General features: G+C 37.3%; 4 protein-coding genes and 1 pseudogene across 4 annotated transcripts; 4 read left to right on the top strand and 1 right to left on the bottom strand.

The window, feature by feature from the left end:
- The first annotated feature begins 23,256 nt into the window (after positions 1-23,256).
- On the top strand, positions 23,257-24,075 carry LOC132285629 (flavonoid 3',5'-hydroxylase CYP75B138-like; annotated as a pseudogene).
- A 4,217-nt stretch (positions 24,076-28,292) lies between these two features.
- On the top strand, positions 28,293-31,043 carry LOC132283419 (flavonoid 3'-monooxygenase CYP75B137-like). The gene is made up of 2 exons (XM_059785361.1): positions 28,293-29,404; positions 30,180-31,043. Exons 1-2 carry the CDS (start codon positions 28,439-28,441, stop codon positions 30,798-30,800), a joined length of 1,587 nt encoding a protein of 528 aa, XP_059641344.1. The 5' UTR covers positions 28,293-28,438; the 3' UTR covers positions 30,801-31,043.
- Positions 31,044-32,630: 1,587 nt separating this feature from the next.
- Positions 32,631-36,269, bottom strand: LOC132283418 (amine oxidase [copper-containing] gamma 2-like). The gene is made up of 4 exons (XM_059785360.1): positions 34,823-36,269; positions 34,576-34,689; positions 33,288-33,835; positions 32,631-33,156 (listed from the first exon to the last, which is right to left on the bottom strand). The coding sequence occupies exons 1-4, from the start codon at positions 36,143-36,145 to the stop codon at positions 32,946-32,948; spliced, it is 2,196 nt and encodes a 731-aa protein (XP_059641343.1). The 5' UTR covers positions 36,146-36,269; the 3' UTR covers positions 32,631-32,945.
- Positions 36,270-62,795: 26,526 nt separating this feature from the next.
- On the top strand, positions 62,796-64,869 carry LOC132283510 (UDP-glucuronate 4-epimerase 3). The gene has a single exon (XM_059785459.1). It carries the CDS (start codon positions 63,081-63,083, stop codon positions 64,401-64,403), a length of 1,323 nt encoding a protein of 440 aa, XP_059641442.1. The 5' UTR covers positions 62,796-63,080; the 3' UTR covers positions 64,404-64,869.
- Positions 64,870-70,650: 5,781 nt separating this feature from the next.
- LOC132286778 (uncharacterized) lies at positions 70,651-71,715 on the top strand. Its single transcript, XM_059789165.1, has 2 exons — positions 70,651-70,775; positions 70,872-71,715. The coding sequence occupies exons 1-2, from the start codon at positions 70,716-70,718 to the stop codon at positions 71,457-71,459; spliced, it is 648 nt and encodes a 215-aa protein (XP_059645148.1). The 5' UTR covers positions 70,651-70,715; the 3' UTR covers positions 71,460-71,715.
- The last annotated feature ends 374 nt before the right edge of the window (positions 71,716-72,089 follow it).

The raw sequence follows: 72,089 nt of genomic DNA, 5'->3' as shown, positions 1-72,089 counted from the left end.
CACTGTCAGGTTGATGCCTTTTTCGTCTGGCCTTTTCCCGTGCGGAAGCAGCAGTGGAGCCAGGAGGATTGTTGACAGAGGGGGCAACGTTCGGGCTGGCAGTCGCTATGTTAGTGACTGAATCAGCAGCCATTGCGGATGGATCGGTGGAAGGAGTGGTGTCAGAAAGAGTAGCGGAGGAAGATGCTGAAGCCGGAGAAGAATTTGACGCAGGAGTGATAACAGGCCTGGGGGCAGTTTTCTTCCTGCCGAAGGAAGGGATCTGGAGTTGGCTCATTGTCTTGCCGAGGATTGAGATGTCGAGGAGATTATCCGAGGTGAAAAGGTCCGAGCAAGAGGGAACGTTGATCAGAACGTACCGCTTTAAGTAGTTATCCCTATCCTTGCACACACTGTAGCTCAAATCATCACAAGGAATGCCTAAGGAATGGCACAAGAAAGAACAAAAACGAGGAATGCAGATCTCGCAAGGACAGTCACTCTTATGGTTTTTATATTTCTTGAAAAAAGAGACAGAGCACTCTCCGAAAGCGCTCGGGATAGGGAAATCCTCCGCAGCTGGAGAGAACCAGGCTCCTCTAACTCCAATAATGTTTTTCCTCCAGCCCTTCTCAGATTTGATCTTATCCATGCAGATAGACCTCTTCTCAATGGGGAAAAAGTGGTAAAACGGTTCGTCTGTTCTGATCTTGCTGACCTTGTAACAGAGGAGGAGATCTACGAGGTCCAGATCCAGACCTCTGTCACGAATCAGGAGTAGCATAACGGATAAAATCCTAAGGAAATTGGGGTTTACTTGTAAAAGGGAAAGATTAAGCTTGTTAAAAACATAGCAAAAGAAAGGGTGTAGAGGAAATCTAAGGAGATTGAGGTGGAGGAGTGAAAACAAGGCATCGCCGGGAAGAAGGCCAGCACCGGTTCTAATATTCACTTCCCGGGGGCAGTTCCTAATTTCTACATCATCAGGAAGGTGGAGTTTCATGCGAAGAACGTCTAGATCTACTGTCATGGTAAGAGTGGATAGAGATTCCGGGGAGAAAAAAGAAGTCTTCCAAAAGAAAAATGTAAATAAGACTAACCTTAGAGAGTGAAAACGGCCGAGAGTATTGTAAAGCCACTGGAAAGAAGATCTTTCGCAAGAGATCACCGGAGAAGAGTCAAGCAGCAAGAGGTGAGATAGAGACGGTAAAGTGGATCGAAGGAGAATCAATGGAGCTTATAAAGACGAGATGAGCCTAAGAGCCGAGGAGTCAGGAAAGCGATGGGTTGTCTTTTTAAATCTCGAAGCGCCGACCCCTAGATCTACCCGTCCATTCTCCCACACGATCTCCTCGAGCCGTCAGGTCATCATTAGCAGCCACTAATAATTACCCCCTAATCAATAAGGGGTAATTATGGGGGCAGTTGAGGATGCGGCAAGTGGCATGGGCCGGATAAGGATCGCGGAAACGAGATCGGGTCGAACCCTGGAGTGGGCCGAACCTGGGGGGTCCACCGAGGAAGGTCAAGCCCATTGCAAGACCCAGCCCAGAAGGAAGAGAGCTTCCGGGTATGAGCCCAATATAATTCATTAACCGCAAAAGAGGTCATGGCCTATAAATAGACCATGACGGGTGGAAAGCAAAGGGGGAAAGAAGGCTAGAAAGAGAGAGAGGGAGAGAGTGTGAGGAAACGAAATCTTGTATCTTCAAGGTAATTCGGTCATAGGTAAGGTATTGATATAAGTAATAGATTCTTTTTTCTTTCTAAGGAATACAAGGAGAGTTAGATGAAATAAATGTTCATTTTTTAAAGAATTGTAAACCTGTAGGGGTATACATGAATCCTTCGGTGAGTAAATTTATAAAATTTAATCCTAAAATAAAATCGTAAGTACTCGGACTATTATTAACTATATAGGTTTGTGGCAAAACAAATTTTTTATTATTAATTACAATAGGAATATTCTGGACACAATGAGTTATTGGCAGTATTTCATTATTATATTGACTAATGTTAACATTATAATTTAATTTTATTAGTGCTTCCTCTGGTACTAAATATCTTTTAATTATGCTTTTAGAAGCTCCAGTATCTAGCGTAGCTGAAGTTTGGACTAATTTTTCTTTAAATTCCAATGTTACAGGAAATTGGATTAAACTAGATGGTTTATATATTGAATTTATGGATTCAACTAATATATTATCTAGCTAATTTTTGTATTTATTATAACAGTCGTGACATAATAGGTTTTTACAATGGTCTTTACAATAATATCCTTCTGTAATAGAAGAGTTGCATTGTTTACAGTTGTAAGTTGAGAAATGAAATTTAACTAATTCATAATGACATGTAGAATTTTTTATAGTGCAAATATAATCTTTCATCGCATGAAATCCTTGTTCAAGATCTTCATCAACTTCACTATCAATGTTTTCTATACTATATATGCTGTCATTATCGTTGTCAGAATCATAAACGCTTTTTAATTCATATAACTCCTCTATTTGTTCCTCAATATCTTCAAGTATATTGATTTTTTCTTGTATTTGCTTAATAGGGTTTTGCTTATATCTATAAGGGCAATTTGGTCTTATATGTCCTGGATCTCCACAAATAAAACATTTGCAGTTTCGTTCCTTTATGGGTAATGTAGTCACTTTGCTATCTTTATTGTCCTTATTATCTTTTTTATCTTTAATTATTTTTCGTTTTTTATACCAAGGGCGCTTTCTAAATGGTTTGGGGTTGTTTTTAAAATTCTTAAAATATGGTTTTTTATTGTAATTTTTGTAATTTCTACTTTTTTGTAATTTATATATTCGTAGTTTATTTCTTTTGAAGGTTTTCTGTGGTATACAGCCATATTGTAGCGAAAAGTCTAATTGTTTCTTGATTTGTTTAGATTTTCTTCGTTGTCTGCACTCCTTTTTTAACATGTCATAGACATGGTTAACTCTATCTCCTATAGTTAATCTATCTGTTCAAGGATTTTCTAACCATTTTTTCCAAATCTTAGTTCCTACACATGCTGGTAATTTTTGAAGATATCTATCTAATAAGGTTAGATCTCCGGTTTTTCCTGTAGCGGCAAAATATTCAAAAAACTTATTAGTATAATCTCTTATATATCTAAAATCACAAATTTGTAATAAGTCTAGATTACGTAAGGTTTCATTTTACTTGATTTGGGTTTCTTCTGATAATCTATCTTTACCTAGTAATACCCTTTTAATTAAACTAATGAACTGTTGAATTGTAAAATTATCTTTTAAGATGTTATAATCATTGACATAAGTAACTTTGTAAGATTGCCACCAGTTTTGAATTGTGTGTGATACCCCTCGTTTCTAGAACCACGAGTGATCAAGTCCGAGCACAGATTCGAGGAATACTAAACAATTAATATATAAATAAGCACAGAATACAAATATGAAATGAGAATAAAATAATAAGTTGAAAAGAATTCTAAATTAAAAATCCTCAAAATTTATAAATTAATATAAATTCCAAACTTCCAAATATCTGTACAACTCGGGAATCCATCTAGTGGACCCCTATCCAAATCCCAAACTGAAAAGGAAACAACTGCAATAAAAATCAAAAGCTAAACATAAAATGCAGTCCTACGTAGTCGAAGGAGTGAGTGTCTGTATCTGCTCTACACGATCAAGCTCTAACCATGGAAGTGACGAACACCTAAAAAATAAGGGAGTAGGTCAGGCCCACGTGCAAGTCTTATCCTACTACGATCCATACAGAAACCCGATACGCAGATACATTCTAAATAGCTTAACAATAACTAAAGTAGTCTATATAGATATATTTATACACACTATAGGACGCTTACTAGACTATAGTGTAGTCTCAGCCTGAATAGAAGGTAACATGCAAATCGCACGTAACGTGGTCATATATACCTAGACCTACCAGGAAACAGCAACTATATCCATTTATCCATCCTAGGCGATATACGCACCCTAACTATGATCCTGAGACTCAAGCTCATAGAAGGCAACATGCGAATACGCACCCAAAGGTGGGCATGAGTACCTAGACCTAACAGGGTACACCTCAACCTATTATAACTAGCTACGCATCCACTGCATATACGCACCCTAACCAACGAGTCTGAGACTCAAGCTCAACTTGTGGTACCATAACCATATATATAAGTCCGTCCAAATCCAGGGTATGCAGTTCAACTATTTATTAAACTGTCATACAATAAACCAACTAGTTAGTCATTCAACTTATTCAGTTGATATGACTTAACTACCATTCATTAATCCAGGAAGTCATCCAACTTGTTTACAGCTGATCTGACTTAGTCACAATTAGGATTCGATATCTTTCAATCCATTCCATTAATCCATTAGGTTAGGTTTATGCGTTTTGAGCTAAACCATCCCTAGTATGTCACCGTCCCATACCGGTACATACCATCCTCCATATCCATGTAAATTACAACATATATAACAGTTCAATAATTTACAGACCAAAAACTACCATCCACATAATTGCAGAAAAATATTTAAAACTTCAGCAAGCATTTAACCATATAGTTGCAGGAAACGATTTAACAAATCAACAACTAACATCCAGAGCATGCATAGACCAAATTTAATATGTCAGGGACTCCATCATGCATGTGAATAGGTTAAATAATCCTATTATTAACCAATAAATTGCTAAAACAATTCAGAAGATTGTTTAAATATTTCAGCAGTTTAAATCCAAACATTAACCATATAGTTGCAGTAAACAATTTAATAATTCAGTAACTAGCCTCCTAAGCATGCATAGATCAAAATTAATAATTAGATGACCTTATCATGCACTTGAATGTATTCTAAAACAAGTTTTATAAACACATTATGTTCCATCAAATTGCTGAATTTTAATTCAACAATTAATTCAACTTCCATGTGTTAAGTGCCTTAATTTTTACACTGTTTGTCCCAACAACTTAGAATTAAACTTTACTCAATTTAGGGTCTTAATAACACTCAAAATTCATTCCTTGATCCCTCTGTAAAGTTCCAATTTCATTCAAACAGTCTCCATGCTCCAACAGTGAACATAGTATGTAGAAAATAAAAAAAAATCGTAAAAGAAATTAAAAACAACAAGGGAGCCTGCTCCAGAATTTGGAGCAGGCTCTTTTCCAACCTAGAGCCGGCTCTAGGACTTCCTAGAGCCGGCTCCACTTTGTTGTGGGAGCCGGCTCCCACTTCCATGGAGCCGGCTCTCACCTCCTGTATGAGCCTTCGTCCCCGGTGCGTGTTTCAGCTCTTGTGCTCCTTCTCCGGCTTATTCCTAACCCTCTGTTAGTTTTTAAAACCAAACTTAGGTATCCTATTAATACCCAGTAGCATCCCAATGGCTTGATAACAACAATTAAAACAATTACATAGACTAAATTTGCTACCGAACTAACCTGCGTTAGGAACAAAACTGAAATCATAATTCTATTCCAACCTCTCTGTTTCTCTTCACAAACTGATCTTAGGAGTCTTATAACATCCCACTAACATCCCTAGGGTTTGTTTACAGAAGATAGAGGCAAGAATCATAACCAAAACGCAACAGATTTTTAATATGCTTTAATGAACAGAACAGGAAGCAAACAATACACGAACTATAAACAGATTTGGATTCGATGCAAACAAATCATCAACCAGCATACATTGAACACATAAGTTTCATTTACTAATTAGTTAATCCCTAGAGACTATCTAGGTGCACAGAACACGAGCCAAAGGGAAGGAGAAAGAAAAGAACTTGCCTGTGATTTCAATCTTGAAATCCCTGCGTCGTCTCTAAGTTTTCTGGCAATTCTGAACGCCGCCAAGCTTCCTATAACTCTGTCTCTAATCCTTACTCAACCTCCTTGGTCCTCTCTGTACAAATCCTCTTAAGCCTCACTATGTTTTCCCACAACTGCTCTCTGTTTCTCTCCCTCTGTATCTCACGGTCTCTGTTGTTTTTACAGAAATTCCGGTTAATTATTCTCAAACCCTAAACCATCATGACACACATACTTATAGGCTTAGTGATTAAACCCTAATCCATGTAACCTTAAGCCAAAGCCCATCTCGGCCCATAAACCGACCTAAGATAAATACCTACGTCGGCCACCTATGTAATTACAACCCTAAATTTAATTGTAACTTAAAACAGAAATAAATGAAAAAACAATTACATAATTAAATCCACTTAACTAATTAATTTCAATTAAAAACCTAATTAAATAATTAAAAACACTTAATTCAATTTAAAACACATGCCACATAGGTAAACAACAATTAAACCAAAAAATCACGTAAACAATTTAAGTCAAAGTTCAAATAACCAATTAAATAAAAATGCGATAAAGATAATAAAATAAAGTTTTAAATATGTTAAAAAAAAAATGCCGAGACTATCCTTTTTTAAAATTAGGGGTATTACATTCTTCCCCCCTAACAAAAGAAATTCCGTCCTCGGAATTCGCTCTTACCTTTTTCCAATATTTCAGGAAACTGCGAACGAATGATATCCTCCCTTTCCCAAGTGGACTCGGCCTCATTGTGATGACTTCACTGCACCCGAACCAAAGGGATAACCTTATTGCGAAGGATTTGATCCCGACGGTCAACAATACGACATGGTGGCTCCAAATAAGTTGCATCCGGCTGCAACTCAATCTCCCCAACATCGATATGTTGATACCGATCCTCATCACGCAGAAATTTCCGCAACATGGAAACATGGAACACATTATGGACGCGATCCAAATTATCCGGAAGTGCCAACCGATAAGCGACAGCTCCTACTCGATCCGTAATCATGAATGGACCGACAAACCGCGGAGACAACTTCCCTTTCTTCCCAAAGCGCATAACACCCTTCATAGGAGATACTTTGAGAAGAACCTGATCCCCAACCCGAAACTCCAAAGCACGAGTGCGACGATCAGCATAGCTCTTCTGCCTACTTTGGGCAGTACGCATGCAATCTCGAATAAGAGCAATCTTTTCAGAAGTATCCTTGATGAACTCAGGACCTAAGAATCGATTCTCTCCAACCTCCATCCAACAAACAGGTGATCGACACGGGCGACCGTATAACGCCTCAAAAGATGCCATTCCAATAGTCTTCTGGAAACTATTGTTATAAGCAAACTCCACAAGTGGCAAATATTCCTCCCAGTGGCCCTTGAAATCCAGGACACACGACCGAAGCATATCTTCCATAATCTGATTCACCCTCTCAGTCTGTCCGTCAGCCTGAGGATGATAAGCAGTACTAAGGTGTAACTCCGTACCTAAAGCCTGCTGAAAACTCTTCCAAAATCCAGATACAAAGCTCGAATCCCTGTCCGATATAATAGACAATGGAATGCCATGTAGTTTCACAATCTCTGAAATGTAAAGCCTCGCCAACTGCTCCGAAGTGTAGTCAGTGCAAATAGGCAAGAAATGAGCTGACTTGGTCAACCTATCCACAATGACCCATATGGAATTATGCCCCTTGAAAGAATTTGGCAACCCTTCCACAAAATCCATAGATATACTCTCCTATTTCCACTCCGGAATTGGTAGTGACTGTAGAGCTCCTAGCGGCCTCTGATGATCAATCTTAACCATCTGACAAGTACTGCACTGAGAAACAAAAAGAGCAATGTCCCTCTTCATACCTGCTCACCAAAACTGCCGTTTCATATCCTGATACATCTTATCGCCTCCTGGATGAACAGAGAACTTAGAGTGGTGAGTCTCAGTCATCACATCCTTCCTCAAATTATTAGCAGAAGGTACCACTAACCGTCCCTTGTACCTTAAACCTCCATCAGCCCCAACATAGTAGAATGGAACCTCTCCGGAAGCTATCTCTACGACCTTGTCGACACACTGCTGATCGGTGAGTTGTGCTTGTAAAACCTTGCGAATGATGGAAGGTGTAACCACCATGCAAGCCATAAAAGCATCCGATAACTCATCCACACTCTTCAAAGCATTCCACTCAGTAGTGAATAGAGCAGAAAGACTACCAGCAGGTCGGCGACTGAGTGCATCAGCTACCACATTCGCTTTCCCTGGATGGCACTGTATAGAAAAATGATAGTCTTTTACAAACTCCAACCATCTGCGCTGTCTCATATTCAGCTCCCGCTGAGTGAACAAGTACTGCAGACTCTTGTGATCACTGAATAATCTGAAGGACTCACCCAATAGATAATGCCTCCAAATACGCAAGGCAAAGACCACTGCTGCCAACTCCAAATCATGTGTTGGATAATTAAGCTCATGAGGCTTAAGTTTCCGAGATCCATAAGAAATCGGTCGCTCCTCCTGCATCAACACACATCCAAGACCCTGCAATGAAGCATCCGTGTAAACAAGATACGCTATCCCGCTCTGCGGAGTAGCCAGAACCGGTGCAGAAGTCAGCTTCCTTTTCAGCTCATCAAAAGCTCGCTGACAGTGTTCATCCCACACGAACTGTACACCCTTCTTGGTCAGATGAGTGAGTGGTCCTGCTATCTTGGAGAACCCCTGGATGAATCTCCTGTAATATCCGGCCAGACCGAGAAAACTCCGAATCTCAGTAGGTGATGTAGGCTGTCCCCACTCAACCACCACTGAAACCTTGGCCGGATCCACTGCTATCCCCTTTTCTGACACCACGTGACCCAGAAATTTCACCTCCCGCTGCCAAAACTCACACTTCTCGAACTTGGCATATAACTGGTGTTCACGAAGCGTCTGCAAGACTATGCAAAGATGTCTAGCATGATCGTCCTCCGACCGAGAATATATCAAGATGTCATCAATAAAGACAATAACAAACTGATCCAAATAAGCCCGAAAGACTCTATTCATTTAGTCCATGAACACTGCAGGTGCATTAGTCGTCCCAAACGGCATAACACGAAACTCATAAGAACCATATCTTGTGAGAAACGCTGTCTTAGGAACATCCTGCTCCCTAACCCTCAGTTGATGATACGCAGAACGTAGATCAATCTTGGAGAAGTATGTGGCTCCCCTTAACTGATCAAACAAGTCATTAATCCTGGGCAAAGGATACTTGTTACGAATCGTAACCTTGTTCAACTCCCTGTAATCTATACACAGACGAAGCGAACCATCCTTCTTCTTCACAAACAGAACCGGTGCTCCCCAAGGTGATGTACTCCTACGAATAAAACCGTGGCTGAGTAACTGCTGAATCTGATCCCTCAGCTCTCTCATCTCTACCGGTGCCATCCTATAAGGTGCCCTAGCAATAGGCGCAGTGCCTGGAGCTAAGTCTATCACAAAATCAATCTCACGACTAGGTGGCAACCCTGGAATATCTTGAAATACATCCGGGAAATCCTGTATAATTGGTATGTTATCCAATGACACAGTAATCCCCTCATTCTTTTCCTCCTCCACATGGAACAAATAGGTGCTACCGCCTCCTTTAGAACGTGGCATAGCTACTACATACATATCCTGACCAGGTATGGTAAAAATAATAGATCTATCAAAACAATCAACTTGGGCATGGTAGTGAGACAACCAATCCATCCCAAGTATCACATCATAAGTGTGCATGTCCAGGACCAGTAGATTGGCTAGAAACCTGAGTCTGCCAATATCTAGTGTCACAGGCCCATCACTCTCATGTATAATAGCTGTATCACCCAATGGTGTAGAAATACCCTGAGGTCTAGTGCATACCCTCGTCCGCATCCCAGATAAAGCAACAAAAGTCCTAGCTACAAATGAGTGTGTAGCACCCGTATCAAATAAAACACATCAATGTAACCCATGAATAGGAAACTTACCCTCAATAGTCTGAGGTGCCTGAACATCCTGTGGCTTGGGGTTATACACCCTGCCATAATGCAACTGTTGTGGTGCCTGTCCCTGAGTCTGCGGCGGTGCCGGTAAAGCCAGATGTGTCTGTCCCTGAATCCGTAGAACCTGTGGAGCTGGTAGAAGCACTGGCGCCCTCTGTCCCTGCTGCACATACTGTCCCTGTCCCTGTCCTGCTTTAGGACACTGCCTGGTGGTATGACCATACTCTCCACAAGTGTAGCAACTACCCTGGAAAGTACCAAATGGCCTCCTCTGTCGGTTAGCCTGTGGCTGACCCTGTCCTGCCTGTGGTCCTCCATTCTGTTGCCTCTGAATAGGTGCCCCATTCCGATGAGCATCTGAACCACCCTTGTGCTTCTTCCAAGGCTGTTACCCTTGGAACATGCCTTTGTCATTCTGCCGGTGACCATTGCCATTCCCCTTTTCAGCTGACTGATTAGCAGAGTCTTTATCACCCCGCTTCTTACCACGAGCCTGTCTGATGTCCACAGTCAACTGATACTGTTGTAGCGCGGCGTCTACCACCTTAGCATAGGTAGTATAGGCTGGACTACCTGTAATAGCTCTCTTGATAGACCACATCAGTCCCTTGACGAAACTGTTACGCTTCTTCTCCTCCGTATCCACCTCCTCCGGTGCAAAGAGCGACAAGCGTGTGAACTGCTGCTCATACTCCGCCACTGTCATGTTTCCCTGCTGCAGACTTAGAAACTCGGTCTTCATAGCTGCCCTGACTACATAGGGAAAATATTTCTCGTCAAAGCGAACACTGAACTCATCATAAGACAATGTCATCCTCTCCTCTGGGGTGGTAACTGACTCCCACCACTGTAGTGCATCCCCAACTAGCTTGAAAGTAGCAAGCATTTGCTTTTGAACCTCCGTGCACTGAACCAAACGAAGATGACGCTCAATGTCTTGTTTCCACTGGTGAGCTGCTCTCGCATCGGTGGAGCCTGAGAACACAGGTGGACTCCCCTTTGTGAAAAAGCTCATTGCCTTTCCCCAAGAATCCGTCTGAACCACTGGTGCTGGTACAGGTGCCTGCTGAACCTATGGCTGATTCCGGAGTGCAGCTGTTACCCCAGCCTCTATAGCCCAAGCAACAAGGTCATTGAGGTGTGGAGGAATCTCTGAATCTCTGTCCCGACCCTGAGTCTGTTGAACTTCCTCCTGCTCCTCCTGAAACCCTGGCATCTGCTGCTCTTCTTCCATTTGTGGACGTTGTAGACGTTCCTGCTGTCTACGTGCCGCTCTCCTCTGTCGACTGTTCATGTTCTGTCCTCTTCCAGTGTTAACCATGCTGTTAACATAGAATGACAGACATTAGTACGAGTTTAAACGAACCGTAAAAGAATTCAACGAATCCTAAACATAAGCTCTATATAAAAAACGCTACGCGGAAGTCTTAATACGAAACGTCCTAGAGACACTTGAACCTGGAGTGCTCTAATACCAACTGTGATACCCCTCGGATCCGAGACACGGGTTGATCAGGCCCAGGCCCAAACCCGAGGGAATATCAAACAATTAAAGGATTTTAAAGCGAACACAGATGACAAAATGCAACAAAAGTGATGGAATAAAACTGAAAGTAACATTAATTATAAAATCCTCCATGTATAACTAAAAATTGAAAATCCAATCCTCCAAAACTTCAAGGTTACAACTTGGGAATCCACTGATGGACCCCTAACCAAAAGTTCAACTGAAACTGAAAACTGAAAATAGATAATGCTAGAAACATCGAGAGAAGTCCTACGTATTCAGATGAGAGTGAGACTGTCCTCGACAAGCACGATCAAGCTCTAAGGCTGGAACCGTCCTGTACCTGAAAAGAATAATAAAGGAGTGGGTCAGACCCACGAGCAAGTTCTAATCTAACTGCAATCCATACAGTGACCCGATACGCAGATACACCGTAGACACCTCACAATATCTATCCAGTCCATACGTATAAATATATCCACACTAAGGGACATTCATTAGTCTATAATAGGGGTCTCAACCTGAATAGAAGGCAACATGCGAATACGCACCCAAAGGTGGGCATGAGTACCTAGACCTAACAGGGTACACCTCAACCTATTATAACCAGCTACGCATCCACTGCATATACGCACCCTAACCAACGAGTCTGAGACTCAAGCTCAACTCGTGGTACCATAACCATATATATAAGTCCGTCCAAATCCAGGGTATGCAGTTCAACTATTTATTAAACTGTCATACAATAAACCAACTAGTTAGTCATTCAACTTATTCAGTTGATATGACTTAACTACCATTCATTAATCCAGGAAGTCATCCAACTTGTTTACAGCTGATCTGACTTAGTCACAATTAGGATTCGATATCTTTCAATCCATTCCATTAATCCATTAGGTTAGGTTTATGCGTTTTGAGCTAAACCGTCCCTAGTATGTCACCGTCCCATACCGGTACATACCATCCTCCATATCCATGTAAATTACAACATATATAACAGTTCAATAATTTACAGACCAAAAACTACCATCCACATAATTGCAGAAAAATATTTAAAGCTTCAGCAAGCATTTAACCATATAGTTGCAGGAAACGATTTAACAAATCAACAACTAACATCCAGAGCATGCATAGACCAAATTTAATATGTCAGGGACTCCATCATGCATGTGAATAGGTTAAATAATCCTATTATTAACCAATAAATTGCTAAAACAATTCAGAAGATTGTTTAAATATTTCAGCAGTTTAAATCCAAACATTAACCATATAGTTGCAGTAAACAATTTAATAATTCAGCAACTAGCCTCCTAAGCATGCATAGATCAAAATTAATAATTAGATGACCTTATCATGCACTTGAATGTATTCTAAAACAAGTTTTATAAACACATTATGTTCCATCAAATTGCTGAATTTTAATTCAACAATTAATTCAACTTCCATGTGTTAAGTGCCTTAATTTTTACACTGTTTGTCCCAACAACTTAGAATTAAACTTTACTCAATTTAGGGTCTTAATAACACTCAAAATTCATTCCTTGATCCCTCTGTAAAGTTCCAATTTCATTCAAACAGTCTCCATGCTCCAACAGTGAACATAGTATGTAGAAAATAAAAAAAAATCGTAAAAGAAATTAAAAACAACAAGGGAGCCTGCTCCAGAATTTGGAGCAGGCTCTTTTCCAACCTAGAGCCGGCTCCACTTTGTTGTGGGAGCCGGCTCCCACTTCCATGGAGCCGGCTCTCACCTCCTGTGTGAGCCTTCGTCCCCGGTGCGTGTTTCAGCTCTTGTGCTCCTTCTCCGGCTTATTCCTAACCCTCTGTTATTTTTTAAAACCAAACTTAGGTGTCCTATCAATACCCAGTAGCATCCCAATGGCTTGAACAACAATTAAAACAATTACAGAGACTAAATTTGCTACCGAACTAACCTGCGTTAGGAACAAAACTGAAATCATAATTCTATTCCAACCTCTCTGTTTCTCTTCACAAACTGATCTTAGGAGTCTTATAACATCCCACTAACATCCCTAGGGTTTGTTTACAGAAGATAGAGGCAAGAATCATAACCAAAACGCAACAGATTTTTAATATGCTTTAATGAACAGAACAGGAAGCAAACAATACACGAACTATAAACAGATTTGGATTCGATGCAAACAAATCATCAACAAGCATACATTGAACACATAAGTTTCATTTACTAATTAGTTAATCCCTAGAGACTATCTAGGTGCACAGAACACGAGCCAAAGGGAAGGAGAAAGAAAAGAACTTGCCTGTGATTTCAATCTTGAAATCCCTGCGTCGTCTCTAAGTTTTCTGGCAATTCTGAACGCCGCCAAGCTTCCTATAACTCTGTCTCTAATCCTTACTTAACCTCCTTGGTCCTCTCTGTACAAATCCTCTTAAGCCTCACTCTGTTTTCCCACAACTGCTCTCTGTTTCTCTCCCTCTGTATCTCACGGTCTCTGTTGTTTTTACAGAAATTCCGGTTAATTATTCTCAAACCCTAAACCACCGTGACACACATACTTATAGGCTTAGTGATTAAACCCTAATCCATGTAACCTTAAGCCAAAGCCCATCTCGGCCCATAAACCGACCTAAGATAAATACCTACGTCGGCCACCTATGTAATTGCAACCCTAAATTTAACTGTAACTTAAAACAGAAATAAATGAAAAAACAATTACATAATTAAATCCACTTAACTAATTAATTTCAATTAAAAACCTAATTAAATAATTAAAAACACTTAATTCAATTTAAAACACATGCCACATAGGTAAACAACAATTAAACCAAAAAATCACGTAAACAATTTAAGTCAAAGTTCAAATAACCAATTAAATAAAAATGCGATAAAGATAATAAAATAAAGTTTTAAATATGTTAAAAAAAAAAATGCCGAGACTATCATTTTTTAAAATTAAGGGTATTACATGACCAAAATCAGAATGAAATGCACAGTGTTTAGACTGATCCCTCTGTTCGAGAGGTTGCCTGATTGGTAAAGGAGGTCGAAACTTATCTTTATTTTCTTGGTACAGTCTTGCTAGGGTAACTTTCAATGGAGTAATCAGCTCTTCCTCTCTAGGCCTCTTCTCAGATTTCTACGAGGAGCGTTGCGGTTGGACCTGTTTTTGCCTGATCTTTGCTTTGGTCTTTTCTTCCGTGGATATAATGGATGTCTTCCGAGCGTTTGCCGCCTCTTCTTCTTCCAAGCGTACAAATCCATCGGCTCTTTCGTTAGGTTCATCCATAGTCCTCGGCGTGTTGACCACCAAACTTGCGTGAAACAGGGTGCCACGATTCATAGCCAGAATGAATGCTTGAACTGCCGTTGAAGGGTGGCATTCAATAACCATGCTCTTGGTTAGGTTAAACCTGGTTAGGAAAGCCTGGAGACGCTCTTCAGCATGTTGCTTCATTGTGAATAAGCTCGAAATATCTTTCGCTGGACGCTTGTTTCCATAGTATTGGCTTATGAACCGATCGCACAGGCTTCGGAAACTATCCACCGAACCCCTCGGCAGGTTCTTGAACCAATCAGAGCTGGTCCGGCTAGACTTGTAGGAAAGCACTTGTACATCAAAGAATCATTCTCAGTGTTTAGGGCCATTTTCAGCTGGATGTGATACACATGATCGATCGGATCAGTCGTTCCGTCGAATAGAATGAAAACGGGCATGGAAAATTTCCTCGGACTCGGAGCATTCAGAATCTCATCGGTGAACGGTGAATCCACCGTTCGAGCTGCTGAACGGAGTGCTTCATTCTCCCTCTGAAATCCCGCGGCTGCTCTCTGGTCTACTGATCTCCTCTCTGAGCTGTGGTAGTCGAACGTTGTCATGGAAGGCCGGTAAGTCGGATCGAATGATCTATCCTCAACAAAGTCCTTGCGCCATGGAGGCATAGCTTTTTGACGAATCAACTCTGTTGCTTCACCTCGGTTGAGCGTTTCTTGAGGTGGATCAAAAGTCATCGCTTCGTTTCGCCTGATCTGCTCACGCCGTGGATCCATGTGAATCGATCCTTCACGATCATCCATACGACGAAGATTTGGCGGCAAACCGTCTCATCGGATTTCCTCGCGGTGAGGATCAACTAGATTGTTTTCAACTTCCTCACCGTGATGAGCTGCATCGGTACGTGCACCTTCTTCGCCTACCGGAAGTGGTCGTGGAATTATTGGAGCTTCTTGACGCTATATTTCATTCCTTAGATCTGCATTTTCTCTTCAGAGAGCTTCGATCATGTTCATCAACTCATTAAGTTTCACTTGCTGGATGTTCTTAACCGTATTAGAGTTGTCACCCCCTATCATGATTCCAGATCGAAACAAAGGCATGAATTACGAACTTCGAAACAAATTTAAGCGTTACCGATGCAAATTCCGCTAGATCTGGGCTTAACTTTACCGAATCGTGATCGTTGTTTGCTAGATCTGAACTTTTCTAGCTTCAAACTCGTCGGATCTGACTGCAACTGAGCAAATCGCAATTGCGTCCTTCCAAAGCAAATGCCTCAAAATCCACAATAAGCAAGAATTCCCTCGGAGTAAACTACAATCTCACTGATCTGGATTCAACTTCCAGAAGTCACATTGCATATTCACAAACTCGATTGAACTAATATGGTACTGATCGGGCTCGAATTGATCTTCGTCCTCGGTTCCCACAGACGGCGCCAATTGAAGATACAAGATTTCGTTTCCTCACACTCTCTCCCTCTCTCTCTTTCTAGCTTTCTTCCCCCCTTTACTTTCCACCCGTCATGGTCTATTTATAGGCTATGACCTCTTTTGCGGTTAATTAATTATATTGGGCTCATACCCGGAAGTTCTCTTCCTTCTGGGTTGGGTCTTGCAATGGGCTTGACCTTCCTCGGTGGACCCCCCAGGTTCGGCCCACTCCAGGGTTCGACCCGATCTCGTTTCCGCGATCCTTATCTGGCCCATGCCACTTGCCGCATCCTCATACCTATAATAGAAGAAAAGACAGACAATTTATTTGATGTAACAGAATTTATAAAAGATGTTTCTGAAGCGTTAATGTTTCAAAGCTTTTACTTAATAGTAAAGATATATTAAAAAATTCCAAATTAAACATTGATAATCTTATAGTGCAACTCACTAAAGTAATGTTTTGTAGACTAAAAAATGATGAACAAAAGTATCAAATCAAGTGCCAAAACCCTTAAAATCTACCATGGTGTTTAGTAAATAATTGTGTATGGAATTGTTTATTGTGCTTGGTTCATTTATTTTATTGTTACTTTGAAACAGGTTGCGGTGGTAGTGATGAAATAAACAACATCATTTTACTTTATAAAAACAACATTTAAAAAAGAAAGAAGAAAAACGTGATATTAAGCTTTCTTCTTGAATTTGAAGTTTTGATAAATTTAATAATTTTTTTTCGAAGTATATAAAAATTAATCAAGTTTTGAGATATTAAATTTTAATATCCAATAACTCCCAACACACGAATGTGAGTCAACGAGTCACGCAACCAACCATTCATGTTAGAGGACTTGGAAGTTTTGGAGACATTGCAAAATGGAAGTCCTAAAAGAGTAGTAGGATTGTGACTTGTGGTGGAGCTTTGTTTAGAGATGGAAGTGCCAAACCTTGTTTTGGTTTGGTTATAAAATTAGCATTACCATGACCAGGCAAGTATTTTGATTCTACTCTTTACTTAGCAACATGACAAGCTAATCTCAAGTTCTTAACCAACAATATCAATAATTTTTTTATCAATTAACTACTAATTAACAGCTAGTCTCTATTATTTCACTAATTAAGTCAATCACAAACCCATGCACAAACCTTACTAGTTTTGCATTCAGGGACGACAAAGGCTAATAGTAGCTAATAAATGAATGGCCTAGCATTCTTTATTGAGTGAGAGTCACTACTTTGCTACATTTATCAGCAAGAAGTGCAGCTCAAAAAGAGTGTATTACACATATGTAATACTATTTTCTTGATTGTGATGAATTTGTGACCTATATTAATATAACTGGAAAAGGGGTTAATGTTAATATATTGAGCACTGTGTTATAGTTTTTTGAGCTCAAATATTTTATTATAGGGTTAATTACAACGACACCCCCTGAGGTTTGCCGTATTGACAGGCATATATAAGTTTGCCCTTTTTTGAACAATGAGACCCCTTAAAATTTAATAAAGTTGACAAAACACCCCCTGACACCATCTAGCACGCCTAACAGACGAAAAATGGACCAATTTGCCCTTTGACTTGTTTGTGGACCTTTATGACTTTCTATTTGAATTAATTGGACCAAACTACCCTTATTACCATTTGATGGGTAAAAAAAAGTGCATAACTGCCAAACCTGCTGATTTGGTGCCAAAAATTCTCACAGGCATAACTACCATATTGACAAGGTTAATTACAACAAATTTTGCTATATATAATGCAACTTGCTATATATAACCTACATTTAATATTAATGGTACTTGTAATGAATCTTGCCATATATATATACATGTCAAAATACAAATAGTGAAATAAAAGAAAAATAATACAGAAAATGGCAAGTGGAAGATTTGTTTCATTTTAAGTACAAAGTTTTGCACCAAAAAAAAAAAAAAAAAAAAAAAAATTACATGGAACTGAAGCTTTGCACCAAAATAAAATTGAAGCTTTGCAATTACAATGGAATTTAAGCTTTGCAACAAAAAATAAAATAAAATAAAATTGGTAAGTACTTCTGTTGTCCTTTGTAACATTGTAACAACAAAAGCTTTGCACCAGGAAAAAAAAAAAATGCAAGTAATTCAGTAGCCCATTACATAACTATCATTTAACATTAATAAATTCTTAACCTGAATAAAGTAGCATTACAGTCATTACATAGCCATCATTTGACGCCAAAAATTAACCAACTTTGAGGTGCAGTTAGCAACTATGTTATGCAATTAACAACAAATGCATGTGCAATAAAATAATTGTGCAAACAAAAACTAACTTTCCAGTGTTACCCAATTAACAAAAAAACAACACAACTCGTGTTCTTCTATGTTTCATATGTGGCATTTACAAAAACATAAACATTACCTAACTCCCAAAAAACATGTTGTTGATTGCCAAATCTTAGTAGCAGGGTGGACTAAATACTCCATCACTTGTTGAGGTTCTATTGGACTGAGTGGGTGGTGTAGTTGTTGCTGATATGCTTGATTGTATGGGTTGTGCATAATTTGTAACCTACAAAAATAGAACAAAAAAATCCATCCATTTAGAAATAACATCTGAACTGAAGTAAGATATTTACAGTGAGAAAAACAAATGCAAATCAAATAAGTGCTTACATTGGACTGGGTGGACTGGTTGGCTTGTGGTGGTGCTGATGTTCCTGCAACTCTACTAGACTGAGTGAGTTGTGCATAACCACTGATCTACAATTGCAAGTGTACATTAAAAAATAACTATGGCATATCAAACAAATGCAAAAGAAGAAAAATTACTCAAAATAATATGGCAAATCAAACAAATGCAAATTAATAATCACGACAATAAATAAAGATTCTATAAAACAAAGAGACAAAAGAAGAGAAATTACTCAAAATAATATGTCAACCAATGAGTAATTTAAGAAAGAAAAATAGTTAACAAAAAATTTAAAAAGGAAAGAAAAATGAGAGAATTTTGAAAAGGAAAAAAATTGGATTTGATTTTTAAAAAAAATTGACTTTTTTTTAAAGGAAATTAAACGAATTTAAAATAACCAAGGATTATTTGAAAAAAAAAATTGGATTTAATTTTTAAAAAATTTGACTTTTTTTAAAGGAAATTAAATGAATTTAAAATAAAAAGGATTACCTGGAAAAAAAAAAAAAAATTGGATTTGATTTTAAAAAAATTTGAATTTTTTTAAAGGAAATTAAACGAATTTAAAATAAGCAAGGATTACCTGTGCTACTGTTGCTGCTGCGGCTTGACTCTTTGTCCATGCTCCTTCACTTTTCTTTCCTCTCCTTCCTTTTCTTGAAGTTGTTGTTGAAGTTGATGCTGACCCTTGTTTTCTTTTCCTTGATCCTTTGCTTTGAACTGGAGCCCTTTGACAGCCCCTTTTGTTGTGTCCAGTACCCATGCATATGCTACAATGAATAATGGTAGACCTCTTACTAGCCCGTGGTTCATCAGCTTCCCTCTTTCTTTGCACTCTAGGTCTTCCTGCAGGCCTTTTTAGAATTGGAGGAAGCAAATCCTTCTTAGGTACTTTATCCCATAAAGTCTCATGGTGCATGGGATATATAATATTTTTGTAAGCTTTCACGTAAGTGTACCTACTGAAGAATTCGTGACAATACTCCTCAATATTCTCTCTTCTCCATGTAATACATATTGCTGCATGCTTACATGGCATACCAGTGAGTTGCCATTCCCTGCATCAGCAAGTTCTGCTCTGAAGATTGACAATACATTTGAAGGTATTTTCCTCTGTTACCTCATAGAAGTCATCACCTGGCCAGATCAATTGACATGTTCCTGCCTTTTCAATAACTAAATTCAACTTGTTTATGATTTTTGGGACTGCAAAATTATTCCAAGTAGCAGATTTCTGAAACCTTTTAGAGAATTTGCTCATAAGCTTAGTTCTTATACCCTCAAATATAACAGTTATAGGTTTTGCCCTCACCTTCTTAAGCCATGAGTTTAATGACTCAACTGCATTATTTGTTAGAAAATCACACTTCTGTCTCTCATCAAACCTATGCTTTGCCCATGTTTCAAGTGGATGGTCCATCAACCACTGTCATGCTTCTGGACAATTATTTTGTATCTTTGCCATATCATTGTTGAATTCTAACTCTCTATGAGCCCTAGCTGCCACCCAAAATAATTTTCTATACTTAACACCAGGATATAATGTTCTAAAGTTAGCATAAATATTCCTATAACACCTTCTATTAAGAGCATGAGGACATACCTTATCCACAGCTGGAAGTATTCCTTTTTGACCATCAGTCATTATTACCCAAGCCAAATTCCCATATGTGTCACCAGTGATTTTGTGTAGGTGTTCCAAAAACCACGTCCAATTTTCTTTGCTTTCAGACTCCACTACTGCAAATGCAAATGAGTATAACTCATTATTCCCATCAAGCCTCACTGCACTAATTAAAATACCACCAAATAGACCTTTCAAAAAACAACCATCCAGACCAATAATGGTTTACAGCCATCCCTAAAGCCATTTAATACTGCTGCAAATGATAAAAACATTCTTATAAACCTTGGTTCCTCTTCTTGTGAATGCTTTATAAACACCAAAGTCCCAAGATTGGTTTTTTGAATCTCAGCTGCATATTCCACAGTTTGGAAAATGAATCAGCATGGGTTCCTTCATTCTTTTCTAAAGCTTTCTTTCTATCCCTCCTCAAACATGCCTCACTTACTTCCACCTTAAAGTGATCTCTCTAACTTTTTGTTCCAACTTCTCTAAACTGATGTCAGGTTGATTTCTAAATTTGTTAACAAGTTTGTTTGCTATAAAAGTAGAAGTGACCACCTTGTTCTTAGTGGTTCTAATGCAAGTGTGTTCTGGACCAATTGTCTTAACCTTATAGGTAACTTGGTCTTCCAATACTGTTGCATGGATTCTCCAATGACAACCTGGGTTCCCATAATGACTAGTCACTCTAATTCTTTCATTCTTCTTCATCACCAATTTGAAACCCTTTTGAACTGAATACTCATTCAACACGGTCCTGAAGTGATTGATGTCATCAAACAAATGATCCTTCACAAATTTAATCTCTCCATTAGCACCATACTTGAACACTATCCCTTTGATGTGTTGATGCACAGAACCTTTCCTTTCATCACCACTTTCTCCACTAAATTCAGCACTATCATTATAATCTGATAAATCTCCACAACTATTATCAGAACTCTCACTTTCTAATTCAATATTATCCCAATCATGTGCCTCATTTCCCTCATTCCAATCCTCACCATCATCACTGTTTGAGAAACTGTAATTAGATTTCTGAGAATCATCACTGTCTTCATCTTCCCCCTCACTGTCTTCATCTTCCCCCTCAGAATTTTGTAGTGGACATTGACTGTCTAAATCAATTGGAACACCCTTGTCAACAAATTCAACAATTATATCTATCTCTCTGATATCTGAGTTCATTTCAAACATAATGATCATATCATCATCCCCATTTAATAGCAGTCTACCAAAATTCCCAGGAAATTTGTAAAATATATTCACTGCCATACCAGTCTGATTAACATTTCTAAGCATAAATGCACAAACAGATGAATACAAGTCCAAGAAACTATATCCATTTGGATTTATCCCATTCAACACATGTATGTGACCATCAAAATTAAGTAGGAAATCATGGACTTTGTCATTACCCATCTGCAACTGAGAAAAAACATTAATACAAAATAGGTAAAGAAATTGTAATGCAACATGCATAAGATAGGATTGAATCAGTTCATGTTAACCAGAGTGGGACCCATGGTCCGTCATACAATTAACACAAACAGACCAATCACTAGTGTTGCAGAAGTCACTAACATGCAAACTTATACCATATAATCTTATTAATCTGTACAAGTATATCAGCATAACCCCCAAATAATAACAACGATTTTATAATAAAACCCTCAAACATAAATTAATAACAAATTGAACATAAAACTCTCAATCAGAAACCCTAAATGTAACAAATTTTTTTAAAAAATAATAAATTAATAATATAAAAAAAAACGCTTATAAAAAAACCATATATGTAACTAATTTTATGAAATAACAACAAATTAATAAATAAAAAAAAACACATCAGAAAACCCTTAATCACAACACAAACCCCCCAAAATTCGAACGATTGATTACACCAACCAACCAACCAACCTTGGCGTTCATGAAAAAAAAAAAAAAAAAAAAAAAAAATGCTCAATCACAACACAAACCCCCCAATATCCAAACAGTTGATTACACCACCAACCATCTTCAGTGTTCATGAAATAAGAAATTTATATAAAAATAAAAAATAAAAAAATTCATTAGATATCTCTCAATATCTAAAGTTATATAACAAAGAAGCACAAAGTCATCATATATGCCGCAGAGGAAAGGTTAGATCACTTACATCGAATGTGAAGAATAGAAAAATGAATAACACGACATAAACCACCAAGAATCCAAACTGTTGATCACACCAAGCAACTGACTTTAGCGTTCCAAAAATAAATGTTACATTTTTGGAGCAGATAAACAGTGAGAGAGATCGTGATAGAAAAATGACAGGAAAAAAGGGTAAAGCTTTGGTTTTCTTTCAGATAAACAGTACTGAGAGAGATTGTGATCGTGATAGAGAAATTGAGAAGTTTAGCGAAACAGACAAAGGTGAAATAAATGGGGTAGGTGGGTGGGTAGTAGCTGGCGCCAAATGGCGCCATTTTGTGTGGCTGATAGTAACTGAGGGGTATATTAGACATTTTGCCATGCATAATATTTTAGGATAAAAGTGATTTAAATATTCAGGGGCAATATTGTCTTTTCGCAACCAATAAGGCCTTGTTTGGATTACAAAACTGACAGGGGGTCTCATTATCCAAAAAAGGGCAAATTTATATATGCCTGTCAATACGACAAACTTCAGGGGTGTCGTTATAATTAACCCTTTATTATATCATGAATGCCCCACATGCTATGTGCTTTGACATATTAGTATATTAAATCCTTGAAATTTACAAAACTTTCCTGAATATATAATGGGGCCTGTTAGCCTGTATCATAATGTACCAATATATATATATATATATAGTATCTGACATATAGGACTCCTTGTGATGCACCATAATAAAAGTAGCATTTCACAGCAGCACATAATTAATGTATTCTCTATAGTTATTCTTTTGAATTTGGAATTTTAGTACTTAAAAGCAGGGGTTGTCTTTAAGTGATAAGAGGAAGATGATACAAATTACTATCTGTATGGTATTAAAGTTTTTTCCTGTACAGTACTGCCCATATAAGTACTAAAGGAGCCATAATATTCACTGTATGCAATAATAGTTGTGTTGTTACTTAAATGGAAAGACATTTACATGGTGTTGTGTGAATTGGACAGGATATGGTGGTGGGTGGGTCAGAGACAACCCACAACACAGTTGAGTTTGCCATGGCTGAAATGATGAACAAACCACAAGTACTGCAAGAAGTCCAGCAAGAACTGGACAGAGTCATTGGCAAAGACAAAATTGTGGAAGAGTCTCATATTCACAAACTACCATACTTATATGCAGTGATGAAAGAGGTTCTACGCTTGCACCCAGCCCTCCCACTCTTGGTGCCTCACTGCCCCAGCGAGACGTGAATATTTGGAGGTTACACAATTCCTCAAGGTGCTCGTGTTTTCGTTAATGTCTGGGCGATACACAGGGACCCTTCGATTTGGAAGAACTCGTTGGAGTTTAACCCAGAGAGGTTTTTGAATGGTGAATGGGATTACAGTTTAAATGACTTCAATTATTTCCCATTTGGGTCTGGCAGGAGAATTTGTGCATGGACTGCAATGGCTGAGAGAATGTTCTTGTTTTCACTTGCTTTACTTTTACACTCTTTTGACTGGAAACTGCCTCAAGGGGAGAAATTAGACTTGGAGGAGAAATTTGGGATTGTGTTAAAGAAGAAGATACCTCTTGTTGCTATCCCAACGCCAAGATTATCCGATCCATCACTCTATGAGTAATTTAGTTCACATGGAATGAGTCTAGTGAAGCAAAGACAATTGCGTTTGCTACAAGTTGTAGGTTCTATGTTTCAAGTGGCAATTCAATATAGTGATAGACTCTTATAGTACTCGATCAAATATTTATCAAGTCCTTTACTGAAATCCTTTTTCACATGTAAGTCTTCGAGTATGTATTTTCATATGAATTGTTAGCAATGAATACTGAAGATTTGAGTTGTTGCAAGACATTTTAATGTATCATAAGTTATAACTTCACATCTCTTAGTTTGAGTTTGGATTGCTCTCTCCTTGCTGTTTGCCCTCTGTTTTCTGTGCATGTCTTCGGGTAGTTCTATCAGAGGGTTTTGTTTTTGTGTTGTTTTTGCTGGTTTTGGTCTGGGTCCAGGTTGGCTGGGCCTGGCTTGTCCGGGTTGTTGAGCCAGTTTGTCTGGGCTTGTCCTTTTTTTTTTTCATAGTTGATGCTCACACACATATGTTTTTATGGAGGCTTGAACTTTTGATTTTCCTTTGGAAAGTAAAAACCTGACACCGCTAGGCCACTGGTCCGTTCGTGCTTGTATAATTTCTAGCGAAGGTTATGATTTTCCTTCGTCGCCATAGAATAAAGACCCAATTGTCCATATTATCTAGGACTCCTTTTTGTTGCATGTAGTTGTTATAACGAATAAACCATATTGTCATCTAACTAGTGACGACCACAATGGAAATAAACTTTCCTCACAACATGAGTATTCCCATTGATGAGGATAAAAATAATAGGCAACTCAAAGTCAAAATAAGATAAGGGTAATGGATTTATCGTCCCCAAAATCTCTATGGAATTATAAAAAATCTTTGGTTACCATGTGTAACGACAGTTACCATTCCTGTAAGAAGGAAACGATATCATCTTGGATCAGGGAGAATCTCGCGTTAACAACTACTACCATCAATGCTTCTATAAAAGAAATGATCAGTCAACCTAAAAAGATACGCCATAAATTTTATATGTAATCCTTATCGGATATTAGATTGTCAAGTACCGTCGGAGTGCACCCGGCCGGCACTACGCCGGTCATCACTTCTCTTGTTTTGCAGGAATCGCCACCTACTCCGGAGCGTGTAGATTTTTGGCATCAACAGTTGGCGCCGTCTATGGGAACGTATATTAGTCCCAACAAATCATGGTTCGTACAAGGGAAATCTACGACAAAACTTAAATGTAATTCAGTCCCTTTACAATCTGGCTTTCTCTAAAAGAAAGAGAACAGTTCATGGATTGCGTGGCCAAAAGCAAGGGTATAGTTGCTCAATCCGGTAAAATTGCTGGAAAGCCCCACCCGACCGCTTCATCATCGCTGTTAACTGGGTAAGTTTCATGCATTACGCGTATATCAAAATATATGTCTACACTTCCTCACATGATTTAAAGAGAAACAATTTTTTATGTGTTTCCAATTGTCTGCAAAATATTGTTCACCTACATAATGATGTAGTTCACCCGGGGACCCTTCGATAGAATACTACGCTTTGCGAGTATTGTTCCCAGGAAAATAAATAAAATAAAAAAAATTAAAATTGTGAGTACTGTTCACAGGGTTTTTTAAAAAAAAAAACAAAATTTTATTTGTGAGTACTATTCATGTGAATAGTACCCGCGGGGGTACTGTTCATAGGGTTTAAAAAAAAAATAAAAAATAAAAAATTTCTTATTCTAGAGAATAATCGCTAGCTCCATGGATGATTTTAGTCCTATGATGCTCAATGATAAGTTTTTGCCTTAATTGTACTAATTTATATATATATATATATATATATATATATATATATATATATATATTATCCGTTCAAACTGTACACATTAGTGTTCCTTGCATATGAGAGGCAAGCTTGGGAATGGGGGCAGAAAATTAACCTCTCTTATTAAAGATACGAGCTCACGAAACTCTGGAAAATCAGTCTTCCTTATCAAATAGATGAGCTCACGCAACTATCGAAAATTAGTCTCTCTTATTAAAAAGATGAGATAACGCTTTTGACATGTCATTTTGAGAAGAATCTCTCACACGTCACGAGATCTCTTTCACAAAGCAAACCTTCCCATGAATGGATCTCTGAATCGTTTTACATGTTGAGTTCGTCGATCCGCGACGAAACTCACGAAGATGAACCTCCCATATGAAAAGGATAGGTTCATGAAGCTTGGAGAACCTACTCCCTTTTTAAAGGGCGAGTTAAATGAAGCTCGTAGTTGCCATCCCCGTATTATAAGGGATTAATATAAAAGTGTCATGTATTATAAGGGCCCGAGCTGAATGAAGCTCGTAATTGTTGTCCTCCGTATTAAAAGGGGTCGAAATCAACTCGTAAAATATACCTCCCTTTTTAAAGGGCGAGTTGAGTGAGACTCGTAAAATATACTTCCTTTTTTAAAGGGCGAGCTGAGTGAAGTTCGTAAAATATATATTTCTTTTTAAGGGGCGAGCTGAGTAAAGCTCGTAAATATACTTTCCTTTTTTAAAAGGTAAGCTCATTCAGCTTAAGAAAGCCTACTCCCTCAGCTCATGAAGTTCGGGCAAATCTTAAGAGATCAAAAAAAAAAAAAAAAAAAAAAAGAGGTCACCTAACAAGGACTAACCTAAAAAGAGAATGATTTCTGCCAAAGAGATGTCGGTCAAAAAACACTTTCACATTCTCGATGCTTGACAAGCAAGTACGAGAATGGGGGACAACTGATGAGGATAAAAATAATAGGCAACTCAAAATCAAAATAAGATAAGGGTAAGGGATTTATCCTCTCCAAAATCTCTATGGAATTATAAAAAATCTTTGGTTACCATGCGTAACAACAGTTACCATTCCTGTAAGAAGGAAACGATATCATCTTGGATCAGGGAGAATCTTGCGTCAACAACTACTACCATCAATGCTTTTATAAAAGAAATGATCAGTCAATCTAAAAAGGTACGCCATAAATTTTATATGTAATCCTTATCGGATATTAGATCGTCAAGTACTAACTTGACCGTCGGAGTGCACCCGGCCGGCACTACTCCGGTCATCACTTCTCTTGTTTTGCAGGAATCGCCACCGACTCTGGAACGTGTAGATTTTTGACATCAACACCCATAATATATTCTTAATAAATTACGAGATATGCTTAGTAATTATGAGTATATGTGAATGGATTAATTTCCACGCGGATAAAAGAAACATGAAAGTTGTCTTTTTCAATAAATTTATTGTCTTAAAAAAAAAAAAAAGAATAAAAAAAAAGAAAGAAAGAAGAAGAAGTGTATATGATTTAACGGTGGAGAGAGTAATTCTCTTGAGAAATGGCAAAAAAAAATTATATATATATATATATAAAATTGGACATAGTAGTCTAAAGTATATTAGTATTTACAAATTATTATCTGGAGAATATATATATATACTATATAAAATTGGATAATAATTTGTAAATACTAATATACTTTAGACTACTATGTCCAATTTTATACAGTGTTAGACAATTCAAGATTGCTCTAGTATTTCAAAAGGGTCTTTCCTATAGAAGTCTAGAACGTCCCAATCTAAGCAGACTGCCCATGTCATCCATCTATATGACTGTGTAGCACCTACTTAACATTAGCCTCATAAAATTTCATTGCCCTGCTGACCTTTAAAACTTCAATCGCAACATCTTTACCGGAGATCTTGGTTTATTTATTTATTTATTCGGAAAGTAAAGAGATCTTGGTTTTTGATCAGTGAGAGCAAATTGCTCTGTTTTGAAATTTTAAACACTCCCTATTTTGCTCTCTGGTGACTTATGCCACTTCTAAAATTTTCTAACACATTTAACTTGTCGATCAATTTGTTATCATGCACTAATTAAATTTCCCTCTAAAATAATTATAGCAGTGCAATGAATTCCAATAGATGGCAAACTAAAGGCCAAGTGGGATTTATATCTGATCCATTCAACATATATTAGCTGAGGATTTAAAAGACAGTTGAATACACACCATCTATTATGTTATAATCAATCAAGAATATCCCATATTGTACCAAATTATTATTAGCAACCACTCGGAAGTTACTTGATCTACATCCTGATAGATAACCAAACACATCTCAATTTGGCCCACGCGTGGAGCGAATTGTCTCACGGAAGGCTTCACAGCCTTTGGTTTCATGAGATACCCTATCTTCAATTATTAGTACTAGAACATATATGGTACACTGCCTGCCACGAAAACCACCTTAAAGTCTAGCCTCTCGCTGTCCAGCAAAAGATCTATCGACGCTGCCACCACCACCCCCTAACTCTTCATATAGTTATTCAACTCTCTTAATTCCACCTGTATCTCCTTCAGTACAATCTCGATCGATCAAAATGATTCAAAAATTAAGCACCTTCTTATCTGATGCATGGTCATGGTGGTGGCAAAGCAACAACAGTCACGATGAGCTTGCCCGTGTAGTCCTCACGGGCCTGCTCATCGTACTTGCCGTGTTATGGTATTATTATTGGATCCCGTCTCTTTTTAAATCTAAAAATGAAACCCCGCCATTGCCACCAGGGCCATTGTCCCTGCCACTCCTCGGAAACCTCCCATTTCTTGATCCCGACCTACATACCTACTTTGCCAGCCTGGCTCGCTCCTATGGCTCCATCCTCACACTATGGCTCGGTAGAAAGGTTGCCATTGTGGTCAGCTCGCCTGCCATGGCACGTCAGGTGTTGAAAGACCAGGATGCCACCTTTGCCAACCGCGATGTCACGGTGGCTGCCAAGGCCGCCATGTGCGGTGGCTCTGACGTTGTTTGGACTCAGTATGGGCCAGAGTGGCGCATGCTGAGGAAGGTGTGTGTCCGTGGGATGCTAAGCAATGCCATTCTTGACTCTGTCTATGCGCTACGAAGGAGGGAGATCCGGCAAGCAATCGTGTACTTCTACAGTCGGGTCGGGTCACCGGTCAACTTCGGTGAGCAGATGTTTCTCACATCGCTCAACGTCATTACAAGCATGTTATGGGGTGGCACCGTGAAGGGAGAGGAGAGGGCCAGCCTCGGGGCGGAGTTCAAGCAAGTGGCGGCGGAGATTACGTGTCTGATGGGGAAGCCCAACTTGTCCGATTTTTATCCGGGTTTGGCCCGGTTTGACTTGCAGGGGATTGAGAAGCAAATGAATGGATTGGTAGTGCGGTTTGATCGGATGTTCGATATCATGATTGATCAACGCCTAAAAATGGACGGACAAGGTGGGACCAAAGACTTCTTGCAGTTCTTGTTGCAGCTGAAAGACGAAGGAGATGCCAAAACGCCTCTCACCATGACTCATCTCAAAGCCTTACTAATGGTATATGTGTCCACTTTATTTATATCTAAATTCATATGTTATAATTAGGGGCAGAGACGGGATTTGAAAGCGCAGAGGGTTAAAGAAAAAATTCAAATGGAAAATAAAAATATTTTAAACAGAGAAAGTGATTTATTGAAAAAAAAATTTATTTGTTTTTATGAGAAATCCAAATATAAAAAAAACTCAGATCCAACAACATGATTCAACATAAAACAATCAAAATTTAACCTAAAGTAAATAAACCAATATCCAAAATTTTTAGACAATAATAAAAAAAAAAAAAAAAATCCCAATTATCAAATATCATTCTAAACAGAATGTTGAAGTTATTTTTATTTTTAATTTTTTAAAAAATCTCCACTAAGATTAAAAAAGTGAAAAAAACATTGTTGAAGAAAAAAAAAAAAGGATTAAATACTGAAAAGAGATTTTTTTTTGGTAAATAAAAACTTAAAAAGGGTTTTTATTTTGCTTAAAATTAAGCTGAATAGTTTGGACTTCTTCATGGATTAACTTTGGTTTGCTAGGCTAGTGGGCTGGGCCATTTATTATGGATTGAAAACTTGGGCTGGACTATAGCTGATAAGACATAGTAATAATAATTTATTTATTTATTATTTTTTTTTTGGACCTGTGCTGCAACCTAGATTAGCCCATGAAAGGCTCCGCCCCTTGTTATAATTAACCAATGTCACATTATGCATGCCCATATTTTCATTTTATGCATGAATAGTTATATATATTTACTTAATTGGAAATACGTTTTGGACAGGATATGGTGTTGGGTGGGACAGACACAGTGTCCATCACAGTTGAGTTTGCCACGGCTGAAATGATGAACAAACCACAAGTAATGCAAAAAGTCCAGCAAGAACTGGACTCAGTAGTTGGCAAAAATAACATAGTGGAAGAGTCTCATATTCGCAAACTACCATACTTATATGCAGTGATGAAAGAGACTATGCGCTTGCACCCAGCCCTCCCACTCTTGGTGCCTCACTGCCCCATTCAGACTTGTGTAGTTGGAGGTTACACAATTCCTAAAGGTGCTCGTGTTTTCGTCAACGTGTGGGCGATACATAGGGACCCTTTGATTTGGGAAAACCCATTGGAGTTTGATCCAGAGAGGTTTTTGAATGGCAAGTGTGATTACAGTGGAAATGAGTTCAATTATTTACCGTTTGGGGCTGGCCGAAGAGTTTGTGCAGGGACTGAAATGGCTGAAAGAATGTTCTTGTTTTCACTTGCTTCAATTTTACACTCTTTTGACTGGAAACTGCCTCAAGGGGAGAAATTAGACCTGTCCGAGAAATTTGGGATTGTGTTGAAGAAGAAGATACCTCTTGTTGCAATCCCAACGCCAAGGTTATCCGATCCATCACTCTATGAGTAATTTAAGTTAACATGGAAGAAATTAATCTTGTGAAACCGAAGAGAGTTGTGTTACATTCTATATTTCAAGTGCCAATTCAATATAGTGATCTATGCATTTTGTTGCAGTATGTATTATGTATCTTCTAGTTGCTAGCTGAGGACTCAGAAGTTCAATCTTATACTCATTATATTGTGACTCCTTTGTTGAAATCCTTTTCGATCACATATATAATAATATGTCTTTGGAGTATGAATTTTCTTATGAATTGTTACCAATTTATACTGGAGATTTGAATTGCTGCAATACAATTTAAAGCAACACAAACTTTCATCATATATTGACGATTGATTATTGTTATTTCATTTATATGACACCATGGTAATTGTTTAAAAGCTAGAATATGATATCCTTCTTTTTGGGATGTATTGTAAGAGAGTTTATAATATTTCGGGAACCGTATCTCGAATTTTTTAGTTGTTGGATCATTGATCATATGAATCTCACCATCACATCCAACGACTGAGAAGAATACCGTACTTAGAGATCACTCAACATCACCTTTAAGATGTTGAGATATTAAGTAATAATTTGGTGTACTGAGCTCTCAAAGTCCTCTTTGTTCGTTAACATATTTGAAAAGATGTAATGGGATTGATTGTCTGCTTAATTTCGTTTTCATGGCACTGTCAGAAAGCGCCTAGTGGTTTACACAAATTACAATTATGCAATGTTATGGAGCCCTTTAACTTTCCATCACCAATGAGTACTTTGAATACGGCCATTGTTTAAAGCAAAAGATGAATAATATACATATTGTCCTCATAGGCACGATATAGTTGATGATGTCTTCACTAGCTAATGAGACAAATTGTTGGGTCATCATCATGATCATGAAGTTGCAAAGTCCACTTACTCATCAAAAAAGCATATTTCCCCCAATCGGACTGCTTCTTGCAAGTAAGATATCCATGGAAGCAAGCAATTCAACTACCAATAGGAGACAGACACACAGAGAGTGAGTTATACCACAAATCCCACATGCTTAAAAAAAACAGTGATCTGTGCCTTTTTGTTCACAAAGTCAGATTCAACTTGCTTTTCGTTTTTACCTAAAAAAAAAAAAAAAAAAAAAAAAAAAAAAAAAAAAACTGGCTTTTCGTAAAATATCAGGACTTTTTGGGTAAAGTTTATTGGCACATTCTTGCCACAATTCCACAAATCTGGTGGGACATTTTTTTATTCTTTTCCTGAAATATCATCTCCTATTTGCAATTTTTGATTCTTCAGGTTTTCTACAGCTTCTTCTCAGATATCTGCTCCCAAGTGGATGTGACTTTTAACTAACCACATTCACATATTTAGAAAAAAACTTATTCGTTGAACTTTGTGAAACTAATACTTTGCATTGCTTTTTTTAGGTTCTAGTCTGGAAAAATAATAATAATAATAATAATGGGCACTTGACTTTAGCAATCACTTATTATTATTATTTTAATAATTAAAGCTTGATATAAAACCAAAACTCTAGTGTTACAGAGTCAAGGAGGCATACCCCTGGAAAGAAAGAAAACAGAGCAACCCAAACCAAACAAGCTCCTCGAATTAAAAGCAAAGAAAACCAAATGACTTGAGAACGACTACAAGCAATGGCATCAGTAACATCCTTTACCGAACAAAACCAGCAACTAATGATCACAGCATAACTCTACCAAATGCATACAATTGCAGAGGAAAGTAATAACAATGGAAACTGCTTCTTTGGCACAATTGGGACGAGACAGTCACAGAAGACATGACTGTATGAACTTTTTTTTTTTTCAGATCACCTGGAAAGTTGGTAATTAGTAGAGTAACTAATGCACAATAAAATCAACAGAGTACTCTTTACAAGAAATACATAGGATTAACTAAAATGTACATTACATCCTCTTTAACTTTAACATAATCAACAGTTTCATGACATTCTATCACACCACATTGTCATCATGTCTCCAGCCTACACAACTCAGCCTCTTCATCAAAGATTCCAATTATTTTGTTCTTTTAGATGATAATCGCCCATTATTTATGAAACTGAGATTAGATACAATGGCCCCAATTCACCAATTCTGTTGTGTTCATTCATGCATGCATATCATACAGCGAAAACCTGGAGTTGTTACATCAAGCCGAAGCAGCAGCCTTGCAAATTGGTAGGTCCTTCTCCGCGTTAGGTGGGCTCCGGAGAATGGGATTGCTCTCGAAGAAATTCACAGGTTTTAAATCGAAGCTCGATGAGACGGTTGGCATAATGGGGAAATCCTCCTGACATGGTATGTGATGGAAGCCTAGTGTGTACCACAGCACAATGTCCTCATTCTCAATTGCCCTGTCCCTGCAAAATCAATCCCATTCTTGTTACTATTAGTCCATTTCCCATTTCAACATTCAACTGAAAAAGTGGTAGATACAATTCACCATGTACGAGATACTAATGTAAGGAATGAGAATTCCGCAAACTCTCACCTCTCGGACCACACTGCAAGAGTGTCATCACCGTGGCTCTGGTACACGAATAAGCCACCGGCCCATTGCTCGCTCTGGTTATATGGGGTGACCCATATTTGGTTGTTAGTGAACGCGCCACGCTTTTGGGGTGGGTCATCAAGATCAAGCAGGCTAGCAGCTGTGCCACCAGGAACCACCTTGTAACCAACCGGGTTCCCAACCCTTGTCTTTTTAGACGGGTTGATCACATGGAACTCGGATGGGTCGTAGAGTTTGAGCTTAATTTGTGCATCCTTCTCTGTCTTGGCCACATTCCTAACAGCTTTCAAGTAACTCCTCCTAGGTGACTCTCCGGGGGATGTCTGTTGCGTCTGGAGATTCACCTTCACAAAGGAGTTATCAGAGCCATCGACATCCATGTCTAGATAGAATGTGACGTAGTGATCGTGGATGACGCCGATCACATTTTCCGACAAGAGGGTGCCATAGAGGTCCTCTTGTTGGTTCACCTGGTTCATGTTCACATAGGGTGTGCCTTTCACCATCAGGATACCACTAAGTCCAACCTGTGACATAGTCCCAAGAAATTTAGCATTAATACTACACTACATGATTAATAATACATAACCTTTCACCATCAACGCACCACTAAGTCCATCTTTCACCGTCACGTATGCACTACCAAGATATAGAATTAAATCTAAATTATTTACCATGAATATTCAAAATTGTAATAGGATCATCCACCATTAAATCAGTCAAGATATCATCCAAGTCTATTAAATATCTTAAGATTGTTCATTGAAGATTTCCATTTGAATTTACAACCTCTTCAATTAAAACAACTGGCAGTCACTTAATTTAGAAAGTTGTGTAACGAGAGGTGAATTGCAATGTAACAAAATTTCAAGTAAATTTAGTTTTTCATGCACTAAACAAACAAACCAGAATCAAATTATAATGCGTGTCATGACCCATGAAACAAAAATTCAGGTTACATAAATTTTATCCCCTTCGCATCAACAAGGAGACATTCACCCTTATAAATATCAAGAAGAGGCAAGGTGGGGCATCACATCTAATAATTTGTTTAGATAAACTAGCCAAGTCCAAATAGTTTGGAAATGACTCATATTCTGTATAAATAATACAAGTAGGTTTCTTAGATATATGTATTTTTTTTTTTTTCCCTTTTTTCTTTAGATTTGTTTAACTTAAATGAGTTTGAGTCCTAAGAATCATGAAACATTTTTAGAATTAATTCAATAAACAAATTGAGTCCGAACAATAGTGATTCATCACTAACCTTAACTTTGATTAGCCCATCTGTTTGGAACTCCCAATCCACAATATAATCATAATTTGCAACTGATGCTGCCATTCTCACCACTAACGTCACCTTTGGTCTCACCTCTCGAATCTGCCAAAAAAAAAAAAAAATCAGTAATATGATAACAAGAACGTCAACTATTAGATAAACGTATTTAAAACCACAAAACCTATAATCCAACGGGTTCTAAAACCCAGACCCGACAGAATCCCCATTTCTTTACCTCTATGCCCGTAATTGGACTCTCCGAATGCCTCCACCCGATATCACCCGCATACCTCTCGAACACACAAATCATGTTGGATCGGACGTATGGTGTTCCATCAGCCGCTACAAATACACCATCCATATAGTACGCGTTCCGGGGACAATCATTAAGCGGGTCAAGTGGCATAGCCTGGAGTCCGAACCCGTATTCACCAGCATCCATGTATGTCTTGAAATACCAAGCATCAGTCGGGTCCATGTACGGCACAAAAAGCTCCGAAGTAAACCCTTTGTACATCACATTCCTCAGCTTCCCGGTTTCCGGATCCTGCACCGTGGCCCGGGATATAACCACACCGGCTCTTGGGTCGGCTTTCAAATGAAACTCCCAGTTTGCCCATTTGATCAGGTGCTCGTCCTCTACCGTAAAGCTCGGACCTTTGGGTTGCTCAATGGATATCGGGTTCAGTAGGATCCGGTATTGGTGGGTATTTTGTGCGGAGAAGCGATAGTCAGTATTGGCGGCCTCGGGTATAGGGATGTTCTTCCCTTGATCAGATATCTCCACCACTTGTTTTGTGTCCATGTCAACCAGAACTGTGAGCCCTTCGATGGGTCTCATGTAGAAGTTCACAGTGTCCTTCATGGTGTAGCACTGTACCTTGATTAACCTCCTCTGTTCCTTTGTCTTGCCGAACCATCCGCTGGAAATGGGTAAGCACGCAAGGTCCGACAAATCAATCCCTCGCTCGATGATTGTGCGGTTGAACTCGGAGGTCGCTAAAGGGGCCCATATCACGGAATTCATGTCCTCCATGGTCATCATCGGGTACCCGGAGCTTGAACGGGTATGGTGAACGGTGACTTCACGCGTGTTGATGTTCACGGTGAGCTCGTGTGAAGCACCGTTGACACGTGCGACGACAGAGGCTTTTCTGGGTGGAAGAGGGTCGCCCTTTTGCCACGTGAGGACTACTTGTTTGTCTGGCTCTTGGAGGACGAGGGAGTGGAGCGCGTGGGAGGTGGTGGAGTTGAAGAGCGCGTGGGATTGGAGGATGGTACGGACTTTGTTGATTTCTTGTATGGTGAGGGGGTCTAGTGGGTGGTGGGGGACAGCGGTGGAGTGGCGGCGGCGCGTGGGGTTAGGGGGGTTGTTGATGAGTTGTGGGTTTTTGGATTGGATGCGGTTCTTGGAGGTGCACCATGGGGAGTAGGTGGTGCAGTCAAGTAGCTCCGCCGTGTCGGACGGTGCGTAGGGGAAGTTGAGCAGGGTGAAGAGGAGGAGAAGGGTGACGCCGAATATAAGAAAAAAGAAGCGGAGGAGGCTTTTTCCTTCCATCTCTCTCTAATCAGTGAGTTTGTGTGGGTGCAGACTAGTGTTGAAAGGTTTAAACTTTATAAACACAGATACAGATTAGTAAGTTGGACTTTAGAAGATTCAGATGAAAGCTGTGGTGGAATTTTCAATATCGTGGGATACATTGACAGCTTACGAGTATTTGTCTTTTATGGTGGCAAATTTTTTTTTTTTAATTTACAGTAAATGCCATGTATAGGAGAAGCAAACACTTTTAAACAAATATCTTTAACCAAAAAATAATAATAATAAAAAAGAAAAGAAAAGAAAAAGAAACACTTCTGGTGCATAGGAGCAGCAAGCAAAACCAATATGTTCAGAAACCTTTATTTCGTTTTCTTTTTCTTTTTTCGTCATTAATTTACATAGGTATCTCTATTATTATTTCCTCTTTACGAATGTCTAATTACTGATTATATTATAGTTACATATAAATTCAATTCAAATAAAAATTATAACGTGACATATTCATAAGGCTGATGCTGATGACAAGTATATATGCATGACCACAAGAGTATACCATATGGGTGAGTGATGCTTGTGTGTCAGGTTTCATATCAAGTTGAATTTAGCCCTAAAGCCTTTTGTTTAAACTTAATCATATACTGTAATAATAATATAAAAAATCAAATTTAGATTAGAATATAAGTTTAACACAAGTGTGGATATCTACGAGTAAGAGAGAAGAATATTCCAATATGATACATACGCTTGTGGGTGGGTGGGTGGGTGGGTGGGTGGACAATATTGCAGGCTTATATTTGGAATCTTGGGTTGGGTCCGTGTCAAGATTCGAAGTGCTCGAAGTATCAGGATCCACTTGTTAATATTACGTGTTTGCCCTCTCTGTATATATATACATATATATATATATATATATATATCTTCAAATAAAGCACATGCAGCCGAAAAGGTCGTGGTCCAACGCTCTTACAAAAAGATGCAAAACAATGAAAAGACATGATTTAAATCGCCTTTTCTAAAAGCAATTAATTAGTAATGTGCAATGAACAAATGAAATTCCGTTTAATAAAATGAGGTCACTTCACTTATGATTATTATTAGAGTTTCATTTTTTCCTGGCAAATATGAGATCCCTCATTTCCATTAATTATAAGAAAAATCAGTACAATACTTGTGACTCTCCAAATCTACTTGCAATAATTCACCCCAAATTTGGATTCTAAAACTCCTTAGGTTACAATGGAAGACAAGTAATTCATTAATAGATTAAGAAGAGTTGGGTAAAAATTTGGAGTTGAATTTTTTTCTTTTTTATTGTTAGGCGGAAAAATAAAATGGTGTATGTTAGTGTATTTTTTTTTTTTTGTTTTTTTTGAGTAAAGTGCATTAACATTATTGAGGTTTGTCAAAAGGACACTCAGGTAAAACTTACTTCATTTTTTGACAATGACACCTCCTTTCTGAAATTTCCATCCAAACAAGGCCTTAAATCATATGAAAAGACAAAATTACCCCTTAATATTAAATTGTGATATATTAAAAAATATCATAACTTGCAAAATGACGCAATAGCCCTCATTCATTTTATCTCTTCTTCCTCGTTCATATGCCTCTCTCTATCTGCTAACATACATATATAAATATACATGTGCATATATATATAATACTACACATTACAACACCACCACCAACATCGGCGGGGCAGGCGCAGGGGTCTCCTCTACAGCTAACAAAGGGTTTAATAGCCTCCCCATGGCAGTTTTTCGCTACATGGAAAGCTGAGAGCTACTGTTTTTCTTAATGTTTGGTGTGGCCCAGTAGAAGTTGCGGTTCGCTAATTTGGAAATTTTGAGCTAAACAGTAGGATGTTGATATCGGCACGGGATAAAGGCAAAGTTAATAATGTGTAGGATGCTGATATTCAAGACAAAGCCAATAGCTTCTCTGTGATTGGAAATTCTGCAGTGCAGCGAATTGCACAAGTTGCTTGAACAGCCTTGAACCCTATCAGCCTTTGGCATTGCTTTTGTAGTATACTGCTATACTGGTTTAGACCAGTTGCCGGCAAAATCTGACCTGAATTTCTCAATATATTGTTGATGTTTATGTTGGGATTTATATGCCCTGGCATAGCAAATTCCTATCTGGATTATAGTGATATATGTTCTTGACATATCTGAAATATTTATGATTTATATAATTGGTGAATTCAATGTATTATGTTTCGATTCACTATGAAATTGATAGTATCCCTGTAATTACAAGAAATATTTATATATATGTATGTGATGGCAATCAATGCATGATATATAAATAATAATTATAAATTGTTCATAGTCGGTAATTATGGATGGACTCATAATTAATTAAGACTTGAACTAGATCCGCGTTAGGTTGAGATATATTGCGAGAGCCGTCGTATGCAATTACTCCCTATCACCGTCATGGCATTTAACTCTTAAGCATGAGAAAAGTATAGACTCTTTTATTAATTAATAATTACTTTAATTTGTTCGGCGGATTCTTCGGGATCCTTAGACCGACACTTTGGGTAGTTATGTAATTAATAGTTAGAGGGTTATATTTTCAATATTTGTATTATTGCTACTTGTATTTATTTTGTATTGATTATGATTGATCACAAAGTAAATTCGAAGGCCTTCGTGTGTTTTTAGACAAAATAATTTATTATATATTTATTTATTTAAATTATTATTTTTGTCAAACAAATGTTTTATTGTGATCGAGGCAGAAATAATCAAAGGTACCAAAATAAATATATTAATTAAGTAGTCGAATTGATGGCTTTATTTATCCGATAACTAATTATGCATAGAGGGGTCAAAGTGCAATATTGACTTAGAGGTTATTTATTATTTAATTGGAGTTCAATTAATTTCTTTTAGTGGAGTAGAAATTAATTTATGAATTAATTGAATGGGTCCATGGACCGGGCCAATTATTAATTCATTGTAGCCAATAAAATAATAGGCCCAATAGATTCTCACTTATAGCCCAACTTGATATTGGAATCATATTAGATTTGAGACATATGAATTAGAGATTGAAAAGGATTTGTTGTTTCCTTTTCTTTATTTTTATGTTGCCTATAAATATACATGGTCTATGTATATTTTAGGGTTGATTTTTATGAGAAGAAAAAATGAATAAATTTTTTCTCTCTAGAAAATTAGGGTTAGTGTTCTCATCTAATGGAGGCTTCCACAAGCCTAGTTTTCCAAGGTCATTCATGGAGGCATATAAGTGATTCCTAAAGGCAAAACAATTACCAAGAAGATGGAGATCCAAGGAGAATGTATCTTACTGAGGGATCTACAATAAGTGAGAACATTCACTTTAGAGGAGAGATCTAAGGTTTACTCAAACCTTGATGTAAGTATTCAATCTGTTAATTGAATGATACATCATATTTTATTTTTGCATAAAACTTGTCTCTATATGATGAATCAAAATCTATGTATTAAAATCCCTCGAAAAGTTTTTAAAACTTGCACGTTTCCCAACAGTGGTATCAGAGCATGGTTTGATTCATTACTAGAGATCATGTTTTTATCAAAATTCATCATTCATGGATCCAATTTTGATATGCATATATATTTATTTATTAATGTATGTTGATGTATGAATTAATATATTGATATATAATGATGTATGTATAATTGTGAATGGATGATGATGTGTGTTTGGGCCATGGATGAAGCTTATAGGATAATTGAATGTAATTTTATCTTTCGATGAATGTAATTAAGGCTTTGATTTAGCCATTTGAAAGTTCAATGATGTATTTTTATTTTTTCCATTGTATTTCAAATTGTAAATTTATTTAAAGCCATGTAATATTCATCAAAGGATGCTATAAAACTTCTTGAAGGTCCAAGAGGGTTAAATTAGGCTTCAAGAATTTTCTGGAATTTTTTAGAAATTTTTTAGAATTTTTCTGGAATTTTTTAAGGCCTAATTTAATTTCTGGAAATTTTTATTGATTTTCTGGAAAAATTGGCGATTTTCCGGCGACCGTAGTCTCACCGGCGGCGAAAAGAGGCATCAGAAGAGGCTGGGATCAAGTGTATCTCACCAAGGGTGAGCCTGGCGCGTGAAGAGCACGCGCTAGGAGATGGAGGCCTTGAGGAGATGCTGGCGCGTGAGATGCACGCGCCAGCACTAACATATGTCCTCCACGCGCGTGAAGGCGCGTGGAGGTACTTCCATTGGTATGCCACGCGCCACAACGCACCCTAGGCGCGTGCCAGCGCGTGGGGGCACATGGAAGCGCGTGCCTTGACCTGCAAGCTTCCCTAGGCGCATGGGAGTGCGTATAAGGTCCTTCGGGCTTATTCCAAGTGCTGTTTTGCCTCCGTAAGTGCGTACCAGCTCCCTACAGGTGTTTATAAGCTGTTAGAGGACGCCTGTACAATACTTAGAGTAATTAAATGTTAAAAGCTGATTCCATTAGCCGTTATTATTTGTTTTATCTTTCATTTATTAATGTATGTGATGCATGTAATAGATAATTGTTGATTTATTATTATTCATGCATTAGATCCATGATATTTAATTAAATGACTTGATTTATATTAATTAAATTATGAAAATTAAGTGGATCTGATTACTAATTAATTTGAGGGCACTTATTGAGAAACGAAAAATTATTTTTGTAAATTATTTTTAAAGTGTGCTTCAAATTAAATATTAGTGAATCATTTAAAGTCCAAATATTTTCTAAATTTAATTGGATTAAAATCAAGACGTTTAGCATGCATTATATCATGTATTTGAATAAAATGAAACCCTAATTATGAATGATTAAAAAATTGAGTGGGAGCAGGTATTTTTATACATTGCCTTATGGCCTTCGTTATTAACACCATTGTAATTAGATCTTCAAAAATAAGGCCCCACGCATGATTTGAAGAGTCTTAATATTACAAGAATGGTTGTCTCATGAAAATAAAAATATTAAATGTTCATTGTAATTAGATCTTTAAAAATAAGGCCCTACGCATGATTTAAAGAGTTTAGATTATAATGACAAGATATTTAATATTTTATTTTTCTTTAGAGCTTTAATAACGTTATACACTCAATCTAAAATCAATAGTGTTAGCTCCCCTACGGAGTGGTCTATACTAGGTGATTTTAGAAAGGTTAAACATAATCGGGAATCATTTCATATAGATAGATAAGGCATTGTCTTAAGAAATATGGAGATGATGGGATTTGTCCGCTAATAGTAATAATGAATTTTGCCAACTGAATAAGTTATTGGCGTATTGGTTATCCGATTTTTCATGCAGTGGTTAAGGGACCCACATATTATTTTTCTAATGGAAGTGCTCGCCTAATAGCAAATGAATCTCAATAATAGTAATAATGAACTCCTCCAACATGATAAGTTATTGACATATTGATTGGTTGATTTATTATGCTACAGAGTTGAGGGACCCGCATTAATTAAAAGGAATTGTTCACCAATAATGATAATAATCTCTTGTTCGATTGAGATTTATTATATTATGTGGTTAACAAACTCATTTTAATTTTAAATATGCATGACAGTATTAATAATTCACCTTGCATATTGTACGACACTGGGTCATGAACCTATCCTCCAAATTTCAGCTCGATCGGACCACGGACGAAGCGGGATCGGATGTTTGATGAAATCTGGGCAGAATGGAAAAAAAACCTGTGCGACCCAGTTACTGCTCACGAGTACAAATCACTGTTCCCGAGGTCAAACTTTGATCTGTACCGTTCAGATTATGCGTCACTGAGTCGTGAACCTCTCCTCCAAAATTCAGCTCGATCGGACCACGGACGAAGTGGGTCGGAGCTTTGATCAAACCTTGGCAGAATGTGAAAAACTGCGTTTTTCCTTCTCCACTTTCACAAAACGTGTGCTTTGTTTAAAAAAAACCCTACACAGACGTCTACCTTATACTTATAGAGTTTTCCTAAACCTTAGGTTCATTTAAGTCCAACTCACAATCCTAACCGGTCAATCCAATTAACGTAGAAACCTACGACGGCTATAATATAAAACCCTAATTTATACTGTAATTAAAAGCCTAGTTAGATGTATTTACCTAATTACCCTATTCACCATTAAATACTTAACAAATAATCTAATTGAACAAAATAATAATTAGTAAACCCAATTAAATCAAATAAGACACACATAAAATAAGACACACATAGAATAATTAAACCAATTACCCTTAAACCATTAATGCCAATTAAATAATTAAAACACTAACAAGTAATTCCAATCAAATAATTAAACCAATTACACTTAAACCATTAATGCCAATTAAATAATTAAAACACTAACAAGTAATTTCAATCAAATAACTAAAAATAAATATCATTTAAATAAATTAAATCACCACAAAAGAAAACAATTAAGCACCTAATAAAAAAAAAATAATGACACAATCAAATAAAATGCACTTAAATAATAAATTAAATACCATTAAATACCAGGAATATCCTCTTTAAAATTAGGGGTATTACATTCTTCCCTCCTAACAAAAGGAATTCCGTCCTCGGAATTCATTCTTACCTTCTTCCAATATTTCAGGAAACCGTGAGCGAATGACATCCTCTCGTTCCCAAGTGGACTCAGACTCATTGTGATGACTCCACTGAACACGAACCAAAGGAATAACCTTATTACGAAGAATCTGATCTCGTCGGTCGACAATACGACACGGTGGCTCTAAATAAGTTGCATCCGGCTGCAACGCAATCTCTCCAACATCGATATGCTGATACCGATCCTCATCTCGAAGAAATTTTCGCAACATGGAAACATGAAACACGTTGTGGACGCGATCCAAAGTATCTGGAAGTGCCAACCGATAAGCAACAGCTCCAATGCGATCCGTAATCATGAATGAACCAACAAATCGCGGTGACAACTTCCCTTTCTTCCCAAAGCGCATAACACCCTTCATAGGAGACACTTTGAGTAGAACCTGATCCCCAACCTGAAACTCCAAAGCCCGAGTACGACGATCAGCATAGCTCTTCTACCTACTTTAGCAGTACGCATGCGATCTTGAATAAGAGCAATCTTTTCAGAGGTATCCTTGATGAACTCAGGACCTAAGAATTGATTCTCTCCAACCTCCATCCAACAAACAGGTGATCAACACGGTCGACCGTACAATGCCTCAAATGGTGCCATACCAATAGTCTTCTGAAAACTATTGTTATAAGCAAACTCCACAAGTGGCAAATATTCATCCTAGTGGCCCTTGAAATCCAGAACACACGACCGAAGCATATCTTCCATAATCTGATTCACCCTCTCAGTCTGTCCATCAGTCTGAAGATGATGAGCAGTACTAAGGTGTAACTCCGTACCTAAAGCCTGCTGAAAACTCTTCCAAAATCCAGATACAAAGCTCGAATCCCTGTCCGATATAATAGACAATGGAATACCATGTAGCTTCACAATCTCTGAAATGTAAAGCCTCGCCAACTGCTTCGAAGTGTAGTCAGTGCAAATAGGCAAGAAATGAGCTGACTTGGTCAACCTATCCACAATGACCCATATGGAATTATGCCCCTTGAAAGAATTTGGCAACCCTTCCACAAAATCCATAGATATGCTCTCTCATTTCCACTCCGAAATTGGTAGTGGCTGTAGAGCTCCTGGCGACCTCTGATGATCAATCTTAACCATCTGACAAGTACTACATTGAGAAACAAAAAGAGCAATGTCCCTCTTCATACCTGCCTACCAAAACTACCGCTTCATATCTTGATACATCTTATCGCCTCCTGGATGAACAAAGAACTCAAAGTGATGAGTCTCAGTCATCACATCCTTCCTCAAATTATCAGCAGAAGGTACCACTAACCGTCCCTTGTACCTTAAACCTCCATCAGCCCCAACATAGTAGAATGGAACCTCTCCGGAAGCTTTCTCTGCGACCTTGTCGACACACTGCTGAACGGTGAGTTGTGCTTGTAAAACCTTGCGAATGATGGAAGCTGTAACCACCATGCAAGCCATAAAAGTATCCGATAACTCATCCACACTCTTTAAAGCATTCCACTCAGTAGTGAATAGAGCAGAAAGACTACCAACAGGTCGGCGACTGAGTGCATCCGCCACTACATTCGCTTTCCCTGGATGGTACTGTATAGAAAAATGATAGTCTTTTACAAACTCCAACCACCTGCGCTGTCTCATATTTAGCTCCCGCTGAGTGAACAAGTACTGCAGACTCTTGTGATCACTGAATAATCTGAAGGACTCACCCAATAGATAATGCCTCCAAATACGCAAGGCAAAGACCACTGCTGCCAACTCCAAATCATGTGTTGGATAATTAAGCTCATGAGGCTTAAGTTTCCGAGATCCATAAGAAATCGATCGTTCCTCCTGCATCAATACACATCCAAGACCCTGCAACGAAGCATCCGTGTAAATAAGATACTCTATCCCGCTCTGCGGAGTAGCCAGAACCGGTGCAGAAGTCAACTTCCTTTTCAGCTCATCAAAAGCTCGCTGACAGTGTTCATCCCACACGAACTGTACACCCTTCTTGGTCAGATGAGTGAGTGGTCCTGCTATCTTGAAGAACCCCTGGATGAATCTCCTGTAATATCCTGCCAGACCGAGAAAACTCCGAATCTCAATAGGTGATGTAGGCTGTCCCCACTCAACCACCGCTGAAACCTTGGCCGGATCCACTGTTATCCCCTTTTCTGACACCACGTAACCCAGAAATTTCACCTCCCGCTGCCAAAATTCACACTTCTCGAACTTGGCATATAACTGGTACTCACGAAGCGTCTGCAAGATTATGCGAAGATGTCTAGCATGATCGTCCTCCGACCGAGAATAGATCAAGATGTCATCAATAAAGACAATAACAAACTGATCCAAATAAGCCCGGAAGACTCTATTCATTAAGTCCATGAATACTGCAGGTGCATTAGTCGTCCCAAACGGCATAACTCGAAACTCATAAGAACCATATCGTGTGAGAAATGCTGTCTTAGGAACATCCTGCTCCCTGACCCTCAGCTGATGATACCCAGAACACAGATCAATCTTGGAGAAATATGTGGCTCCCCTTAACTGATCAAACAAGTCATCAATCCTGGGCAAAGGATACTTGTTACGAATCGTAACCTTGTTCAACTCCCTGTAATCTATACACAGACGAAGCGAACCATCCTTCTTCTTTACAAACAGAACCGGTGCTCCCCAAGGTGATGTACTCCTACGAATAAAACCCTGGCTGAGTAACTGCTGAATCTGATCCCTCAGCTCTCTTATCTCTACCGGTGCCATCCTATAGGGTGCCTTAGCAATAGGCGCAATGCCTGGAGCTAAGTCTATCACAAAATCGATCTCGCGACTAGGTGGCAACCCTGGAATCTCCTGAAATACATCCAGGAAATCCTGTACAATCGGTATGTTATCCAATGACACAGTAATCCCCTCCTCATTTTCCTCCTCCACATGGAACAAATAGGTGCTACCGCCCCCTTTAGAACGTGGCATAGCTACTACATACATATCCTGACCAGGTATGGTAAAAATAATAGATCTATCAAAACAAATAACTTGGGCATGGTAGTGAGACAACCAATCCATCCCAAGTATCACATCATAAGTGTGCATGTCCAGGACCAATAGATTGGTTAGAAATCTGAGTCTGCCAATATATAGTGTCACAGGCCCATCACTCTCATGTATAATAGTTGTATCACCCAATGGTGTAGAAATACCATGAGGTCTAGTGCATACCCTCGTCCTCATCCCAGACAAAGCAACAAAAGTCCTAGCTATAAATGAGTGTGTAGCACCCGTATCAAATAAAACACGTCCATGCAAACTATGAATAAGAAACTTACCCTCAATAGTCTGAGGTGCCTGAACATCCTGTGGCATGGGGTTATACACCCTGCCATAGTGCAACTGCTGTGGTGCCTGTCCCTGAGTCTGCGGCGGTGCCGGTAAAGCCAGATATGTCTGTCCCTGAATCCGTGGAACCTGTGGAGCTGGTAGAGGCACTGGCGCCCTCTGTCCCTGCTGCACATACTGTCTCTGTCCCTGTCCTTGTCCTGCTTTAGGACACTGCCTGGTGGTATGACCATACTCTCCATAAGTGTAACAACTACCCTGGAAAGTACCAAATGGCCTCCTCTATCGGTTAGCCTGTGGCTGACCCTGTTCTGCCTGTGGTCCCCTATTCTGTTGCCTCTGAATAGGTGCCCCATTCCGGTGAGCATCTGAACCACCTTTGTGCTTCTTCCAAGGCTGTTGTCCTTGGAACTTGCCTTTGTCATTCCGCCGGTGACCATTGCCATTCCCCTTTTCAGCTGACTGACTAGTAGAGTCTTTATCTCCCCGCTTCTCACCACGAGCCTATCTGATGTCCACAGTCAACTGATACTGTTGTAGAGCGGCGTCTACCACCTGAGCATAGGTAGTATAGGCTGGACTACCTGTAATAGCTCTCTTGATAGACCACATCAGTCCCTTGACAAAACTGTTGCGCTTCTTCTCCTCTGTATCCACCTCCTCCGGTGCAAAGAGAGATAAGCGTGTGAACTGCTGCTCATACTCCGCCACTGTCATGTTTCCCTACTGCAGACTTAGAAACTCGGTCTTCATAGCTGCCCTAACTGCATAGGAAAAATATTTCTCATCAAAGCGAGCACTGAACTCATCATAAGACAATGTCATCCTCTCCTCTGAGGTGGTAACTGACTCTCACCACTGTAGTGCATCCCCAACTAGCTTGAAAGTAGCAAGCATCTGCTTCTGAACCTCCGTGCACTGAACCAAACGAAGATGACGCTCAATGTCCTGTTTCCACTGGTGAGCTGCTCTCGCATCGGTTGAGCCTGAGAACACAGGTGGACTCCCCTTTGTGAAAGAGCTCCTAGCCTTTCCCCAAGAATCCGTCTGAACCACTGGTGCTGGTACAGGTGCCGGCTGTACCTGAGGCTGATTCCGAAGTGCAGCTGTTACCCCAGCCTCTATAGCCCGAGCAACGAGGTCATTGAGCTAAGGAGGAATCTCTGGATCTCTGACCTGGTCCAGAGTCTGTTGAACATTCTCCTGTTCCTCCTGAAACTGATCCATGTCATCATGAAACCCAAGCCTTTGCTACTCTTCCTCCATTTGCTGACGCCGTAGGAGATATTGTTGCCTACGTGCCGTTCTCCTTTCCTTCCTAGTTCCTTACATGTTCTGTCCATTTCTAGCGTTAACCATCTGTTAACACGAAAAGACAGACGTCAGTACCCTTTCTATACGAACCATAAGGAATACAATGAATCCTAACTTAAGCTCTATTCAAGAGAAAACGCTACGCGGAAGACTTAATACGAAAACATCCTAGAGACACTTGAACCTGGAGTGCTCTGATACCAACTGTGATACCCCTCGGATCCGAGACACGGGTTGATCAGGCCCAGGCCCAAACCCGAGGGAATATCAAACAATTAATATTTTAAAATGAACACGGAATACAAAATAAATTAAGAAATGAAATTAAAGCTGGAAGGAACTAAAAATAGAATCCGAAAAATATTATAATTATTAAAATCCATCAAACCCAAACTCCAAAACTCCATCAGTTTACAACTTGGGAATCCATATTTAGTGGACCCCTATTAAACATCCAAACGGAAGATAGAACAACTGTAATAAACGTCCAGAAATAAAACTATAGAGAGAGCCCTACATCGTCGGAAGAGTGAATAGAGACCTCTGCTCAGCACGAACACGTCTAAGCCTGGAACTGTCATGTACCTGAAAAATAGAAGTGGGTCAGGCCCACGCGCAAGTTCTATACTACTACAATCCAAACAGAGGCCCGATACGCATGTACATCCTAAACAATTCAACAATAGCTAATAATCCGTAAATATATATATATAGTCACACTAAAGGACTCTCACTGGATTACAGGCCGGTCTTAACCTGAATAGAGGTAACATGCTAAAACGCACACGAAGTGGGCATATGTACCTATACCTAAACAGGGTACACCTCCAACCATCATAGCCAGCTACACATCCCGATGCATATACGCTCCCTAGCCATCGGTCCTGAAGCTCAAGCTCATACCGAGGCACCATAACAGTACATATATAAAATCCATCCAAAATCCCTGGTATTGCCGCTCAACAAGTAGTTGCCATGACAATACAAATCCACGGGACTTAACTTTTAGTTAATCCCATCCTTATTCCAAGTATGTGGGTAATGGTATTGTTTTAAAAACCCAAACCCATCCTTAGTATGCCACCGTCCCATACCAGTGCCTACTTTCCAATCCTCCAGTAGTCAATAATACCAATAAATCAAGTATATATCAACTAAATTCCAACATCCAACATTCAATGTTAGCAGTGATAAAATAAGCATTGATACACAGGGTCACAACAACAACATATACATGTCCAATTTAAGTTGTTCCCTTTAGTCTGATATAAAGACAGAATTAATTAAAACTTCAATTTAACACCTTACAAATGACATACAGATATGTAGGGTATGTATCACAAAATCCTAACCTCCACAGTTGATACTAACTGTGATAATGTAAGCATCAAAACAATATTCACAGTATATATGTAGACATGCTCAAATTATAGTGTTCCACAAAACCGATCTAATGTTAAACTCAAATCCTCCTAGTATTTAAGTTCCAACAGTTGCTATTACGGAAGTTAAAATAGCTATCATCTAGACCCATCCTTCCAATAATTTATACTAGCAGTGGTAAAGAAAAACGTGAACCACAGAACCACAATGCATCTACAAACATGCTTAGTCTAGGTTGAACAAGCATACAACACTACTGTAACTACCAGTTTCATAGCAAAACAGATATCATTTTAGTTTGGTTTAATCTTCATTAATCCTGGAATCATTTAAGAGTGCAAAGAGTATAAAGCCTAAGGGAAAGAGTAAGGATATAATCTTGCCTCAGAAACTTTTGTTCAAAGTTTCAACGTCGTCTTCTTAAAAAATCCCGGCGAGTTCCAAAACCCGGTTACTGTTCACGGGTACAAAACACTATTCCTAAACTTAAAATCTGATCTCCACCGTTCAGATTGTGTGACACTGAGTCATGAACCTATCCTCCAAATTTCAGCTCAATCGGACCACGAACGAAGCGGGATCGGATGTTTGATGAAATCTGGGCAGAATGGAAAAAAACCTGTGCGACCCAGTTACTGTTCACGAGTACGAATCACTGTTCCTGAGGTCAAACTCTGATCTCCACCGTTCAGATTGTGCGTCACTGAGTTGTGAACCTCTCCTCCAAAATTCAGCTCGATCGGACTACGGAGGAAGCGGGATCGGAGCTTTGATCAAACCTTGGCAGAATGTGAAAAACTGCGTTTTTCCTTCTCCACTTCCACAAAACGTGTGCTTTGTTTAAAAAAACCCTACACAGACGTCTATCTTATACTTATAGAGTTTTCCTAAACCCTAGGTTCATTTAAGTCCAACTCACAATCCTAACCGGCCCATCCAATTAACGTAGAAACCTACGACGGCTATAATATAAAACCCTAATTTATACTGTAATTAAAACCCTAGTTAGATGTATTTACCTAATTACCCTATTCACCATTAAATACTTAACAAATAATCTAATTGAACAAAATAATAATTAGTAAACCCAATTAAACCAACTAAGACACACATAAAATAAGACACACATAGAATAATTAAACCAATTACACTTAAACCATTAATGCCAATTAAATAATTAAAACACTAACAAGTAATTCCAATCAAATAACTAAACCAATTACACTTAAACCATTAATGCCAATTAAATAATTAAAACACTAACAAGTAATTCCAATCAAATAACTAAAAATAAATATCATTTAAATAAATTAAATCACCACAAAAGAAAACAATTAAGCACCTAATAAAAAAATAATAATGACACATAATCAAATAAAATGCACTTAAATAATAAATTAAATACCATTAAATACCAAGAATATCCTTTTTAAAATTAGGGTTATTACACGTATGCCTACGTACTATGTCAGACTTGAACACCATTAAGATAGCCTAAGGAACTCCAGTATGAAATCGAATTTTGGAAAATGATTGTTTATTATTTAAAAATTAGCTGGAGATCAATAGAGCTGACTTGGGTGGTAAGTTTCAAGTTGACATGATTATTGCCTTATTACCAAACTCGTTCGACTCTTTTAGAGTGAACTAAATAAGGAATCAGTTTAAGTTCATACTCGCTGATATTCTTATAGAATTGGTAACAAATGAAAGGATAATCAAATAGTATAAGTATTCCTATCAATGTAACCTAGTCTATACCATCTTCTTCTAGGCCCAAGTGGAAGGGCAAAGTAAAGAAGAAGGATGATAATAGGACTAAGCTAGCACAAAACATGGGTATCCAAAAGGTTAAAGGGAATAAGGCAGTGTATGTTGAGGGCAAAGAAAACTGTTTCTTTTGTCGCTAACTAAGACACTAAAGGACAAACTGTCTAAGCAATGACGTGGCATAGGAAAATATATATTTAATCATTGAGCCATGTTATGTGGTTGTATCTATTAATTATTGATGAATAGATTCTGGAGCCACTAAACATGTTTGCAATTCATTGCAAGGATTTCCGGAATCCAGAAGTGTAATACCCCGATATTTTAAGGGATTATTAATTACTTTTATTCTATTTTTAAATGATTTGTTTGATTTAATTAGGGTTTAATTGATTTGATTTGATTTTATTTTTATATGATTTATATATTTTGAGATTTTAGTTGTTAAATTGATATGGTGTTTTGTTTTGATGATGTGAGTGAATTGTTTGTTTGAATTGTGTGTATTTATGCTTGTGTGGATTGTGTTGTTAATTATTTGTAATTATTAAATTTAATTTAATTAAGTTAATTATTTTATATTAATTGGATGAAGCCTTGTTGGGTTAATCAATAAAGGCCCATGATTATTTAATTATTTAAATGATCATTTTTGTATTAATTATAAATATACATAAGATTATATATAAATATAATTAATTAATAATTGTTATGGAAAGATATATATAGAGATATATATTTATGGATATATATAGGTGTATAGGATTTAATTAACCAACGGTTAATTATGGAAGGTATGTGTATATATATATATATATATATATATATATATATATACATATATATGTAATATAATATATGTTTATGGATATTTATTATTTAAAGATTATTATCTTATTAGATAGTCCTAGTTGGAATAGAATTTAGGTTTTAATGTGTATAAATATACACATAAAGTTTATGGTTAAAAGGTTTATACATTAGAAAAATAAGAGAGTTAAAGAGAGAAGAAAAGGAGAAGGCCGACAAAGAGGAGGCTGGATTAGAGAAAGAGGACGTCGAGATTGGAAGGTTGAAGCATCGGTTTCGTTTCGAAACCTTCAGGCAAGTTCTTTTCTAACTTTCCTCTTAGGACCCATAAGTTTTTCACCTTGAATATCAAGGCTTTAATTAAATTATTAACTTAAATTATAATTAGAACGGATTAATCAAAAATATGAATTATTATATCTTTATAATTATTGGTTAAATCGGATTATTTAAAAGGATGAATTATTATAAACTTTTAGTTTGGATTATAGGATTTTATTTGTATGTATAGAGGTTGTATATATATTTTAAAATCAATGTATAGGTGGAACTGTGACCCAAGAGAATTAATTAGGTTTTATAGAATTTCTGGAATTTTCTGGTATTATTTTGTATTTTTTTTTAGGAATTTTATGAGATATATATTTTTTAATATATTTGTTTGGATATATATATATATATATATATATATATATATATACTGGAGGTATGAAATCGGCTTATCAAAGAGTGGGTGTTGGTTCAGTGTGGCGCAGCCTACTGTAACTTGGTGTGTGTGTGAATCAGAACCATAAACAATAATAGGGTGATTCAGTGTGGTAAGGCACATGGAGCTTCAGTGCGCAGCAGGTCAAAGGCCATTGGATGTTGGCTGATCAATAGAAAGGATCCGGTGCGTTGCGGATCACAGTAGTAGAGTACGCGCAAGCTTTAAAGGGCTGGGATGCGTTGATGAGTAACGGCTGATCCGGTGCGGGTGCGCTCATGCGGCTGGGTGGATTACAGCCAATCAGAAGGTGCCACATCATCCACAAGGAGAAGCTGGCGCGTGTGCAGTGCGTGGCTGCGCGTAAGGCCACCTGTTAGCATGTGGTGGCGCATGGAAGAGCGTGAGGAATGTTTGGTGGATTTTAGCGGCGCGTGGAGACGTATTTAGGGTCCCGGAAAGGTTCTAAGGGGTCCGGTAAATTCTCATATTAGATTTCAAGCTTGTTAGAGTTTAAACCAACCATCAAGGGAGATATTCTAAGGTTTTTAGGGCAATAAAGTGTCACTACGGTATTTAATGTGCGTATAATTAATTAATTAATATTACGTGACGGAAGGAAATATATATATATATGATTATTTATATATGTGTATATATTGTTTAATTGGTTAGGATAATTATGGAGGGATGTGTATATATGTATATTTATTAATATATATGTATATATGATTTAAATAATCAAGAATTTTTATAGATGGTATTATACATATTTATTTATGTGTATGTATATATATCATTTAAGATTATTATTCTTGTTCGATATATCTGGATAGGCAGATTGTTAAATTAGTCATATGCTTCTACATGAGATATCTATGTATGAATTAGTTATCGTTGAGTCTAAAGTTGGTACATGGTTGAATTGTAGGCATGGATGAGTTGCCATAGACATAAATATATTGCCTAAGTATTGGTATGAATAAATTACATACATGGGAAACATGGATGAGTTGCTAATTAAAAATATACATATATATATTTAAGGAGGCATGGTTGAGTTGCTATATATAAATAAATATATTGATTAGGGCATGGTTGATTTGTCAAAGCGTAATTTAATTGCTATGTGTGAATTAGCTAAATTCATTATTGGCTTTTGGATCATAGTTTTCCTTGAATTATATTTTATTATTTAAATGATTAAATAATTATTTAAAATGGAGTTAAGGTTAAAGGGGTTTCTCTTTTAAAGAGAATGAGTTTTGAATTGGTCTAGGTATGGTTATGTTTTAATCATGATTTAATGGTTTTGAAAATTAATGAAACTATTATTGGATGCAAAAGTTATATCGTATATAATTATCTATACATATGCGTATCATTGTTTAGTAAACTTAAAACTTTATTAAGTTTGGTTTTGATCAGAGATGATCTACTTATTGGTTTTCAGAGGTCTGGTAGAGTGAACTTGCTCGTAGGGTTTAACCCACGGTTTATTTTTCAGGTTATTTGAAGTTCAAGTCTCAAGGTTGAGGATCCGCAACTAGAGGACTTATCCATTCCTTCTATTTTTATTTCAAAGTAGGATATTTTTACTTCAGTAATTATTAATGGATTTATGCACAGTAGATTTTGGTGAAGGGGTCCTTGAGTTACGGGATTCCCAAGTTGTAACCGTTGGCGAGTTATTAATGAAAAATGTTTATTTATTAGTTTTTTCTTCAGCGTATTATTTATTCTTTTATTTCATTTTGTAATTTGTACTTGTTTAAATACTTTAATTGTTTTGATATTCCCTAATTTTGTGCGCGGACTTGATCAACCCGTGTTCCGAAATCAGGGGGTATCACAAGAAGCCTCGATGATATGGAATATATTTGTACTTGACCTGATGTCAAGATTGTAGCTAAGTCAGTGGGAGTATTACATCTGAAATTAGAGAGTATGAGAATATTAGTATTAGAGAATTATCTTTATGCACAGAGGTTAGACGCTATCTAATTTTTGTTTCACTTGTGGTTTATAAAAACTGGATCGTTATTTTGTAAAACTGGTTTTATAAAATTGAATAGATATGCGATTGCTTCTGGTGCATTGAAAGATGGTTAATATACTATAATCACAAACTCTTAAGATTTGCAGGATGTAGAAACTAATGTTGCATCTTCTAGATTGAATGTTAAGAGAAAAATTGTTATTCATGACTTATTGTTTTTTTTAGTGTCTATTTTTGGGTTGTAAGCAGTTAAAATGAGATTCAAAGATTAGTCAAAAAAGGCTAATTACCTAGTGAGGCAGAGGTGCCTAAACCAAACTTGTGAACCCTATTTTGAAGGATAGATAACTCTAAGGGCTTAATCAGCCAGATGAAATAGACATAAAGGACAATTGGAGTCGGTACACACTGACACGTGTGGTCTTATGAGCATCCAAGCAAGATTACTCACGTTTTGGATAAATTTATCTGATGCGACACAAGTCTTAAATTTTTGGTATATTCCGAAAGTGTCAAGACTGACGTGGAGCACAAATTAGGTAAACTTATCAAAACACTTTGATCTGATCATAGATATGAGTATTTCTTGGGATAGTGCAAAGACTATATAGTCAATGAGGGTATTATGTACCAGTTTTCTGCAATTGACGCTCAATGGGTTGAGGTGTCAAATAGGAATAACAGAATTTCTGCTTAACATGGTTAGATCTATGAACAGTTATGCTACATTATCTCTTTCATTTAAGAGTTTAGCGTTAATGATGTCGATGCGTATTATGAACTGCATTCCATCTTAGTCTATCTCAAGGATTACCGTTTGAGCTGTGTTTTTGACTAAATATTAGTTTGAATCATATGCATATATGGGGTAGTCTTGCATATGTGTGCTTGATATGGACAAGTAAGTTGGAAGCAGATCATAGGCATGCTAGATTTGATAGCTACTCTAAAGTCACTAGGATGGATTATTTTATGATCTCAAAGATAAAAGTTGATTGTTTTCACTCACTGTTTATCTATAGGATAATCATATTATGAATCACATACCTAGTAGCATAATGTTAGAGAATTTGGTATAAGTACCAGATGTACCACATGTGAACACACTTATTATAGAGATTGAGAATAATATATGAATTCCTTATTGATGCGTTAGCATCATCTACTACACAGATTCGTGCATCGGTACATTGATGTAGTGGGAGGATTATCATTCAATCCGATAGAATCATGTTTTTAAGTGAGACCATTATGGACATCCCTGTTAAACATGAGTTGTGGACCCAGTAAGCTACACGGAAGCATGAACTGATATGAATACAGATCGTTTTGGCGAGTTACTATGAAATCAGAGTTGGAATCTATGTATTCTAATAAATTCTGGGATCTTGTAGAACTTTCTAGTAGGGTGATTCCTATGGAAGGCAAGTTAATCTACAAAAAGATACCAAAAGATTTCTTGGTGAATAAATCATGAGTGTACAAGGGAATGTCATTATTTTTCTGATTCTATATATATTGATGACATCCTACTCATTTAGAATGATGTGGAAGTTTTGTCATCAATAAAGAGGTAGTTGTTCAATTACTTTTAAATGAAGGATTTTCAGGATGTAAGCTATATTCCTAGGATCAAGCTTTTGCAAGATCAGGTTAAAAGGAATATAGGCTTATCTTAATAATCCTACATTGATAAAGTTTTGACCAGATTTGGTATGCATAACTCAAAGAATGAGTTCTTGCTTTATTGATATGGATGGCTCTCTCTAGTAAGTAGTTTTTCAAGACCATCAAAGGAGATTGAACAAATGAGACTGGAATTATATGCTTCGGCATATGAGAGTCTCATATATGCCATGGTCTATACCAAACAGGACATCCGCTACATAGTAGGGATAGTCAGTAGAGATCAGTCCAATACTGGACTTGACAACTGGTCTATTGTGAAAAATATCATTAAGTACCTAAGGAGAACCAATGATATCATACTCATTTATGGATGTGATGATATGGTCCTAGTCAGGTATGCTAGTTCTGATTTTCAATCAGAAGTAGATACTATGAGGTTCATGACTTAGTGTATGTTCACTTAATGGAAAGGAGATCAGTTGGTAGATTGTTAAGTAGATTTCAACAGCTGACTCAAACCTGCAGGTGGAATATATTGCAGCCTTAAAGGCAGCAAAGGAAGCCTATTAGTTTGATCTCACTGATTTAGAGGTTGTGGAGCATACTAGCCTGCCTATTGAGCTATGTTGTGACAATAGTGCAGAAGTAGTCCAAACCAATGACCCAAGGTTCCATAGAGGAACAAGATATACTGAGAGGAAGTATCATGTTCTACATGATATTGTCCGGCAAGAAAATGCACTTGTAGTTAGAACATTGCATTGGAACACAACTTTGTTGATCCATTATCAAAGGTGTCATTGATCAATAATTTTGATCATCATCTGGATAACATTGGAGTTAGGTGCAATTTGAATTGGCTATGAGGGCAAGTGGGAGCTGTTGGGATTTATATACCCTGGCATATCAAATTCCTATCTGAATTATAGTGACATATGTTCCTGACATATCTGAAATATTTATAATTTATATAATTGGTGAATTCAATGTATTATGTTTCGATTCACTATGAAATTGATAGTGTCCCTGTAATTACAAGAAATATTTATATATATGTATGTGATGGAAATCAATGCATGATATATAAATAGTAATTATAAATTGTTCATAGTCGGTAATTATGGATGGACTCATAATTAATTAAGACTTGAACTGGATCCGCGTTAGGTTGAGATATATTGCGAGAGCCGTCGTATGCAATTACTCCTTATCATCGTCATGGCATTTAACTCTTAAGCATGAGAAAAGTATAGACTCTTTTATTAATTAATAATTACTTTGATTTGTTCGGCGGATTCTTCGGGATCCTTAGACCGACACTTTGGGTAGTTATGTAATTAATAGTTAGAGGGTTATATTTTCAATATTTGCATCATTGCTACTTGTATTTATTTTGTATTGATTATGATTGATCACAAAGTAAATTCGAAGGCCTTCGTGTGTTTTTAGACAAAATGATTTATTATATATTTATTTATTTAAATTATTATTTTTATCAAACAAATGTTTTATTGTGATCGAGGCAGAAATAATCAAAGGTACCAAAATAAATATATTAATTAAGTAGTCGGATTGATGGCTTTATTTATCCGATAACTAATTATGCATAGAGGGGTCAAAGTGCAATATTGAGTTAGAGGTTATTTATTATTTAATTGGAGTTCAATTAATTTCTTTTAGTGGAGTAGAAATTAATTTATGAATTAATTGAATGGGTCCATGAACCGGGCCAATTATTAATTCATTGTAGCCAATAAAATAATAGGCCCAATGGATTCTCACTCATAGCCCAACTTGATATTGGAATCATATTAAATTTGAGACATATGAATTAGAGATTGAGAAGAATTTGTTATTTCCTTTTCTTTATTTTTATGTTGCCTATAAATATACATGATCTATATATATTTTAGGGGTGATTTTTATGAGAAGGAATAAATTTTCTCTTTCTAGAAAATTAGGGTTAGTATTCTCATCTAATGGAGGCTTCCACAAGCTTAGTTTTCCAAGGTCATTCATAGAGGCATATAAGTGATTCCTAAAGGCAAAACAATTATCAAGAAAATGGAGATTCAAGGAGAATGCATCTTGCTAAGGGATTTACAATAAGTGAGAACATTCACTTTAGAGGAGAGATCTAAAGTTTACTCAAACCTTGATGTAAGTATTCAATCTGTTAATTGAATGATACATCATATTTTATTTTTACATAAAACTTGTCTCTATGTGATGAATCAAGATCTATGTATTAAAATCTCTCGAAAAGTTTTTAAAACTTACACCTTTCCAACAGTTTATGCATGCTTTAGAGACCTGAATTTTTTATGTCATCAGTTAATAATGTTGTCAATATCTCTGTTTGCTTTAGATGTCTTTCTTTACTTTAGTGTATTTCTTTCATTAATTTTGATTTAAACATGTCAGTGGGTTTGTTCTGGCTTTTGTTTTATCCAACTTGGCAATGTCTTTGTAACTCACCTTTCTTATAATTGATCTTGGAGAAATTGAAGGTTTTAGAAATTCCTGTTTATGAAATTCCTATCTGACCAGTACTTAGGAAGTTTCTATTTTTGTCACTCTGCTGTGTTCAACTTTACTTCTAGAATCGACTGCATCCCCTAACGACGACTACGCACATCACCATCCTCATCTGCGCACGAATAGGGCTCTAATCGGACTCAAATCGAACGCAGAGGCGATTGCCACTTCAGCCTTGCAAGTGACCCAATCAAAAGACTCAAATCGGACGGCAGATGCGATGGCTAATTGAGCACCTAATCAAAAGACCCAATTTCATATTGTTCGGATTTTGAGTTGTTGGGTTTTGCTATACAAAAATTTGTGGGTATATGTGTGTAATTTGAACCCCTCTGTATTTGTATGTATATATATATATATAACTATATAGATATGTATGTGTGGCTTTGTGTGGTGGCGTTGGAACGGTGGAGGGGAAGATAGGTGGTGGCGGTGGCTGTCGCTGTCGCGGATGCTTCTAGGTCTCGCCGGGGTGTATATATATATATATATATATATATATATATATATATAGAGAGAGAGAGAGAGAGAGAGAGAGAGAGAGAGAGTGGAAGAGGGCGGTGGCCGCTGGTCCATTGAGAGAGAAGGGACTGCCTTTTTTTTTTTTAATTATTATTTTTTTATGCAAAATTAAAAAAATTTCTTAAAAAGTCAAAGGGTAATTTTGTCAATTTTTCATGTCAGTGGTGTATTTGTCCATTTTTTAACCTTCAAAAATGCCTTTGTCCAAAAAAATAAAAACAAATAAATCTTACCTGCGTGTCATTTTGTTGATGTACTTTCCTTCTCTTTTTATTTTTTATTTTAGCTCATGGCAGGAGGAGACAAGGAGAATCAGTATGCAGTTTTTTTTTCTGGGAGTTTGGTTTTTATATATATAGAAGGTATTTAATTATCAATTTGAGAAAAGAAAAAGAAAAAAAAAAGAGGCAAAAATACCATGAATCTTTAAAACATTTGGTCATTGATATTAGTGATACAGTAATTAATAAGTGTTGTTGAATAGACAGAGCTTGCTTGTTCATTGTGTGCACATGTTGGAGTATATATCGATTAATTTAATTATTTTTCTTGGGTTGAAATTTCCAAGGAAAGTGATGTACTGTGTTTTGTCGATCAGTTCACATGTGGTCTAAATATATAGGTGCGTTTAATGTATGCTATGTGATGCACTGATTTAAGGAAGTTCATAAATTTTGTAGGCGAAGAACATTACCAAAGTCCAAAGTCTCTCTACATACAAGTGTTTCAGCGACTTCTTATCGTTAAAGCCCCAAGAATTGGGCCTGAGAAATCTGTACAAATGGCATGGGGGCATTACCCCATGGGCCTAAGAAAAATGGACATAAGCCCAAAGGTAAAAAGATGGTAGAAGGCCCGTCAAAGACAAGGCCCAATAAAAGAAAATTACTCTACCTGAAATTCAAATTTGGACAGAACATCAACCAAGAGAAAAGAGGGACACGAAGCACAGGAAGAGACCCTTTTAAGTAAAGTGTCTGTGCCAGGCTTAGGTTTGAGGCAATATTGGCGCGCATTTGGATGAGAAAAAGATTGTAGGAAGCAAAGTAAAGAAATTTGGGTTAATTGACATGTTTTGAGCAAGCACAAAACAGTGAGATTGGGAGCTGAAGTTGTCACTAGAGCAGCAAAAGCAGTCTTCTAGCTAGGCCTACATAATAGTGGTGTTTGAATGTTGTCCCAACACTAGCTTGTACTAGTCCTTTTTGCTAATAATAATTTTCAATTTTTAGTGTCCTTGAAGTTTGATTATCCTTAATCAGAATGTGTTCTATTTGGCAATTGAAGAATCTATTGTATAGGGTAGTGTTAATATTTCTGAGAGAAGACAGGACAGAGGTTGTCCCAAAAGAGTGGCTGCATTTCTAGTGCATTTACAATTGTCGATAAACTGCCTTTTAGAAGAATGAAGATTTGTTTTAGGAGACTGTAATGGTTTAGAGGTGGACGTACTCAGACAATTGAGCAAGGCTGTTTGTGACATGTCATATGTTTTCATATTGCTAGGTTAAGACACTGATGGTTCTTAAAATTAAGCTGCAATAAGCCACATGTCACATGTATTGATTTTGCCAGATGAAGAAGACATTGATGGTTGTTAATTGAAATCAAGCTCTAACAAGGACCTTTTTTTCTTTGTCCCTATAAAGATCCTTGGTTAAAGAGAACAAATGAAAAATTAAGTTACTTTCGTATAAAGATTTCAGTATCTTCTTTTTTACTTCAGTATTTGGTTGTCTGTTGAGCTATTTGGAACAGGTGCTGGTGTATATAGATGTATATATGCTTAAACGGTATATATGACAAAAAAAACATATATAATTGAGGCTTAATGGCAAGATTTAGCTCTATGCTTTGACAGATTGTGATTTACCAGGTAGGTCTTGATACATGGATTTTTTTACCAGAACACCCTCAATGGAATTCACAAATAATTTAAGATCAGTCACCTGTAATTTTCTTGCAGTTCAATTGTTATGCTTAATTGCTTTCCTAATCTGTTTATGCATAACTTCAAGATAGTGACATTCAAGGAGCCTAACAAATGAGCTAATCTATATTGTATGGAGACTTGGATGTGTCTTCATACCGCATTGCCACAATATTGCATGCTAACCTATCGTGGCAAAGGCGATGAACTACTTCCAACTTCCACGAACCATCCAAACTCGCTCTTCATGAATTCACGGTAGCCATGAATTTGAGTTGGAGTTTATCGGCTACAGTTTTTCAGCATGATGTCATTGCGACTTTGATGAGAAAAACGACAGTGACACTGAGTCATTCGTGCACGAGGACTTGTCTCTAAGGAAGTTGATAATAAGCACATACTGGACTCGGATTTAGGAACCCTGTGTGTGGCCATAAGTGAGGCCTTAATAAGAGATAATCGGCAGTCAATAAGTAACTAAGTTCTATGAATGGGATGACATTGATTGAGCAGCTGATGTTGAAAGAAGACTCACTATAGATATTACTTTAAATTTAATTTTCATAATGAGTTTTTAGTAAAGTAAATATGGTAGGCATCATGTGCTTGATTTGTGATAATCACACTTAAAGACTATCTAACTTAAATTAGAAAACAAGTTATGTAATTTAATGGTGTTGTTTGAGGAAACCTTGCCTACTTTTCAAGCATGATCTGTTTTAACTACTCACCATATGGTTTTATTGTTTCAGCCAAGTGACATGTCTTTGTCACACAACAGGACTCGAGCTTTAATATGTTTTGAGTGTTGACACTTGCATCAACATAAGCTTCAGCCAAACCATTTCAAACCACAAACATGGTTGTTACATTCAAGAGAGAGAAAAAAAGTGCAGACTCTTACATTTGAAATCATCAACTTATAATGGATAAACAAGAATATATATAATAGTGCAGTGACCAAATGTTGTGCTCATAATGAAATTTCTATGAAGTCCCCTGCTGCAGTATACAATGAGTTTTGATCTTAATGGCTGTCCTAATTGTCCCTTTTTGAAAATTTATTTTCCTTTTTAAAAAAAATATGTTTGAAATCCTGGCAAATAATGAGGATAATAATGACAATGGCATGCTTTAAATTATATAATTTTTATTTTTATGGATATAGATTGCAATTGCTGAGCACCTGAAAATAATAAGACTTATATTGCCAGGACCAACACTGAATTGTATAAATTTCCAATCAAATCATGAGGTGTTGGCTTCAACCTACATTTACAAAAACAATAATGGCATGACCAAACTTACTCCACATAGGTCTCTCCTCACTATTTATGTTGACCATCTAAACCATCTATTATCACTATTTATATGTTGTAAACATATAAATTCACATGGCCCAATTCGTAAATTATCGAATTCAATTTATGTGAAAAAAGTGGAGGGTTTCATCTCACGTCATGATCACATCATAACATCATATAAATTGAATTTTAAATCATTATTCTTTTACATATTACTTCTGAGGTATGAAAACTTCCTTCAAATTAGAATTGAAAAAAAAAATCTGTATTCAATTCTCCCAAACATAGTATAAATATAATTTTGGTATTAATTCCATAACACTGAATTCTAGTTACCCTATTCTGCAATGCCTTAAATGGGTAACAAATAAAAATAATAGCATATTTACTACTGTATTTAAAAATTAATTGCCTTAATTAATAATCTCTACTCATGGGCATTTATGTGCCTCTAATTGCACTAATTAAAATCATTCACAATGAATTCAAGGATAAATACCCCAATGCCTCTAGTCTAGGAAAGTAGGTATGTTTCTCATCAAGGAAAGAAGGGCAAAAAAATAAAAATAAAAATAAAAAGATAAAATAAAATAAAAACCAATCACCACCTCTTATTCTGTTAAGCCTGATAAATCTAATTTTACTAGATAACCCTAACCAAAACCCAAACCCAACCAGAGCCTGTTATTACCCATTTGGTTTAACAGACTAGCTGGATAATTACTATCCCTACCAGAAAGGGAATTACCATTTCCCAATAAATAAATAAATGAATAATAATAAAAAAATTTACCCTCCAGCCCCTTCTTTGCTTTATCTCTCTCTATACACATACACATATGCTGTATATAATACACACACATGACACATCTGTAAAACCTTCCAGTTCCCTTCCCTACCAGGAAACAACCACCAACCTATTAAGATTTTCTCCTCCCTTATAAGAAATATATATATAGGGAGAGAATCGCCAAAAGTGTTGTTGAGTCTTCAATCCACCCATTACACAATTTAGGAATGCTTCTCTAACTTAAAAGGAACCAAAGGCATTGTGAGAGGCAAAACCCTAACCCCCAACTTTACATTCTCAGAATACATACATGTATAGAAGGTTAGGGTTTTGATCGCGTTTACCAAGATGACACAGTTGAAGCCAATACTCTCCCACGTCGACGACATCCCGTCGACGCCCGGAAAGTTCAAACCGGATAAATTCTCACCGTACACTCACCGTCTCCGGTTACACTCCTCCCTCCCAAAACTCACCCTCTGGACCTTTGTTTTTCTCGCGATAATTCTCTTGTTCTTCGTCCTATCGCCGGCGTCTCCGCCGCAGGCGACCGATGCTTCCGTCCAGAGTATCAAGAAAGCTTCGTGGGGCGGTTCGGTTTGGGAGAGGAAGGCCCGTAACTCGGCCCGTGTCCGCTCCCGAAACGGTCTCACCGTTCTCGTCACCGGCGCGTCGGGGTTCGTCGGCATGCACGTCTCCCTCGCGCTGAAGCGGCGTGGCTGTGGCGTTCTCGGCCTCGACAATTTCAACCATTACTATGACATTGGTCTCAAGCGGTCCCGCAGAGACGTCCTCGAACGGGCCGGCGTGTTCGTCGTCGACGGCGACATCAACGACGGCGATCTCCTGCGGAAGCTCTTCGATGTGGTGGCGTTCACCCACGTAATGCACCTCGCGGCACAGGCCGGAGTAAGGTATGCCATGGAGAACCCGAGCTCGTATGTTCATAGCAATATTGCTGGTTTTGTAAGCCTACTTGATGTGTGTAAGTCGGCGAATCCACAGCCGGCGATTGTCTGGGCTTCATCGAGTTCAGTATACGGACTCAATTCAAAGGTACCTTTTTCAGAGAAGGACCGGACAGATCAACCTGCGAGTCTGTATGCTGCAACTAAGAAGGCTGGTGAAGAGATTGCACATACATATAATCATATATATGGTCTTTCAATTACTGGATTGCGTTTTTTCACTGTTTATGGACCTTGGGGAAGGCCTGACATGGCGTATTTTTTCTTTACTAAGAATATTCTTAAAGGAAAGCCAATTACAATATTTGAATCTTCTGATAGTGGTAGTGTTGCAAGAGACTTTACCTATATTGATGATGTAGTGAAGGGTTGTTTGGCGGCATTAGACACGGCCAAGAAGAGTACCGGTAGTGGTGGGAAGAAGAAGGGCACAGCGGAATTGCGGATTTTCAATTTGGGGAATACCTCGCCGGTTCCTGTTAGCAGACTTGTAAGCATATTGGAGAAGCATTTGAAGATGAAAGCTAAACGGAGGGTGATGCCAATGCCGAGGAATGGGGATGTGAGGTTCACACATGCAAATATAAGCTTGGCAAATAAGGAGCTTGGGTACAAGCCCACCACTGATTTGGAAACAGGATTGAAGAAATTTGTTAAGTGGTACCTCAGTTACTATGATTCTAAGAAAAAGAGTAAGCAGTGAATTTCTAAAACAGTTCTTTAGTGAAACCTCTGAATTTAACTTCATTATGATTGCATCTAATTTTATTGCTCTAATGATCAATTCCCATTTTGGTTTCACTTCATACACACAATGTTGCCACGCAAGGAGGAATTGTGTCCAGTAATGGTAGTGTTGTGGGTTGCCCTGTGTTTTTGTGAGGGATTCTTGTTCTGTACGAAGTATCAACAAGAGTAGTGGAGGCCTCTTCATTGTTTTAGTGGATGTTAGTTTTTAAGGATCTTGCTTAGGTATTGTACATTCTATAACTATGGACTACAAACGTGTGGTTATGGTCTGGATTTTTATCATCTTGAGGTGATTTTAGCAAGATGGTAATTCCTGCCTTGGGCCTTCTGAATATCTTATTCAGATAAAGTCACATCTGAATTTGTGTATTTCGTTCTGATCGGTGTCAAAGGTTTGCTAAGTTTGCTTTCTTAAAGAACCATGCTTTACTTTTCAACACTAATGTTTTATGGCTGTCTATCTGTCTTGCATGTTAGAATAGCTCTAATATGAAAAACCTCATGTTGTTTCTTGTAAGCTAGAAATGCTTTTACCCTACGATTATTGTTGTTGAACCTTCATTTTCATTATATGATATTATTTATTCATAAAATCTATACTTCCACATTTTCAATAATAATGGTTTATTAGATGAATATGCTACAATGACTATGTATTGGCTAGAATTCATTCTGTTTCCATGCAGGGAAAAAGAAGTCTGGATGTCTGGTCAACTGATTTGTAGTAAGCATAACCCACATGTTGGGACAGCTTGATACAATTTAAGGCTTAAGGTGAAAAATGAGATCATTTTTATTTTTTATACATTAATGTACAAATAATTAACTCTATGTAATAGAATATTTTTATTTAAAATACCTCTCACCTTTTGAAATGCAAATGTACCAATTAGGGTTTTTCCTTTTCAAATTTAGCTAAAATATTATTATTATTTTTTATCCAGATTTTATGCGAATCCACTTAATATTCTTTTAAAATGGTCGTTCATAGGTAGCGTTTTAGAAACTAGTAAATGTTTGCTTTAGCTTCTTAATTAGAGATGTGAGGAATATATTTCTGTCGCTTTTGGACTGCTGGCAGCTTTGGTTTTGACATTCAGTCTGTTTCTTTAGCAAGTTGGGTAGAAAACTCAGATTTCATAAGGAACTGGTTAAGAGGCATTGATTGTAGAAGCTGTCATTGAGGGGGAATTTTTTTCACTCGGTACATTAACTGTTGAATTTGTCGTTGAGGGGGAATTTTTTTTCACTCGATGCATTAACTATTGAAGTTGTCATTGACTATTGAAGTTGTCATTGAGGGGGAATCATGACATTTTCATATGTAGCAGATGTTGTGTACGGTGTGCAAAGTCTTTTTCCTTCCTTCCTTCCTTCCTTCCTTCCTTTCTTTCTTTCTTTCTTCCTTCCTTCTTATTCTTTTCCTCTCTTCCTCTCTCAAGGCAAAGTCATACGTCTTGGCAGCATTTCTAATTGTACATCGACGTGAGAACTGGAATAAAGGAGGGGACTGTTTTAAGAGGGAGCACTGTTGGTTTCTTGTTGAAACATATCAGGAGGAACTTTTCTCTCGCATAGTTTTTTGGTTCTTTCAGACTGAATAGACTAGTTCCTTTGAACTTCTATGGCTCTATTAGGTAGTTTGTGCCCTTCTGTTGCATTTATTATGCCATTATGTGCCAAGCACTGCTTAGTTGGTCTACTCCCTGAAGGTCATTCATATGTCATTATACAAAAAGCCCAGACAGAGTCCTGGTAGATGATCCTTATCTGTAGGTGAAGTGATGGTGAAGAAATATAGACTCTCTTGTTGACTGTGAATTGATAATAGCATAAATGGTTTTATTGCCAAGTGAGAGTGTTCATGTATGGAAGGTAGTACAAGAAAGTGTAACTTGTAAAAGATGAGATGGCTATTTTTGTAGAAATTTTGAGGAATTTCCTTCGAAGGTAATGGAATGGAATGGTTATCAAATTCTCGATTTGGATAGTTCAATCTTTTGATCCAAAATACTGAATATATTAGGACTAATGTAATGGTGATCTTATGACCTCCAAATCACATGAAAAAAAATCCTGCCAGGTGGAATTCTTGTGGAATCATTATAAGACCTCCCAAGGCAAATTCTGATTTTAGCTATTCTACTATACATCTTTGTACAATTTGCGTTCCTTTTTCTATATTTTCGAGGGTTAGAGCTTGAGGCCCAAATAATATTATAATGTGATAACCAGGACCGAGAAGACAAATATCTCAAAGTTTATTTCCATTTTGATTCTGCAACAACTGTTTTAGCTTGTTACAGATTAATCAATTGCCTTGACAACTTAAACCATTCAATTCCTCATTTTGACTAGTATGAGGTTGACGAATATTTGCTGTTGACTTCAATCTCCCTCTCTATTTTTCTAAATTCAATAATTTTGTCTCAGATCCAATCAATTTCTCATCTGTATAAATGTTCATTTTTGTTTTTTTTTGCCTTCTATGTCAAAGTTCAGAGTCTTCCATAGCCAGCTGGTCCGAGAATGTCATATATAAATTTAATCCTTTCCATGCAGTGTATAATCATTGATAATGATGTTTCATAAACTTCCTTTTCATCTTAGGTTTTATGTCTTTTTAGTGTTGGGTAAATAAATTGTTTTTATATACTAATAAATTTTTTACTTGTATGAAGATTTGTGTGCTCTGAACTTCATGGGAGAGCTCTTAAAAGTTTATGCGCTTTAAATACTCATCTTAATTGCAAACATCTTTCAGGAGTATTAGGCTAATTCATGGCATATCTTTAAGATGCACAGATTTTATTAGGTTCAGACTTGCTCATTTGTTGGATTTACAATTCTTGACCTGATATTGAATTAGCATACAATCTCGATTTCATTAGCCTTTTTAATGGATATTAGAACTTTCTTTTCTTTGACCTTTTCTGGTGCTTAACAAAGCAATATGGTGGGAGCAACACATAAGTTGTTTGATATTTGCTCGATTTAAGTGAGTGGAAGAAGTAGTAGATGTTTCCCTACTTGAACCAAGTTACAAGACATTGAAGCTTGGATCTTTATGGTGGTTGAACTTGGATGAGTATTGTATGTTTTATGCTTTATTTGAAAGACTTTGAGGGAGAAGATTGTTAGAATATTATCATCTATCTCATAATAGGGAAAAGATTGTTAGAATATATGTTTGTGTGTGTGTGTGTGTGTGCGTGCGTGTGTGTGGCTTTTCTGTAGCTTTTAGTTATTTGGCGAACAAAGATGGTGATCAAACTTGGCAGCTACAATCCCATAGCATTGTTGACTGAGAATCAGAATTGAGGAATGCACATAGTTGGGTTAGTTAGGCCTTGATATGCTTATTAGCTGATTTGAAGATACTTGGAATTAGCATTTGTTGATAACATGTTTCTCCTGCATCACAATAAATCCTTGGTCGTGTCTGCATTATGAAGTTATAGAGAAGATCATAGGCATACCCTTTTGTTAACCAGAACTATAGAGGTCTTAAATTATTTTTGATGGTTTGAAATGAACCTATCTTGGTTGGGTTAACTGTGCGAAAGTGTTCTTTGTATTTGTTATAATTTAGCAGATTGTTTAAACATTGTCGTTTGTAGATGTTTTATGCAAGCAATTGTTGCAGAAATGGCTTTGGATACTCTATATGATTCCTCTTAATGTTGTACCCTCTAGAGATTGCTCTGGATATTCTCCAATGTTACTACAAATATTGGGCATGCCAAGAAATACAAGCACAAGCTCAGAATGACACTTTGTTTTGCATTTGGGAACACTGAGTAGATTTGAAATTGGAAGAAATTTAACGTCTATGCTTGTTAATGGAACATAAATGAAGAGGAGATAAAGGTGAGTTTTGAAAAATACAGCGCTTCTTTGGTTTAATTATTTAAAATCAGTTAGTTCCTGAGGTACATTTTTTTAATGGACTTTCAGAACACTAAACTAAATATGCTTATAATACCCCCCGGGTATTTACCTATTTGTTTCAACCTTACAAAAACTGATGATTATTATTCCTTGACCTGTTATATTGTAAACTCCTTTTTTATTATGATGTTGATTAGGTCACGTGATGACAATGGACAATAACTTATTGAAGGTCAAAAATTATATTATATTAGGATAAGTAGAAGAAAAAGGTTATATTAGGCTGACAGACATTGGCATTTCTTGTGGACCAAAGGTTGGTTTTTAGAAATACGAATTTTCAACCTTACATGGTCAACAAATGCCATTGGGTTGGGGGCTTAGGTCGGTTATATTAAAATTGCGGCCGGCTGTCAGTCGTTCATACTTAACGAGAATACGGGTTTTATGAGTTCTATCCTCTAAAAACACAAGTCATCGCAATTCTTATTCTAATGTTTGTACATAGTTTTCATATTAAAATATATCTACCATATGTTTTTATATATATATATATTCTCAGGATACAAAATGAACCTTGATCTCATTGCTTAGGAGAAAAATAAAAAATAAAAAAGCCACCTCGATCTCATCATTTATGTTGGCACTTTATTACTATGATACATTGAATTGAGACAAGTAAATATAAAAATCTTACATGATGTCACGGTGAGCTCATCAACATTTACAAATCACTCTATTTTGGTACTTATTTTTATTTTTATAATATATTATATAAACTAAGTCACATAAAGCAGAAACGGGAGATGGAGCGAATTCGAGAACAGGAGCACGAAAGCGGTAAAATTAAATCACAAATAGTGACAATAAGAGCGAAAGCGTGAGCGGTAAAATTAAATCACAAATAGTGACAATGAGAGCAAAAGCGTGTGCGAAGCGTAAAAGTAAGAACACACTCATAATGTGAAAACAACACCAGTTGAAGAGATATGACTTAAAGTATAACATATAAAGGTATGTTTGGTTCACTTTTTTTAAAAAAAATAATAATAATAAAAATAAAAAATTGTACAAAAATTTGGTTGATAATTTCTAAAATCCAGCTTCTGAAAACTAAATTAAAAAATAAATGAAATGGTGAGATGATAACAGAGTATTTTGGTGGAAAGGGTAGTGGGGTTGGGTCGGCCACGTATGGCATGACTCATGAGGTATAGCAATGGTGTGTTCAAATGGCACACCACAGTCCAATGACGTGGCCACCAAGCAAACCAATAATCCTTGATTTGATTTGATAAAGGATAAAAGAGTGGGTTGAAGTCAACCTAACAGTCGGCCCACAGTATTTCTCTCTATGTCCAGATACGTGCTGTCGTTGGATCGGACGGACGGCACTCACCTATTTCCATCTGGTCCCACGTTGTCCCCCTCAAATGAAAAACAACAAAAAGAGACATTACCAGAAAATCACCTAACACCATAATCCCAAATTAAAATGCTGGTGGGAAATGACTCTTTTATCTCAGTATTGCTTGCTCCAATACCAATGAAATGAAGTAAATATAACATCTTTGGACTGTTACAACATTCCATTAATGAGAAAGAGGCTTTTTTTAAAGGATAAGACATGGTGAATCAAAGAGAAAAAGTTTTTCTTCCTTCTTTTCCTCCACCTTTTCTCTTCTATCAACCAAAAGAAAAGCTTTCTATCCTTCTCTCTTTCCTTCGACTTTATCTTCTCCCCAAACATGCTATAGAAAGTATTTCCTGGTCTCAATGAGTAATTGAACGAAACCCCTGCTTTTAAGGAAAATCAGAGAACTAGATAAGGGAGAATTGGAACAAAATAGAAGACAACATAGTACGCCTTGAGGTAAGATTACTCTATTGTGACCATATGGTAGATTACGACGTCCTTTGCATTGATACGCAAAGGGAAGACTACCGTATCTTTTACAGCCTTGTACACTGGACTGACTATGAAGATGGTAAGGTAAAAAAAAGTAAATTCAAGATTTATTTTTGGTTGGTTCCATTCTTGTAATTTCCTCACACGACTTGGGTATTACATGAACTGATATAGGCGTGTTAGACAAACGAGTAGTTGAAAAAGGTTCCAAAACCATGTTTGATGAGTTAAGCATAAACAATACACACACCCATTGTAATCCCAATCAACACGTTGGATTTGCGCGGCTGCAATGTCAACCATCAGTGTGAAAACGACCTGTTTTTGGGTCTCTCTCTCTCTCTCTATCTGATTTAAAAGCCAATTTCAATACAACTTTCCACACCATCATTTACATTATGCAACAAAAGAAGAACTCACCTTGAAGAAGAACAAAAACAGAAGAACCAGGAACAACAAGAAGAGATGAAGCTAGTTTGGTCTCCAGAGAGAGCTTCCAAGGCTTATATCGACACCGTCAAATCAGTAAGCAACAGTCTAAAATCTCATATCCATTCTCATATTGGTGTTTTGTTTAGCTTTTCAATCTCTAATATTGATTTGTTTGATTTTGGATTACAGTGTGAACTTCACCAGATTTCTAGTGTAGCAGAGCTTATTTCAGCCATGGCTGCTGGGTGGAACGGGAATTTAATAGTTGAGACGTGGTCACGGGGTGGTGTTATCACAACTAGCATTGGACTTGCAGTTGCAAGCCATCACACCGGTGGAAGACATATATGCATAGTCCCAGATGAAGAGTCGAGGTCAGAGTACATTGAAGCCATGGAAAAGGCAGGCATGTCATCGGAAGTTATAGTTGGTGAGGCGGAGGAAGCCATGAGAGGATTAATAGGTATAGATTTCTTGGTGGTGGATTGCAGGCTCAATGACTTCTCGAGAATACTCAGGGTTGCAAAATTAGGCCACAGAGGTGCAGTTTTGGTGTGCAAGAACGCTAATTCAAAAACTGTTTCAAATTTTAGATGGCGTAGTGTTCTTGATGGCGGATCACGCCTTGTGCGTTCTGTGTTTCTACCTGTAGGGAAGGGACTGGATATCGCGCATGTGGCGACTAGTGGGGGAAGCTCAGGTTCAGTCAAGAGTGAAAGCCGATGGATCAAACACATCGATCCACAATCCGGAGAGGAGTATGTTATCCGGAGGTGAATTCTCCTGTTCCTGTTACTGAGAGATGGCTGATCAAATCATAAGGTTATTTATTCAACATGGAAGGCTCTTTACAGCATCATCACTAATAGATGTGATATACAATTCTTTCTTTTTTTTTGGGACGTAAATTAAACAAATTTCATTAAGTCGTTTGTTTTTCTGTTTTCATTTCTCTTTAGATGACTTCTAAGGATATGACTTGTACAGATAACCTCTCATGAAAATGAATCTGAAAAGCATGTGATTTTACTTAGTTGTTTAATGAGTTCAATCACTCATATTCACAAAAAGCAAGCAAAAAATACATAAATAAATAAATAAAGGAACAAAATAGAGCTCTCATGCACAAGAAAAATTCATTGCAATTGGATGGTGGTGAATCTTACATATGTGAAAAATATCAAGAGACTAAACCTTATGACCTTGGTAGGTCACTCACTACTGTCTCGGTTCTTCTGAAAGCTCTTTTTTTGCAATCCTTTATGCTCTACAACAGAGATCCTGTAGAAAATAAAAATGATTTTAGTAATGGTTGCTTTGGGATCCTCCACAATATATGGACATTGACAGGAATGTAAGATGCAAAACGAAAAAGATCTTACAGTTTGGGAATTTTTTTATTACTTG

This window comes from Cornus florida, unplaced genomic scaffold (genome assembly GCF_030987335.1).
Source record: "Cornus florida cultivar Cherokee Brave unplaced genomic scaffold, ASM3098733v1 CherokeeBrave_3.0.0_Hap2_Chr11, whole genome shotgun sequence".
NCBI classification, from domain to species: domain Eukaryota; kingdom Viridiplantae; phylum Streptophyta; class Magnoliopsida; order Cornales; family Cornaceae; genus Cornus; species Cornus florida.
The sequence above is the reverse complement of the archived record's forward strand: the minus strand, read 5'-3'. Positions and strand labels throughout refer to the sequence as shown.

Excerpts from the sequence above, each read along its gene's own strand:
- LOC132283510 (XM_059785459.1), top strand. The coding sequence starts at position 63,081 with ATGACACAGTTGAAGCCAATACTCTCCCACGTCGACGACATCCCGTCG.
- LOC132286778 (XM_059789165.1), top strand. The coding sequence starts at position 70,716 with ATGAAGCTAGTTTGGTCTCCAGAGAGAGCTTCCAAGGCTTATATCGAC. Across the intron at positions 70,776-70,871 it reads ATATCGACACCGTCAAATCA|TGTGAACTTCACCAGATTTC; the intron begins GTAAGCAACAGT and ends TTTGGATTACAG.
- LOC132283419 (XM_059785361.1), top strand. The coding sequence starts at position 28,439 with ATGATTCAAAAATTAAGCACCTTCTTATCTGATGCATGGTCATGGTGG. Across the intron at positions 29,405-30,179 it reads ATCTCAAAGCCTTACTAATG|GATATGGTGTTGGGTGGGAC; the intron begins GTATATGTGTCC and ends CGTTTTGGACAG.
- LOC132283418 (XM_059785360.1), bottom strand. The coding sequence starts at position 36,145 with ATGGAAGGAAAAAGCCTCCTCCGCTTCTTTTTTCTTATATTCGGCGTC. Across the intron at positions 34,690-34,822 it reads GTCCAATTACGGGCATAGAG|ATTCGAGAGGTGAGACCAAA; the intron begins GTAAAGAAATGG and ends TTTTTTTGGCAG. Across the intron at positions 33,157-33,287 it reads CTTGCAGTGTGGTCCGAGAG|GGACAGGGCAATTGAGAATG; the intron begins GTGAGAGTTTGC and ends TTGATTTTGCAG.